This window comes from Rutidosis leptorrhynchoides, chromosome 6, assembly GCF_046630445.1.
Source record: "Rutidosis leptorrhynchoides isolate AG116_Rl617_1_P2 chromosome 6, CSIRO_AGI_Rlap_v1, whole genome shotgun sequence".
NCBI lineage: Eukaryota > Viridiplantae > Streptophyta > Magnoliopsida > Asterales > Asteraceae > Rutidosis > Rutidosis leptorrhynchoides.
The window spans coordinates 77,157,581-77,229,669 of NC_092338.1; the positions used below are offsets into that span (position 1 = coordinate 77,157,581).

Genomic DNA, 72,089 nt, shown 5'->3' on the forward strand with positions numbered 1-72,089 from the left:
CCATATATATATATATATATATATATATATATATATATATATATATATATATATATATATATATATATATATATATATATATATATATAAAGCGCATCCCTTTAATCCTACGTGTCATTAATCTGAATTAAATAAATCCTACGTGTCATTCTATTAATCAATCCTAAATATAGAATCCTACGTGTCATTTTATTATTAAATCAATTAAATAATAATTAAAATTAAATATATCTTTAAAAGATTTGGTCAAAATTAAATTATATACATGCGATAATTGTGGACTTCAATTTTGGTAAGTAAACTAAAGGATTGATACAAAAAGTTACGTAAATTAAATTTGTTTTAGTTTTGTCGGTTCCAAATACAATGGTCTGTTGGAAGCTTCGACGAGCCCAACACACCACTATAGAGGATCTAGACTATACTAGACTCACTACACCAACATTTTGACGTTGGTTAGCCTTTAATTTTATAAATCCTTAGTGCACAATGTACTTAGGCGACAGTGTCGACCATATATCTTTAGGCGGTATAACCGACCATGTATTACTTAGGCGGCAGAGCCGACCATATAATAAGAACAACAAAAGTGCACTAAGGACTTAAACACAAACTAAGGCTTGATCGGGAAACTTAACAAAAACACTTATATTAAATTACAATTTCAATATTACTTACAAGCTTTATCTTCTCTACTTTCGCTAACTCACACTCTTCTTCTCTTCTTCACAACTCACTTCTTATTTCACTCTCACAACTTCACACAACACAAATGAAATCTCCTCCCATATTTATACTACTCCATGGAACATTCTAGAACCTAGATATTTCCATGGATATATAAATATCTAGATATTTCTACAACCTACAAATATCTAGATTTTTCTTTTACATTTCAATTTCTAGATTTTTCTCTCATATTCTAATATCTAGATATTTTCTTATACATATTAATATCTAGATATTTTACCCATATACATTTACTAATTCTATATTATTCTAAATTTGCATTGTATTTTAACACTCCCCCTCAATGCAAATTTTCTTCCAACGATGTCTTGCAGACCATTCCAAGTGCTTCTCTGAATTTTGTAAACTTCGGTTTACTTAGGCTCTTGGTGAATATATCTGCTACCTGTTCATCTGTCTTTGTTGGCACCATCTTGATCTCCCCTTCAAGGACCTTCTCGCGAACATAGTGATAGTGTACTTCTATATGTTTTGTTCTTGCGTGAAAGACTGGATTCTCTGCTAGACGTATAGCTGATAGGTTATCGCAGAAAAGCTCTACTTGATAGTCTGTTGATTGATGAAGATCTTCCATTAGTTGTTTCAACCATATAATTTCTTGTGTTGCTGACGATGCCGATCGATATTCTGCTTCAGTGCTTGACAAGGATACTGTTGGTTGTCTCTTGCTGCACCATAATATTACTCCTGATCCAAGACTAAACATGTATCCAGTTGTTGACCGTCATGTATCATAGTCTCCAGCGTAATCGGTGTCACAATATCCAGTCACGTGACATTCTTTTGTTTTCTTGTACAAAATGCCAAAGTTAATAGTGCCTTTAACATACCTTAAGATGCGTCGTACAACATCAAGGTGAGGCTTCTTCGGATTGCTCACGTATCGACTAACCACTCCAACTGCATAAGATATGTCTGGCCGGCTTAGTGTGAGATAAATAAGACTTCCGACCATCTTTCGATACATGGTAACATCTTGAAGACTTTTTCCTTCATCTGCTCGTAGTTTTGTATTCGGATCCATCGGAGTTGAGATAGGTTTGCAATTAAGCATTCCGTACTTTTGTAAAAGATCTCGCGCATATTTCTGTTGTCCCAGAAATAATCCTTCTCTTTTCTGCTCTATTTCGAGTCCAAGAAAATGTTTGAGTTCTCCAAGCTCCTTCATATGAAATCTGATAGACAGATTCTCTCTTGTTCTTTGGATCTCCACATAGTGATCTCCCGTGATGATTAAGTCATCCACATATACTAGCACTATGGCTAGTTTTCCTTGATCTTGTTTCATAAATAAACTAGAATCTGAAGGAGCAACTGTGAAACCACTTTGTACTAAGAACTCGCCAATCTTCCCGTACCAAGCTCTTGGAGCCTGCTTCAAGCCGTATAGTGCTTTCTTTAATTTGCAGACATGGTCAGGATGGGACTTGTTCTCAAAGCCTCTTGGTTGCTCCATATAAATTTCTTTGTCAAGTTCTCCATGTAAGAAAGCGTTCTTGACATCCATCTGCCACAGCTTCCAAGATTTGCTAGCGGCTAAAGCTAGTAGAGCTCGAATTGTTGTGATCTTCGCTACTGGACTAAACGTTTCTTCATAATCCAGCCCATATTGTTGAGAAAAACCTCTAGCAACAAGTCGAGCTTTATATCTTTCAATGGATCCATCTAATCGAGTCTTCACCTTGTAAACCCATTTACAAGATATTGGTTTTACATCTTTTGGCTTTGGAACTAAACTCCATGTCTGGTTTTCTTTTAGTGCATTAATTTTGTAACGACCCTGGTTTTACCAACGTTATTTATTAATAATTATTATTATTAATACGCTTGATTAAACGAATGTATGTTATTACATTTACATGTTGCTTTAATTGCCCGTACTCGAACTTTAAATGCACGAAACGTCTTTGTGACACCCGGAACTTGCACGAATAATATTTTAAGATATTATTTACATTCATGATTAATTTTATTAATCATTTTAATTAACTAAAGCTATTAGTTAGTTACTTGGGCTTAACTTGGACTTTTATTGGATTACTTGCAACTTGGGCTTTAATTAGTTTAATGGACTCATGAATAAGACTTACAAGCCCACCCTACAATTATTAGTGGACATTTAGCCCACTCTTTTAAGTGTAAGTATCAATTAGATCATGAACTAGTTAGTTAATACTTAAAGGAATCTAGTTTGCTCATTATCCCCATGAACACCACCCTTTTACCCAACTTTTTCAAGCTTTACATACAAGTAACCATAAGACTTCTTCTTCCCTCCTTTTTGCTGCAGAAAGTCGTGGCCCTTAGGCCATAGAATGGGCATTTTAGTTTCATTTTTCATTCACATATTACTTGCTCACTCATTTCTCAAACACACTCACTTTACTTGCTTCATCTTTTCTCTTATCTTTCTCTCAAGTTCTTCTTTCTTTCTTGTAAGTAACAACTTCTTTTCTTCTTTTTTTTTTTGTTGGTAAAAACTGATTTCTACATGAACATAATCATCATCAATCTTTGTTGTTAAAACTTTTGTTACTTGTTCTTGTTTAAAGTTAATTACTTGTAGGTTACTAAGTTGTTTACTTACTTACTTTCATGTTACAAGATCAAACTTCTTAGTTTGATTCTTCATTTATATCTTGTATTTAACAAGAACATCAAGAACATAATCTCTCTAGTTATGTTCTACATATTTTGTTTCAAAGAATTAAAGTTCATAGTTGTATAAACTCTTTACTTGTAGTTCTTGAAGTAACTTTGAAGTTACTTCACTTAAAGATCAACTTGGGTTGAATCTTTAAAAGTAAGAGCAACTATGAATCATCTTCTTGTTTAGTTAACTTTCTACTTTATTTATTTCAAAGATTTAAAGTTTATAATCTTTATAATTGTTACTTGTGTTCTTGTTTGTTGTATGTTACTAGAATACCACCTTCATGGTTGGTTTAGGCTTATCATTCATTTTCTTTATTTCTTATTGTTAGTTGCTTACTACACATTTGAACAAGGACATGAAACCAACAAGAGCTTACACTTTGGTGCAAGTATCATGGATCCAACACTTGGTTGTGATCTTTCTTAGTGTTCATGAACTTGTTCATAAACTTACATGGAACCTTGGTTCATCAAACACTTACAACACTTGCACTTGAGTTATGATGGACAAACCTTGGTCAAAATGATGTTAACACATCAACGAGTTGTACACTTGAAGCTATACGCATCAAGGATGAGAACCGTGATGAACATCAAGCACCGAGACAACCGGAACTCTCCAAAACCCACTGTTCTGTCCAAAACCTACTGACCTGATGCTTCTGGAACAGACCAGTAGACCTGGGCTGTTCTAACCTTGATTTTTAGATAGAACTTTTCGAGTAGATAACTTTTCATATAGGACTCGTCTTAATCCGAGTTACGGTTTAGGATTTATGGCCCTCCGATCGTTACCATGTCCTTTAACGTTGTGCAGAAATTTCTGACCTACTCGCACTTAGACCGTCGCCACGGTCAAACCAAGACGAGTTTGCTTCTGTAAATTTTACCACACATAAGGGACTCATAGACGGAGCCATGACCACTGGTATCACCTTAATTCAGTAAGGGTAGAGGCCGTGGTGACTGACCGAAGTCAGCCTTTGTTTTAAACGACTCTCATAAACGAGTCTTACTTGTTACCTTTTGTTTAAAGATGATTGATGATGACCCTTATGACCTTAATTACGTACTTGTAAACCTTTTGAGACGACTTATTGACTTAGTGCTATTTGACTTAGGTTGAGGACGTTTGGACCGTTACTTGCACACCACTTTCCGACTACTACCTTACCATTACTACTAATCATTGTGAGTTATAGCATTCCCTTTTTACTTTAACTTATTTTGGGAACTGAGAATACATGCGGATTTATGTTTTACATACTAGGCACGAGTACTTAAACTTTATATATGTGTGGGTTATATAACGGCAGAAACATTCCCTTTAGCTCGGTAACGTTTAATCATTGGTTTTTGAACCGTGAACGCGAATCTTAGATATGGATCCATAGGGTTTGACATCCCCACTCGGGCTAGTAGCGCTAGCATTTAACGAGTGTTTAATACTTCGAGGTTATACGCACTTGCCAAGTGCACTTTAAGGGGGTACATTAAACGTTAAGTTAGTTACCGGGTGCCCACGGTTAAGCATATACTTTTACATACTTTTGAAACGCTCGTTGTAGTACTGAAATCTCGTGGCCTACTTACGTTACTGTTATACTTAAACTATAGCTCACCAACCTTTGTGTTGACCTTTTTAAGCATGTATTTTCTCAGGTGCTTGAAGTCGCTTCCGCTATCTTACTAGTCGTGCTGTAGAACCCGCTGCCTAGAGTTGTTATCGCATGACTACTTATGTTGCATTCAAACTTTTTACTTATGAACTTATGTTATGTAACGACCATTATGGTCACGTACACTTATTTAATGCTTCTACTTAGCGAAGCATACTTTTGATTTGTAAAACAATTGACGTATGTTATGACGTCACTTTTATTTATGAATGTAAACTCTGTTTTGAAAACGCATATAGTACTTAACCTTGTAATGATCCTGTTGTTGATGGTCCGTACATGATGATTTAGTACGGGGCGTCACATTTGGTATCAGAGCATTGGTTGTAGGGAATTAGGATGCATTAGTGAGTCTAAGACCGACCCGAGTAGGATTCACTAATAGGGCTAATCTACAACTTGTTAGTTTACTTGTTTCCGCTGAACTTACTGCATGCTGCTGCTCACTGTTACTGCTATATGCCGTATGCTACTACGTGATTTCACTACTGAATGCTATTACTTGCTTTCGATTGCATGCTAGTTTCGTACGATGACTGATATTGCCATGCTACTTATTGTTATACATGATTTAAACTGTTGGCCTATTATTTGCTTGCTTTATGACATACTGACATGGAAAATTTATTTTTCCTTGTTCAGATGTCGGACGTTCCACCTACTGACATCCCGAGCGGCTCAGGCCCCGTTGTTCCTCCCACTGCTGCACCTGTTGCTGCTACTGCTGCTGCTGCTGACATTCCGGCCCCGACACCCACTGGCGACCCCGGCGCCTCTAGTTCTGGAGCTAGCTCTAGTGTGCCTATCCCGGCGTCTTCTTCCAGACCCCTGAGGCAACTGGCTCGCATTGGCGGCATGGAGATCCCCGCGGAGTTCGGGGAAGGTCCCTTCCGTAACCACTGGCGCACACCTTGCCGACGCACTGCCGACGGCCGCTTAGCCGTGATTACGCCAGGCCGACACCGACAGATGTTGGCCGCTTTCGGATACGTTGAGCCACCCGCACCACCACCGCATGATTCAGACGACGGTTCTTCCACCGATGCTTCTTCAGACGACACCTCATCTGACGACTCCAGTGATGAGGAGGATCCCGCTGACCGACCGGTTCAGGCACCTCCTACCCCGCCGAAGAAGCGGTATTGCTTCGCTGGCATAATTCCTGGTCGTACTGTCACTGACGCTTATGGTCGGCGTCGTAGGATCACTGCTCGTAAACGGCTGGTGCCGTACCCCGCCGACCCACTGATATTACCGTCTCCACCCAGAGCCGGACCATCCACTTCAGCACCACCGGCCCCACCTGCACCGCCAGCACCACCTGCCCCACCATCTTCCTCTAATGAGGAAATGAGGCGGGAGATTGAGATTCTCCAGACTCGAGTTACTGAGCTCGAGGAGCAGTTGGCTCATGTTTTGGACATCTTGTACCCACCATCGCCGTAGGACTTTGTACTAGATTCTGTATTGTAATCTCTTTTGTAATTTCATATTTCACTTATGTAATGTACGAACTTATTGTAATGTATGAACTTATTATCATTAATGAATGAAATTTGTGTTGCTTACTTCTTGCGCAAGTGTTCTATTTACGTTATCATATCATGGTTTTGTGGTACTTATATATGCTTGCATTACTTAATCAACATGTGTTGTGCTGTTTTCATGTTGGTTGTTATATACTATATTATTATTATTTGCATAATGGATTTTGACTTGAGTCAAAATGTTTGTATAGAACATCATGGCCAACGGGAGATCTATCCCCACCGCGGCACAAATCGAGGAGATGATTAACGAGCGAGTCGCTGCTGCACTAGCTGAAAGACAACCCCAAGTTCCACCACCACCGCCTGTCAATCCACCTGTCGTCCGAGATGGGTGTACTTACAAGGAATTCCAAAACTGCAAGCCACACTACTTCAGTGGCACTGAGGGACCCGTCGGTCTCACCAGATGGTTCGAAAAGTTGGAATCGGTATTCAGGGTTAGCAATTGTTCTGAGGCTAACAAAACGAAATTTGCATCTTGCACGCTGTCTGATGGCGCGCTCACATGGTGGAATACCATGGCCCAAGCGAAAGGAATTGATGAGGCGTATGCTACGCCTTGGGAAGAATTTAAATGTGCTATGATCGAGGAATACTGTCCGAGAACCGAGATTCAAAAGATGGAAATCGAATTTATGCAATTGAAAACCGTAGGGAACGACCTTAACAACTACAACCGTAGGTTTTTGGAATTGGCTCTTATGTGTCCAACCATGGTCACCCCCGAATTTAAGCGTTTGGAGAAATACTTCTCGGGACTTCCTAAGTCCATCAAGGGTAATGTTACCTCATCCAAACCACCAAGTGTTCCCGAAGCAATGCGCATGGCGCATACTCTCTTGAATCAAATCATCCTTGACGAGCCGGAGAAGGCTAAGTTTGAAACTGTTAGTGGTGAAAAGAGGAAATGGGACAACAACCACAACAACAACAGGGGTAGGAACTATGATCAAAACCAGGCAAAACGACATGAAGGGTTCAGGCAAAACAACAACATGCACAACAACAACACCAACCCCAACAACAACAACCGCACCAATCCGAACTACAAAGGAACCCTACCACAATGCAATAGGTGCTACAAGCACCACACTGGGTATTGCAATGTTATCTGTGAGAAGTGCCAACGATCTGGACATGTTGGCAAGGATTGCAAGGTTACCACTTTGAACGTGAAGCCAAACCACAACAACAATGGGCCTAAGAAGTGTTATGAATGTGGAAAGACGGGCCATTTCAGAAACGAGTGTCCTAACAAGCGTAAGGATGGCGGACCACCACGTGCTAGAGCCTTCAATGTTAATGCAAGGGACGCTCGCGACAACCCCGACTTGGTGACAGGTATATTCAAGATCAACAATCTTTTAGCTTCTGTCCTATTTGATACTGGTGCCGATAGGAGCTATGTGTATAGACATTTTTGTGATAAGTTAGATTGGTCGTTAGTTCCTTTGAAGGAAAGTATGCTTGTCGAGGTCGCCAATGGAAAACTTGAAAAGGTTGACCATATTAGTCGCGGAGCTATTATCAACATAGCTGGTGCAGATTTCGAAATTGATTTGATACCTATCAAACTGGGAAGTTTTGACGCGATCGTCGGTATGGATTGGTTGAGCAAGATAAAGGCCGATGTTATCTGTGGAGATAAAGCACTTCGCATACCACAAGGAAATGGCGAACCACTGGTTATCTATGGAGAGAGATGTACCTCGAAGTTGAATCTCATTAGTTGCGTGAAAGCGCAAAAGATTATGAAGAAGGGACGCTTTGCTGTCCTAGCACATGTGAAAGCGGTAGAAACTGAGGTGAAGAACGTGAACGATGTGCGTATTGTGAACGAGTTTTCCGATGTCTTTCCCGAAGAACTGCCTGGATTACCGCCACCGAGGGCAGTAGAGTTTCAGATTGACTTAGTGCCAGGAGCTGCACCTGTAGCTCGCGCACCTTATAGACTCGCACCTTCCGAGATGCAAGAATTACAGAGTCAATTACAAGAGCTATTAGATCGAGGGTTTATCCAACCAAGCTTCTCGCCTTGGGGCGCACCTGTGTTGTTTGTAAAGAAGAAGGATGGATCCTTCCGTATGTGTATCGACTACCGTGAACTCAACAAATTGACTATCAAGAATCGATATCCTCTTCCACGAATTGATGATCTTTTTGATCAACTACAAGGATCGAGCGTTTATTCAAAGATCGATTTGCGATCCGGATATCACCAGCTGAGGGTGAAGGAAAGTGACGTGATGAAAACTGCATTCAGGACCCGTTATGGTCATTATGAGTTCCTCGTGATGCCATTCGGTTTGACAAATGCACCTGCCGTGTTCATGGATCTCATGAATCGTGTCCGCAAGCCTTACTTGGATAAGTTTGTTATCGTCTTCATAGATGATATCCTCATCTACTCTAAGAGCGAAGAAGAACATGAGCAACACCTTCGGCTAGTGCTTGAACTCTTAAGACAAGAGCAACTTTACACCAAATTCTCCAAGTGCGAATTTTGGTTGAAGGAAGTACAGTTTTTGGGTCATGTTGTGAGCGACCAGGGTATCAAAGTTGATCCCGCCAAGATTGAAGCCATCAGCAAGTGGGAGACCCCCACTACTCCAACGCATATTCGCCAATTTCTAGGTCTCGCCGGTTATTATCGAAGGTTTATCGAAGGATTTTCTCTGATTGCGCGTCCTTTGACCGCACTGACTCACAAGGGCAAGAAGTTCATTTGGGAACCCACACACGAATCAGCATTCCAAACTTTGAAGAAGAAGTTAACCTCCGCACCTATCCTATCACTTCCTGAAGGCAGTGACGACTTTGTTGTTTATTGCGATGCATCGAAGAGTGGTTTTGGTTGTGTACTGATGCAACGATCAAAGGTTATTGCCTATGCCTCCCGCCAATTGAAGATTCACGAGCGGAACTACACTACACATGATCTTGAACTTGGAGCCGTTGTCTTTGCACTCAAATTGTGGAGACATTATTTGTATGGAACTAAGAGCACTATCTTCACCGATCACAAGAGTCTCCAGCACATCTTCGATCAGAAGCAATTGAATATGAGACAGCGTCGATGGATCGAGACGCTCAACGACTACGATTGTGAACTCCGTTATCACCCTGGCAAGGCCAATGTTGTAGCTGACGCTTTAAGCCGAAAGGAGAGGACGGCACCTCTCCGTGTTAGGGCTCTGAACATCACCATCCATTCGAACCTCAACAACCAGATCAGAGTAGCCCAAGTTGAGGCTCTCAAGGAGGAGAACCTATCTCACGAGCATTTGAACATACTTGTCTCTCGATTCGAGGTTAGAGAGTCTGGACTCCGATGTTATGCCGGAAGAATTTGGGTACCTTACTATGGAGATCTACGAAGCCTGATACTTGATGAAGCACACAAATCGAGATATTCGATTCACCCCGGTGCAGGTAAGATGTACCACGACCTTAAAGAACAGTATTGGTGGCCGAATCTTAAGAAGGACGTTGCGACTTATGTGGGTAAGTGTTTGACTTGCTCGAAGGTTAAAGCCGAACATCAGAGACCCTCTGGGTTACTTCAACAGCCGGAAATCCCACAATGGAAGTGGGAAAGGATCACAATGGATTTCATTACTAAGCTGCCGAAGACGGTGGGCGGATGCGATACTATTTGGGTTATTGTTGACCGCCTCACCAAATCTGCACACTTCCTAGCGATGAAGGAAACTGATACAATGGAAAGACTTGCTCAGCTGTACATCAAAGAGGTTGTATCTCGTCATGGTGTACCTTTATCAATCATCTCCGATCGCGATCCCCGTTTTGCTTCCAGATTTTGGCGTTCTTTGCAAGAAGCCATGGGAACTCGTCTTGACATGAGTACTGCTTATCATCCTCAGACTGACGGGCAAAGTGAACGAACGATTCAGACCTTGGAGGACATGCTGCGTGCATGTGTCATTGATTTTGGGAAGGCCTGGGAAAGGCATTTGCCACTCGCCGAATTCTCGTACAACAACAGTTATCACTCAAGCATTAATGCTGCACCTTTTGAAGCATTGTATGGTCGTAAGTGCCGATCTCCTATTTGTTGGGCCGAAGTAGGCGAAAAGCAAATCACCGGACCCGAGGTAGTTCACGAAACCACGGAGAAGATTGCTCAGATCCAAGCTAGACTTAAGACTGCCCGTGATCGCCAAAAGAGCTATGCCGATCTTAAACGGAAAGACTTTGAATTTAATGTTGGTGATCGTGTAATGTTGAAGGTTGCACCTTGGAAAGGTGTGATCCGTTTTGGAAAACGTGGAAAGTTGAACCCACGATACATTGGTCCATTCGAGATCTTGGAACGTGTTGGACCAGTTGCATACCGTTTGGATCTACCAGCACAATTGAGCTCAGTTCATCCTACCTTCCATGTGTCAAACTTGAAGAAGTGTCTTGCTGCACCCGAACTCATCATACCATTGGAAGAACTTACTATTGATGACAAACTCCACTTTGTGGAGGAACCTGTTGAGATTATGGATCGTGAGATCAAAACTTTGAAACGCAACAAGATTCCGATTGTACGAGTACGATGGAATGCCAAACGAGGACCTGAGTTTACTTGGGAACGAGAGGATCAAATGATGCGGAAATATCCTCATCTTTTCCCGACTCCTCCATCTACTTCAGCTTAAAATTTCGGGACGAAATTTTCTTTAACAGGTGGGTAATGTAACGACCCTGGTTTTACCAACGTTATTTATTAATAATTATTATTATTAATACGCTTGATTAAACGAATGTATGTTATTACATTTACATGTTGCTTTAATTGCCCGTACTCGAACTTTAAATGCACGAAACGTCTTTGTGACACCCGGAACTTGCACGAATAATATTTTAAGATATTATTTACATTCATGATTAATTTTATTAATCATTTTAATTAACTAAAGCTATTAGTTAGTTACTTGGGCTTAACTTGGACTTTTATTGGATTACTTGCAACTTGGGCTTTAATTAGTTTAATGGACTCATGAATAAGACTTACAAGCCCACCCTACAATTATTAGTGGACATTTAGCCCACTCTTTTAAGTGTAAGTATCAATTAGATCATGAACTAGTTAGTTAATACTTAAAGGAATCTAGTTTGCTCATTATCCCCATGAACACCACCCTTTTACCCAACTTTTTCAAGCTTTACATACAAGTAACCATAAGACTTCTTCTTCCCTCCTTTTTGCTGCAGAAAGTCGTGGCCCTTAGGCCATAGAATGGGCATTTTAGTTTCATTTTTCATTCACATATTACTTGCTCACTCATTTCTCAAACACACTCACTTTACTTGCTTCATCTTTTCTCTTATCTTTCTCTCAAGTTCTTCTTTCTTTCTTGTAAGTAACAACTTCTTTTCTTCTTTTTTTTTTGTTGGTAAAAACTGATTTCTACATGAACATAATCATCATCAATCTTTGTTGTTAAAACTTTTGTTACTTGTTCTTGTTTAAAGTTAATTACTTGTAGGTTACTAAGTTGTTTACTTACTTACTTTCATGTTACAAGATCAAACTTCTTAGTTTGATTCTTCATTTATATCTTGTATTTAACAAGAACATCAAGAACATAATCTCTCTAGTTATGTTCTACATATTTTGTTTCAAAGAATTAAAGTTCATAGTTGTATAAACTCTTTACTTGTAGTTCTTGAAGTAACTTTGAAGTTACTTCACTTAAAGATCAACTTGGGTTGAATCTTTAAAAGTAAGAGCAACTATGAATCATCTTCTTGTTTAGTTAACTTTCTACTTTATTTATTTCAAAGATTTAAAGTTTATAATCTTTATAATTGTTACTTGTGTTCTTGTTTGTTGTATGTTACTAGAATACCACCTTCATGGTTGGTTTAGGCTTATCATTCATTTTCTTTATTTCTTATTGTTAGTTGCTTACTACACATTTGAACAAGGACATGAAACCAACAAGAGCTTACACTTTGGTGCAAGTATCATGGATCCAACACTTGGTTGTGATCTTTCTTAGTGTTCATGAACTTGTTCATAAACTTACATGGAACCTTGGTTCATCAAACACTTACAACACTTGCACTTGAGTTATGATGGACAAACCTTGGTCAAAATGATGTTAACACATCAACGAGTTGTACACTTGAAGCTATACGCATCAAGGATGAGAACCGTGATGAACATCAAGCACCGAGACAACCGGAACTCTCCAAAACCCACTGTTCTGTCCAAAACCTACTGACCTGATGCTTCTGGAACAGACCAGTAGACCTGGGCTGTTCTAACCTTGATTTTTAGATAGAACTTTTCGAGTAGATAACTTTTCATATAGGACTCGTCTTAATCCGAGTTACGGTTTAGGATTTATGGCCCTCCGATCGTTACCATGTCCTTTAACGTTGTGCAGAAATTTCTGACCTACTCGCACTTAGACCGTCGCCACGGTCAAACCAAGACGAGTTTGCTTCTGTAAATTTTACCACACATAAGGGACTCATAGACGGAGCCATGACCACTGGTCTCACCTTAATTCAGTAAGGGTAGAGGCCGTGGTGACTGACCGAAGTCAGCCTTTGTTTTAAACGACTCTCATAAACGAGTCTTACTTGTTACCTTTTGTTTAAAGATGATTGATGATGACCCTTATGACCTTAATTACGTACTTGTAAACCTTTTGAGACGACTTATTGACTTAGTGCTATTTGACTTAGGTTGAGGACGTTTGGACCGTTACTTGCACACCACTTTCCGACTACTACCTTACCATTACTACTAATCATTGTGAGTTATAGCATTCCCTTTTTACTTTAACTTATTTTGGGAACTGAGAATACATGCGGATTTATGTTTTACATACTAGGCACGAGTACTTAAACTTTATATATGTGTGGGTTATATAACGGCAGAAACATTCCCTTTAGCTCGGTAACGTTTAATCATTGGTTTTTGAACCGTGAACGCGAATCTTAGATATGGATCCATAGGGTTTGACATCCCCACTCGGGCTAGTAGCGCTAGCATTTAACGAGTGTTTAATACTTCGAGGTTATACGCACTTGCCAAGTGCACTTTAAGGGGGTACATTAAACGTTAAGTTAGTTACCGGGTGCCCACGGTTAAGCATATACTTTTACATACTTTTGAAACGCTCGTTGTAGTACTGAAATCTCGTGGCCTACTTACGTTACTGTTATACTTAAACTATAGCTCACCAACCTTTGTGTTGACCTTTTTAAGCATGTATTTTCTCAGGTGCTTGAAGTCGCTTCCGCTATCTTACTAGTCGTGCTGTAGAACCCGCTGCCTAGAGTTGTTATCGCATGACTACTTATGTTGCATTCAAACTTTTTACTTATGAACTTATGTTATGTAACGACCATTATGGTCACGTACACTTATTTAATGCTTCTACTTAGCGAAGCATACTTTTGATTTGTAAAACAATTGACGTATGTTATGACGTCACTTTTATTTATGAATGTAAACTCTGTTTTGAAAACGCATATAGTACTTAACCTTGTAATGATCCTGTTGTTGATGGTCCGTACATGATGATTTAGTACGGGGCGTCACAAATTTCTTCTTTCATCGCTTTCTGCCATTCTTGACTTTGTGCTGCTTCTTCATAAGTGGAAGGCTCAATAGGTATTGATTCATCCACATGAGCAGCATTGGCATACCTCGAATTAGGTTGCCTCGGCCTTGTCGATCTCCGTAATTCTTGCACATGCTCCTCGGCATCCATTTGGCTTGGACGAACCTCTTCGGATGTAGATTGATGTACCCCAGTTTTCCATGGACTCGTTTCCTTAGACTACGATCCATCTCCTTCTTTAATTGGATCCGATATGTGCTCTTTAAGTTCTTCTTTCTCTTTTGGAACTTCTTCTAATCCATGAGATTCTGGAAGCTCTATCTTTTGAGGTGACCACCATGAAGAAGCTTCATCAAATACCACATTTCTTGAAGTATGACACTTTCCATTATTTGGATCACAACATCTCCATCCTTTTCTTGATTCATCATAACCGACAAAAATGCATCGAATTGCCTTCTTATCAAATTTGCTTCGTAGATGATCTGGTACGAAGACGTAGCATACACATCCAAAAACCTTGAGATGGTTGACGGTTGGCTTGATCTTCCATAATCTTTCATATGGTGAAATATATCCCAACTTTGTTTGTGGGAGTCTGTTAATCACGTATGAAGCTGTCCTCATACATTCGGCCCAAAATCTTCCTGGTACATTCTTACCATGAAGCATACTTCGACAGGTTTCAGCAAGATGACGATTCTTACGTTCTGCCACTCCATTCTATTGTGGAGTATTAGGGCAAGTTAATTGCCTTATGATCTTGTGCTTCTCAAGATAGATATTGAACTCGGTTGATAAATATTCTCCTCCATTATCTGTGCGTAAGCATCGAATTTTAGTATTGAGCTCACTTTCTACCTTGTTCTTGAACTCTTTAAACTTCAGAAAAGTCTCCGACTTCTCCTTCATGAAGTAAACCCACACATATCTTGAGAAGTCATCAATGAATGTCACCATATATTTCATACCTCCAAGTAATGTTTGTTTCACTGGGCCGAAGACATCTGAGTGTATTAGCTCTAGTGGTGTCTTGGACTGATGCGCTGACTCCTTGAATGGCAATTGGTGAGCTTTGCCAAATTGACATCCAGCACATATTGTATCTGTTCGGATATCAATTTGAGGAAGCCCATTTACTATGCATTTCACCATCATCTCCTTTAACTTATTGTATCCCACATGCCCAAGACGTTCATGCCACAGATCAGCCTTCTCATTCTTTGGAGTCTTATCCACATATGCTGTTTCAGCAGATAGTACATAGACCGACTCTATTCTTTTTCCTTGCATAATTGGATTGCCAACCACCTTCACTCTCTTGAATACAGACACATCTTCTGGTCCAAAGAGCACATAATTCCCTTCTGCTGTCAATTGTGGTACTGACAGTAAATTCTTCTTTAGGCCAGGGACAAGATACACCTTCTCGAGATGGAGCTTATGAGAGTCACCTTCACTTGGAATTATTGTCTTTCCAATGTGAGAAATAGGCAACCTTGAATCGTTGGCTGTCAACACGACTCTTTTTCCTTTGTAATCCTCCATTTCTTGCAGCTTCGTCTCATCATTGGTCATATGATTTGAACACCCAGAATCGATGATCCAATCATCTTTGTAGTTTATTTTTGACTTTAAAGTTGTTGTAAGAGCTTGATCATCTATGTCAGCTTCAACAGAGAGTCCAGCTTCTGCATCCCATGTTTCCTCATTAATGGTTGCTTCGAATGTGACCTCTTTCTTCTCATCTCTTGTGGCGGCCACATTTCCTTCGAAAGTTCGCCTTTTGGGGAATCTACAATCTCGAGCAAAATGACCCTTCTTGCCACAATTGAAGCATTCACCATTCTTTCTCTTATCATTTTCCCCGTATTGTTGGCGATGATCTCTTCTTCCTTGTTGAGCTCCCCCTGAAGCGTTGCCTTTTGATTTTAGGTGACCCTTCCACCCATATGTCTTACTTTCTTTCATCGCCTCCTGTCTTCGAGACATAGCTTTCTTCTTATTGGTGAAGAGTGCTTCTTCTTCTCCTTTTATGCTCACTTCATTCATCTGCTTGGCTAATGCCTCTTGGTTAGCCAATAAATTCTCCAGCTCTATTAATGATGGTTGAGTAGGCCATCCTCTCACAGCGGCTATAAATCCATTATACTCGGATCTTAAGCCGTGGATGATAATTCTCTTCATCCTTGCATCACTCACTTTCTCTTCAGGGGCAAGTTGAGATATCTCACGGCAAATAGATTTCACCTTGGAAAAATACTGAGAAATAGATAGACTTCCTTGTGAGATACCTGCGAGCTCATTTTCCAAGAGCTGGAGTCGTGCTTCATTCTTCTTTGAAAATAAATTTTCAAAAGTTTCCCAAGCTGCCTTTGGTGTTTTCTCGTCACGGATGTGCTCCAATAGATCCTCCTCGATTGTGTCTTCAATATAAATAAAGCCTTCCCGGCCTTGATGTTCCATTTTCTCAAGGCTTCGGCATTTTCTTTCGGTGGAGGCGTTGTGTCACTGCCAGCAACTATTTCTCATAAATCCTGTCCTTGTAGGTAGGATTCTATACAAGTCCGCCAATAACCATAGTTGTGGTTATTGAGACTCTTGATTCCACTGCTCGTACTTGCAAGATCTGTCATCATGACATCCAACGTCCAATAAGCTTGGTCCCTGACCGATGAGCTTTCACAGTTCCTAACTGTGCTCCGACAGAATCTCCCTTAGAGCCTTGGTGAAAACAAGTCGATGTAAACGTCCAATGTTTACCGATTTCCTCCACTAGAAATGGTCCCGAACGACCCGCTCTGATACCAATTGTTGGAAGCTTCGACGAGCCCAACACACCACTATAGAGGATCTAGACTATACTAGACTCACTACACCAACACTTTGACGTTGGTTAGCCTTTAATTTTATAAATCCTTAGTGCACAATGTACTTAGGCGACAGCGTCGACCATATATCTTTAGGCGGTATAACCGACCATGTATTACTTAGGCAGCAGAGCCGACCATATAATAAGAACAACAAAAGTGCACTAAGGACTTAAACACAAACTAAGGCTTGATCGGGAAACTTAACAAAAACACTTATATTAAATTACAATTACAATATTACTTACAAGCTTTATCTTCTCTACTTTCGCTAACTCACACTCTTCTTCTCTTCTTCACAACTCACTTCTTATTTCACTCTCACAACTTCACACAACACAAATGAAATCTCCTCCCATATTTATACTACTCCATGGAACATTCTAGAACCTAGATATTTCCATGGATATATAAATATCTAGATATTTCTACAACCTACAAATATCTAGATTTTTCTTTTACATTTCAATTTCTAGATTTTTCTCTCATATTCTAATATCTAGATATTTTCTTATACATATTAATATCTAGATATTTTACCCATATACATTTACTAATTCCATATTATTCTAAATTTGCATTGTATTTTAACACGGGAGGTGCCTAAACGAATGGATAATGAAGTTTTGAACGGTTTACTTCTTAGTATTGAACTACAACTAGACAACATGGATAAATGCAACAACACATTAAATCGATAAATATATATAATTTACGTAAACTTTGGATAATCGGTAAGTAAACTATATTAACTTTAATTTTTCTCGGGGTTTTGTGAATTTTTTATTTTTTTGACAATAAATATTAAATAACAATAGTTATATTATCATATAATAAATTGAATTCAAACATGGATTTGGATTAGATTTGTACTTATTTATTTCCCTGTAAATAATACGCCACATTTATTACTACATACTCCTTTCGTCTCAATTTAATAGTCCACAGACAAAAAACACGCAGTTTTAGAAAATCTCACTAATTCTATTTCCCACCAATCAGAAACTTTATCTCTTCAGAATAACCTTTTCTCATTGATTGATTCACAAAGTGGACTATTAAATTGAGATATCCCAAAATAGAAATGTGAACTATTAAATTGAAACGGAGGAAGTATAATTTAAACTTTTGACTTGATGGACAAATAATATATTCATGGGGAGCATTCCATATATAAATTAATTCCATATATATAATCAACGGTTGCCATGAATAATACTAATACTAAAATTGGTGTATAAGGAAATTTGATATTAAAAAATGAATATTTATATTAATTCAACAATGTTTTAAAATTTAAATATAGTATGCTTAAACGTAGTCCAATAATTCAAACACAATATACACGTACATAATATACATACACGTAGATAATATACATCAGACAATCTTAATTCAAACACACTTTTTTTATTATTAATAATTGAAAAATTATTGAGATAGTTGAATCACGACGTACAAATTCATAAATATCAAGGAGTATATCAGAACAAATTGTGTTGAGATACGTGTATAAAATTTTATTCGTTCAATAAAATAATCAACATCTACATTCTATAAGTCCAAACTTTCCACTCAATGTATTCATAAATATCAAGGAGTATATCAGAACAAATTGTGTTGAGATACGTGTATAAGATTTTATTCGTTCAATAAAATAATCAACATCTACATTCTATAAGTCCAAACTTTCCACTCAGTGTGGTCCATGGCATTTAAGGGACGAGTAAGATTGGTTTTTGATCCATTTTTGGAAAATCCTCACCCAGTGGTAATCGAACCCTCACCTCTCCTAAGGAAGAGTGAGTCATCCACCGCTGGGCTATTGGCCCAATCTTTCAACATCTACATCTACATTCTAATTATTATAATTATTTATGTTGTATATACTAATATTTAATTTAATATAATGACATGTGCATATATATACTTTATACAAGAGTTACTATATGTGACAAACAAATACGGAGTATAATTTAAACTTTACTAATGTTTTTTTTTTATGTGACATGTTTTAATAACAAGTTTTCTATAGACTCATATTTTCTTTATATACCTCGTATTACGTAGTATTTAATTTATGGCATACTTAAAAAGATATTAATGATGAGAAATAAAAACACCCAAAACGACTTATCTCATTTCTAACACCACAAGCTCATAAACTCAAAAGAACTTTTAACACAACGGGCTCTTAAACTCAAAAGAATTTATAAAATTTGTCAACACCACGAGCTCTTAAATAATTATTATAAATTTTATATTTTATAGTATCGCTATTTGCATACCAATATAAATTGCAAATTACATATTTGCACGGTTTTTTACACACTCGTGCAACGCACGGGCTCAAAAACCTAGTTTTTATATAAAGTTGTAGCCCGGGTGACGTGGGATTGAGATTGTTGGTCTGTTTTACAGTTAACTATTTAAAATTTGCCGGTAAAATCGCACTTATTTTCTAAGCAAAGGTGATCTCCCTCTTCTGTTCATCTTCCACTTCCCCTTTTTTGACTTCTAAAGTCAACTCTCCTTTCATTCCTTCATTCATCTTTCTGTCTATATATATTATATATATTCCTCTATAATAAACAACAAGATTCTGAATATTATTTGTTGATCTTGGAATCCAAATTTATTCAAAGAAACAATTTTTTAGAGCTCTGTTGGCTGATCATATGAAGAACACTTCTGTAAGTTGATCTTCTGTTATTACTGAAATTGAACCTGAAATAATCATAAAAAACCAATTCCTCATATTTTCTTGATATCTTTTGTATGAAGTTTTAAAGACTTCAGATTTTATCAACGGGGCTGTTTTTTTTTTTTTTTTTTTAAACATCATTGAAGAACTGTTTTTTATTCAAGATGAACCGAAATTAAAGAAAACATACATGAATATGTGATTTACTTACAGATATATTGACTGAATGACTTTAATACAATTTTTTTTTTTTTTTTTTTTTTTTTTTAAAGCGAGCCGACTTTTAATACATTTATATTCCATAACGTAACATGTTGATTTATTATTGTTGTTATTAGTTTTTTTAATATCAACTACTTTTTGGAAATGCAGTTTTCTTGTTGTTGGGATTTTTGTTATAAACAAATGTTACATTTTAATGTAAAATTTAAAAATCAATCGTGATGTTTTAGTATATAATTTTGAAAATTAATTGCTATAGGATCCATCTTTACCTCTCTTTATTTCTTGACTTTGTGAGTTTGTGTTCATCCTGCTTCAAAAGAATTTCAAAGTTGCTTTTAGTTAGCAATCGAGCTAAAAAAATATAGGAGTACTAAAAGGGGTTAAATGTACAGATTGATTATTATAGTTTTGTTTTGAGGGTGATCAAAAAGTTTGAAAAATTTATGAGAAACAAGTGCTACTAGTAGCCTTTCCATGCCATAACCTCCAAACTAGTTAGTTTTAGCTAAAAATATAATACTTTTTTCTGCTACCATAATGTTTCAGGCTACTTTGCCTACAAAGAGGCAATCATCGTTGCTTTGCAGCCGTTTATTTGTTGCTATAATAGTATCTGCTGCCTTCTTTATTGCAACTGCGATCATCGTTGTAGATTATAAACAGGTACGCATAGTTTCCAAACCTCTTATCATAGCGTAAAGTGAGTTTTCATGACCAAAAGCTCATGAGATAGAATCATGAAAGTCACTAAGTCAGAGGAGCCCTGTTGCACCAGGGTCAAGTGAACGTTGTAGGAGTCCTGTTGAGCCCACTGGGTTTTAAATTTTTGCGTTCGTATTGCTCTTCGGGATTTGATAAGTTACGCCATTTTTCTTTGTTCAGAAGTTTCCCGGGCTACGAAAGGCCAATGCTATCCTGGTTACATCAACGAACGTATGCGAGGTTTGGCACTTTTCCTTGATCATTAAGTTTCTTGATCTGCAGATCCTCAACAACGGTTTATCAAAGAATTAATTTTTAGGTTTCTTTATTTATAAAGATTGGATTTTATCTCTGACAACCGTTCTTTAGATAACTAGTCTTGAAGTTTCACAATGTATTTGGATCAACATTGATTATGTATGATTTGTTCTATAATCTTCAAGTTTTTTTTAAAAATAGAGAGGTTAAAATTGTTTATGATAATATCTTAAAGAATTAATCTTGTAAGTATTCTGAACAGTAAAACTTAACGTCGATCCTATATAATGGTTCATTTAAGAACCAATGCAGTGGTGATGGAAGTGAAGTGTTGCCTAAAGGTATAGTTCATAAAACATCTAATCTAGAGATGCGGCCATTATGGGGACCACCTAAGAAAAGGGTACGTACCACTCGTTATCTAAAAACAAAAACGTTTTATATGTTGTATTTTCAAGTGTAATTAGTCTTGTATCATTTATCAGAAGAACCCAAAATCAGCAATGAGCTTATTGGCTATGGCAGTTGGAAAGAAGCAAAAGGAAAATGTCAATCAAATGATCAAGAAGGTTACTAATCAAATTTAACCATATACTTATATTTTTAGTAAAAAACATCTACGAAAACTGTTTTCTATAAAATCATGTTTTGTTGTTTCTTACAGTTCCCAGCAGACGATTTTGTGATCATGCTTTTCCATTATGACGGAATTGTAGACGATTGGAAGGATTTGGAATGGAGTAGTCGGGCCATACATCTTTCGGCTATTAGTCAAACAAAGTGGTACGTTTCTCCTTTTTCGTACATCTTTACTGGCTGTTTTTTGGATTTTGCTAACGACACCCTTAAGGTTGTCGTTAACACGCTTTAAATAGTTGTACATTCGTGTAACCGCCACCACTAAATACATAAGTAACCGCTATGTACAACTCTATAAAGCGTGTTAACGACAACCCTTAGCAAAATCCTTTTTTTAATCAAGATGTAGGTACGAGTTCTTACCTATGGATGATTTAGGTGGTTTGCTAAAAGGTTCCTGCATCCAGATGTTGTATCGGAGTACGCTTACATTTTCCTTTGGGACGAAGATCTTGGTGTCCAAAATTTTGATGCTGGAAGGTATTTCATCTACTTTAAGGCGTTTTCCGTATCGCTGAAGATTAAAATAATTAGTAATCGAATGTGACAATTTGTGATATGAATGATGTAGATATGTATCAATAATGAGAAATGAAGGACTACACATATCTCAGCCTGCACTCGATCCTGAAAAATCAGAGGTGCATCATGAATTAACAACACGAGAAAAAGGGTCCACAGTGCACAGGTATAACAGTTAATCTTCAAGCACATTTGACTTTATAGGTCAAATTATGTACTTCCAAAGATAGAAATTACATGGATATATTACAACTATTGTAAAAAAATTCCTTTAACCCGTTGGCGTATGATATGATACTTCAAATGAGTCTTAAATGTGTTCTATAAAAAACAAAGTAGTTTGTATTGGTTCGTAAGTTCAAAAGTATAATCTTTGACCTTAAAAGTCAACTCTGTTAACTTACATATGTTTTTACTGTATTTTATGGTAACAGAAGGATTGAAAGGATGAGTCGCTCGAAAAAACACTGTTATAGAAACAGTACGGAACCTCCATGTACAGGGTAAGAAACTAATAGATTCATCCATTTATCCTAGCATTCAACGTTAGTCTCCCTCTTTAAATTTTTAAAACATTTTAGTGGTGCAATTTAGGTGGGTCGAAATGATGGCCCCCGTGTTCTCAAAAGAAGCATGGCGTTGCGTATGGTATATGATTCAGGTAACTACATACACCTTTTTTAGGTAGTGATCTGTACACTATCAAATACGTTTTATGACATTTTACTGTACAACACCTTAAAGCATGTTTAGTGGTGTGCATATATGGATCATAACCCTAAAGTCATACATGGATCATCTTGATTTTGAGCTCAATTTCACAATGATTTGAATAACAAAAGATATTCGATTTGTGACAGAACGACTTGATTCATGCGTGGGGGTTGGACATGCAACTAGGCTATTGTGCGCAGGGGAATCGAACACAATATATTGGTATTGTTGATTCGGAGTATGTGGTTCACTATGGTCTTCCAACACTTGGTGGTTCAGAAAACAAGGTTTGTTTATCTAAATAGTACTGTATATTCTGTATGCTGATTTAATGATTTTTTAACATGATATTTGGTGAAACATGGGAATATTAATAATTGTTTACGTAAGATGTTTTAAGAAGTCAATTGCACGTTTGTAAGAATAAGATGATGGTTGACTAATGCACATGGGTTGATTTAGGAGTATAAGTATGAATAAAGGAATGTATGCACATGTGATCATGTGAATTTATTGAAGGGTTTTAAATTGTTTATGCAGACAAATAGTGAATCATCAAAACAGCCTTCACAAGATGCTAAAGTCTCAATGGAAGATAACCACATTGATTTAAGAACCGAGGTAGGTGATTATTGATTTAGTACTAAATTATGATTATGATGATATATACCTTACTAGCTTTGACATTAAGTAATACTTTAATGTGGTTTTGTTCAAAATTTATATATGGGATTATAATTTGGGCGGCACTTAAAATCGTATGTTGTTCGATACATACAACATTCACTCAGCTACAAAACTCATTGAAAAACGAAAGGAAAAGTCGACAATCCTAGTAACTTTTAACAGTTACTTCAAACAAATGGCATACAGTAAATAAAAAACTCTTTGCGATGAGGAAGACAAATTTGAATATTGTTTTTGATTTGCAGGTTCGAAAACAGTCGCAAAGAGAACTAGAAACATTCAAGAGAAGATGGCACAAAGCGGTTCAGGACGATACATGTTGGGTTGATCCATTCATCAATCACTGACATAGACTCATACATACAAATACAAACATACAATATGATTACACAACATCCCTTGCATTATTTTCAAGTCAAAATTATTTAACAAATAGTCAGTATACATGTTTTCTTTCTTCAAATTCATATGTATTTCACAATAACAATAAATATAAATAATCACATATATATTATCATTTTGTATTCAATTATACTATATGATATAGCTTCATCGACACATTTAACACATATATTATAAAAGGCAATGTGCTCAAGACCTCAAATCCGAACCTTTCTGCTAACAAGTCCAGCAATAATTGTTCCCAGTTCTTCACCAGAATCCTCCTGTACATGATGCCCTGCCTGCAAGAAAATTGTTTATTATATATTATCGTATTAATATTTAATATTTAATTTGATACTCCGTATTTAATACACTATTTATAAGAAAAGCTTCAAGCTTTTGCGTGTTTCAAGTCAACCCAACATGTAAAACACATTACACATTTAACCCCGTTGGTGACCCGCCTATTTAGCCACCCTAATATTCAAAGAAGATAAACTGTTTGAGACAATTGTTAGTACCATTGGAAGTTCAACTAATCGAAGTTTTGCAGCCTTGCAGAAATCTTCAACTCCATCAAAATCTAGCCAACGATCTCTTTGTCCCCAACATACAGAAGTTTTAACTTTCCAATCATCATCCATTAAAATCTTTCTCATTTCTTCAACATATTTCTGCCCATATTCAAAATACCAAAGAAATGAAATATAATCCAAAGAAAATGTAGCAGCAAAAACCTTCGATCCATTTATCAAAATGGTAAATCCGGCCCATTTAGTTAGGAATAGGTCAATTCCTATCATGTAGTATCTCTATCAGGTCAAATTGGATAGAGGTAACTATAACTTGGAAAGAAAGATCTCAAATGAGTCAAACTAGCTCAAATACGCCCTAAGTATCAATGTATGTTGCCTAAAACCTTGTGCAGTTGGTATAAATTAACAGAATATGGACAAAATGTGAGCCCAACTCGACCTTTGTTTTGACCACAACCCATTAACCCGTTACTCACCCTGCCCGACCTACTCATTTGTCTACCCTTCTAGTAAAAAGGCCAGAAAAATTCACGAAACAAAAGACCAGACAGCACCTTAAGTTCCTTCTTCATTGTACGACTTAATGCATTTAGAGCAAAGCCTGAGGAACCAGAAGTAAGATATGGTCTTCTATACACCATAGCATCATCTTCATTCATTTTGTAGGGTCCACAGCTTGTCAAGGCTTTATCACTGGCCCTAAGAGGATCCTGGTAAGCGAGAGATCAGATAAGTCAACTGGGATCGATTTACAAATGGGATCCTATAATTTTCAACAGGTGAAATTTAACATGGAATTTACATGTGTCGGCGAGCATTATACCTGTGAGAATATTTCACCCAACAAAAAGTTGCTGAATATTGACAATGTTGAAGGCAGGTTTGCATGCTTGGCTGTTACCTGTTAAAAAGCAACCCAATTTTTATAAAGTCTTGAAAAAACAACATTAACAGTTAAAAATACAATTTAGTATAAATATATGGCCAACATTTACATGGTGTGCATTATACCTGTTTGTGTTATTTATCTTTTTGTTTGGTTTAATTGCTATGTTAATAGTTATGGATCCGTTTGTTGTTTGTGAGTGTAACCTCAATTACATGAGTGTTGGTTTGGGTTGGTTATTTGCTAATAATTGATTGTTGTTAGTTGTTTGTTTTCACTGAAATTTCCAACAGTTTTACCATTGAAAGTACATTCACAAAAATGACGATTTATCAAAAAAATAAAAAAGGTAAGGATAATTTATAACATACACCCCAAATTGGCCAGTTACTCGTATATGGGCCTAAATTGCCAATTCTACCGATAGTCTGAATATTTTCCCTAGCAATTCTTAATATAGTGTGCTTATTTCAATAAATTAAGTTTCCAGTTTATAGTTGCTACACCAAAAACTGCATCCCAAAACAGATAAATAATTAAAAATTTGTATTGAGAAAGTTGGGAAAATCTACCGGGGGATTTAGCAGTATGAGATCATTCAACTTCTCCTGATGCTCGCTTGCATATTTAACAACAATGGGCGCAAAGTACCCCTGCAAGCTTAAAAATGTCATCTAAAAGTTATATGTACCATAATCCCTTTTATAAGATCAAGATATTTAAGTGGATACAAAAAACATACCTGAACAACAAGTGAAACCTTTTTGACACCAAGTTCGTCTATAACAGATGCTAGAGCCGACACATATTCTGCATACCAGAAAATACTACAAATTTTGAAGCTTTTTATTCTCTTTTATGTATCTTAAATCACATTTAAATAAAAACAACTGAAGAAAATATATCAATCCGTTTGTTTATGAAGCAAAGTTTACCATCTAAGGTGTAATCAAATCCATATTTGGGTTGCGGCTTATCTGAATACCCAAAGCCTGCAAGAAGTAATAGACATCATCAAGGACCAAGGATATATCATCATTATAATGTGAACTTCTGCCCTAAAAACAAATCACTAAGCACATTTAAAATAACATAGTTGTACAAGATGTACTGTCTCACCTAACCAATCAAAAGCGATAGCGTGATAATCCTTGGATAGCAGTGGCAACACTTTGCGGTACGAATAAGCCTAACAAGCATCAGGTGAAAAATAACTTACATTAATTAAATATAAATTAGTTTCTTGGTATATTTTAAAAATCTTATTATTCACAAATAAGACTCACTTGTGAAGGAAAACCATGAATTAATAGGACTGGAGGTTTATCAACATTTCCACTTTCTACGCAAAACCATCTACGGCAAAAAATAAATATAGCGAGCATGTTTCAAACGGTAAGCCCTGCAAATAGTCCACCTTCAATTACTGCATTACAATCACCTAAATCACTATCACTTCAAATCCTCCATCCTAAACAAACTGGGACGTTTGACTCTAAACGATTATCATAAAAAAATGTTTAACAAAATTTCATCAACATCCCAAAATTTTTACTATTACAAATTTAATAGGATGGAGGGAACACTTAAAAATAGAATAAATACTTTTAAAAGTACCTAAAAACATCTGTGGATGATTGAGAACTGCCACCCATTGTAAGACCGAAAATCGGATCTTTGGCCTTTCCACTAGTGCCATAAACAGGATGAGCTTTCATCTACAAATTACAAAATTTGTTAAAGAATAATTGAAATTGAAATTGAAAATTGAAAATAAAGCAGAACTCAATTGTATATTGTTTGGTTCTTGAAACTTACATATTTTCCTTTTTTAAACCACTCATCAGCTGGATTCGGTCCATCAGAGTATTTTCCTGTAAATCAAACAATAATACTCAATAATTCGTACATTTCGAATTCGAACAACGGATTGTACGAAATTACAAAGGGTGAGAACTGAAGTTAAATTAAATATTAAGAACCTCCACTAAAAGAGAAACCGTCTCCAGCTGAAACAGGTGCGTCCAACAAATAACCCTAATTTAAAAGAAGAAAGTGAAATTAAATAAATTGATAAACTAAATGGAAGTAGAAATTTATGAGAAATTAGACATTACATCATCGGTATCATCACTGATTGATTGGCAAGTGAAAGAAATCGATCTCTTCCTTCGTTGAAGAAGGATGTGAGTGTTGGATTTGTGGCGGAGAGACGACGGAGATGTTATCGGAGAACGGCCGAGGAACGGTGGAGCATTGGGTTGAAGGATGACGGCCATTTGGGGATTTGGATTTGGCGCGAGATGAGTGGATTTAGCGGTTGGTTGCTGTTGTGTCAGTTTTTAAATCGTTAAATAAAGATAAGAAGCTCTTTGGTTCTCATTACCCTTGATGTCATATGCATGTCGTATTTATTTAAAAAAAAAATATTTATATTTACATTTACATTCATATTTATTTATAAACATATTTGATAGATCCAGAGGCGAAATTGTGGGGGAAGGGGCGGCAGCTCCAGTGATTTTTTTTTTCAGGGTAAAAATTTTGGGTCGTTCGATTTTGACTTCGGTGGATTTTTTTCTCCAAAACCTACATATTTTGCTTTAAAACCTTTAAATTTTGCCCAAATTTCTCCAACTTTTGCCCCAAAATCCTCAAATTTTGCTCCAAAATCTTCAACTTTTGGCCTAAAATCTTCAAACTTTGTCCAAAAAAATTGCTACGGTTTAAAAATTTCTTTTGCCCCCGGTAAAAAAAATTCTTAGTTTCGCCACTCGATAGATCCATTTAAATATACTAAACTAGCTTTAAATTATATTTCTAACAAATTTCTTATGAGTATTTACAGTAGGATATTTCGAGAAACTAACATGAAATTAGAGTGGATATCAAAAAGGAAGTGAAAATATCACATACCTATATTTATTTAGTTGAGTTCATTAGTCAATATCCATATCCATACAGTGTTAAATTAAGGGGTTAATGGATATTTATGAATATTCAATATAATATAGCGTAATATAATGAAATAAATACACAAAAAACGTGTAATTGTCATTGTCAATTAAACAAAATATGTTACACATGTAAGTAATATTGGTTTTAACTAATGTCATGTGTAATATCTAAGATTATTAGTTAGTTGCATATCTTTTGAGCTACTTTTGATTGATATTTATAGTTGATTAACAATTTGACATATAGTTTTTAGTGTAAAACTTTAGTTTTGATTTACTATAAGTCGATAATAAATAGAAAGTAACAACTTTGATAAGATATATGAATTTAATACTCCAATATTTACATATTTGTATATTTTACAATCTTATCTTATCTTTGATAATAATTTTTATAATTTATACCATGACATGTACATGTATATGTAAATGTATATCCATATATGTTAGTACATAAATATGTGTCGTATATATGTCATTTTGGTTATAACATATTGTTTTAAGGCCTATTATTTCAGTCAGAATGTAATTATGTATAACTCATATAGATTTGAATCTAACGTCACTTCATTAAACAAGCTTTTTTAAATAATTAATATGCGCCGCCAAATAGAGTACCATTTGGCCGCGCATAACCTTCGGTGTCAGATTGTGCTGTAATTCTCGAGATCACCCTAAAACGACCCTAAATAAAGACTCCTGAATAGTGTCTTGACATTCGAGGTCCTTATGATGCCGAAAAAAGACATTTTACTAATTTTTAATGTTCTCTTTGAACGTAGATGATAAATATCATCCCTACTCGATTCGTAAATTATTTCACATCAACTATATGTATATCCATATTCGTTATTTATACATATACGTTATTTAATCCCAACCTTTTAAACGATTAATAAAATCATAATTTCGATATTTAAATGGTTAATTTTACGTACACACTAGAACTAGCGAATATTTATAGACAAAAACAACAATAAAACTCAATTCCACAAAAGTGGAATATGGGGAGGTAAGATGTAGACAATCATTCCCCTGTCATTTCTCCACTCAGAGTGAAAACAACACAGGGGTAGCAAAAGTCCTCTCTCAATGTTCTGTGGATAGAGAGATTGTTTTCGAATAGGCCTCCGATCAATAAGTAGATTTAAAAAAAATTGTGAGACGCAATGAAAATGGTAGAATCAAAATTCTTTGGGTTTTAAACGTGCCTGAAGTTCAATTGAGGCCTAAGCTACAATCAAGTCGCCAACTAATGGTGTATCCTAGGGGATACACGCATAAAAGCATCGTTCTTACACATAAAAGGCAGCAATAATAGCAGTTTTTGTTAACAGTTGTCCAGTGTTCAGTCAGGCGCCCAACGTCATGCGTAAGCGCCCTGTAGGCAGCTTCTATGCTTAAGCCCTTGAATAGGCGTGTGAGCGGCACGCAGCCACGTCAGCCCACACCAAAGTCGGTTCCGTATATTTCGCATAACCAAATTAATCAGTATCTGACACGTGTTCCCGAGAATTTCGGATATTCTACGCCTATAAATAGACCCTACATTTAAGAGTTCAGTCACTTGTCAGAACGCTAGACGGACCACTCTCAGCTTGGTCCAAAGACTGATAAGGCCACCCCACAGAGATCTCATCCGACTAGGCAGTTCTAGACCATTATACTGGTACCTTTTAACCGCTAGACAAAAAATACTACCAACATCAACAAATCGACGCTTACTGTTGACTCGATTAATAGAGTCATTTAATGAATATTTATATATGTTGTTTAATATATATATACGGTAATATGAAGGATCAATTTATGGGTACGGATACATCCAAAAGCTTGAAAAAACATGTATATATAAATATAAAATATAATATAATTACATAGCTCTATAATTAATGTAGAAATCATTAGCTATTTCAGGATTTTTGCTCTTTGTAGTTGAAATAAGGTTAATAAATAAAATAATAATTATAATAGTTACAATTATTATAATCATATAAAAAAAACTTATAGTTTTTCTTCTTTTTTTTCTTCAACCGGCAGACATGGCTGCCATGTAGTTTCGTCACCTTCATCCTTCAGATTAATCCCCTTGTAACTCAATTCCTTCCTAATCTTATCAGCTTTATCATACTTCTTATTCTTCCTATATAACATTCTCTTTTCTATAAGCTGCAATATATCTTCTTCGGTTAAATTTGCCCTTCTTAGCGCTTTCGCTTTTAGTTGATTCAAAACCTCGGTATATGTTGAAGTGGATGGAAGTCCTAAAACATCCAAAACAACCCTCACCTCTTTCTCTAGTTCAGTTAGAGACTGAATGTTTGATAGCTGCAAAACGGTGAAAGTAAGATACATATATGATACATACAGCAACAAAATATGTATGATAAATAGATACAGACATCAAGAAAATGTATATATTATCAGTCAAGACAAAGTATTTAAGGTCAACGGACCCAAGTTGGTGTGTTTAGAGCCGTACAAAGAGTTAAACATAGAACTGTCATACACGAGATTGTAAAAATTGCTAACCATGGATTAATCGGTCGGAACCTTGTAGGGATTAATCGCTTAAATCGAATTGGAGTTTGAAAACCATAAACATCATAAAGAAACACAGACTTTAACATAATTGTCTGAAAACATAAGCACAATCATTCAATTGTTCAAATGCTCCAAATTAAAATGTTGACAAACTTTGACTTTGACTGATTTTAACCAACTAAATCCGATTTTGACCCATTGACCGATTAATCAGATAAATTTTGAAAAATCTAAACCGTCCTACTTGTAAAAAGATTAACCATATATTAATCAAATTTTTACAACCATCATTATACAACGCCTCTAGGGAAGTGGGATTAAGTAAAAGTTAACTTTCTGACCTTGAGCGTGTCCAGACTTTTGTTCATCGATTTTAACGCATCTTGAAGATCGGATTTCAGAATAGTAGGTGCGTGTAAGTCATCAGATAATTTCTCTTCAAGTTGACTTCTCAGGATGCATTTTTGAGCTTCATTAGTAGGAGGATATTTCTTGCCACCAGCAACAGTAATGTCCTTTTGGGTTTCTTCTTGAAATTGTAAGATAGCCCTCTCACAACGTTCCAGGGTCTACCAACCCAAAAATAAGTCAACACACTTATATATTATACAATATAATTATATATATCCATACTTAAAAAATATATATAAAAGTTTTCTACCTGATACATGCTAAAAACAGCATCCGAGGAGGTCTCGATCTGAGTAATTGAGTAATTAACCGGGATCGATAATGTGTGCCAAGCAAGAAATACCTCAAGGCAAGTGGGTGATACAGTTCAGTGACCTGGACAAATTCATGAATATAATATTATTATATATTAGTATTAGTAAGTACGCCATTAATCAAAAGCATCAATGAGATGTACATACAATTAAGTAAATATATATGTACCTGACGAATAGTTGAAAAGTTACCAACGGATTTTGCCATTTTTTCATCATTTGCAGTAGTAACAAAACCGTTATGCATCCAGTAATTTATATTGCTATTTGGGCATGCAGCACAACTCTGAGCAATCTCGTTTTCGTGATGCGGAAAGATTAAATCCATCCCACCGCCATGAATATCGAATTTTTCGGTTAAATAAAATGCACTCATTGCACTGCACTCAATGTGCCATCCTGGTCTTTCTCTTTCTTTTTCTGGGCCCACCGGACTTTCCCAACTGATCTCCCCTGGTTTAGCAGCCTGAACAACCATACAACATACTTTTCTTGTTCATATTTTATTATTCCAATTATTATACATTTATAAAACAAATTAAGGTGGTGTTTGTTTTTCAGTATGCTGATCTTATTATGTCTTTTAATGTGCAGACGTTTTTTTACTGAGGATGGTTTGTTTTTCTGATTAAATAAAATAAAATAATGTCTTATTATGTCTGCAAACTAGCAGACATAGAAACATGCTTCTTAGTGCCGTAGACAAGATTAACTTATTTTGCAGGCTAGAAACAAACAGTATTCACTATTCGGCATAGTGACCTATAGGCGATATCTTCTATACAGACATGGTCCACAGATCCTCAGACAAAAAAAATCTTAAAAAACAAGCATCACCTAACTGTTTGTGTGTCGATCCGACCCAACCAGATCCACAAATAAAATTTCAATATGTCTGCAGAATAAATGTCGACCAGTAACCTACCCCACCTGTTTTGCATCTTTATATATTCCTATCTCTAAATAAAGTTTAAAAGAAATACACCTTCTACAGAGTGTGAGCTCGCCATAAAAAAAAAAGAAAAAAAAGAAACACACACACACACACATTCATACCTTCCACAAGGCGAAGTCAGCTGGATTACGTTTCCTTGGATCGATAGCTATCCGCTCGCCAGCTCTATTGTCTTCGAGCTTTCTTCCAGAGAGCCGCCCATAATCGGGAAATTTATCAACAGAAAAATAGACATCGCCATCGACAACATATGCACACTCATTGTTAATCATCTGCACAGGACACACACAGAGAGAAAATACAATGAAAATCTTGTACATGTATGATTCCCGCTACAATCGAATAAAAAAGATGCAAAATAAAAATACCTTTTTAATCATATCTCTTATTTGATCCATGTGATCCGAAACGCGTGGTTGCTCAGTGGGTAACAAGCACTGTAGATCATCCATATCAATCAAAAACTCTTCGCAAAACCGGGCACTCAAAGATAATGGTTCCTCGTTGCATTCTTTGGCTTTTTTGATAATCTATATATGAGCAACTCAAAATTACTATGCCACACTTATTTTTGGGTACTGTGAAATTTTCTAGCAAAGCTTTATAGGAAACAAACAAGAACAAGAAATATAAGTTGGGCATACCCAACTAACTACAAACATTTTTGTCTTCCAAACACATGTTTAGGAAAAACATATAAAAACGAGACTAAACTATGCACATTTAATAGAGACACAGAAGTAAGAATCATACGCAAAGATCAACTATTGAAACAAATCGAAAGGTCAAAGACAATTTATTCAGTTACTTGGAGTATCGAATGCAACATAAGCTTTGAACATCTTACCTTATCGTCTACGTCAGTGAAGTTCCGCACATATTTAACTTCATAGCCCAAGTATTTCAAGAACCTTAAAGATGAAAATAATCAAACCGTTAATCAGAGTATCTCAGAATAAGGTTAGTAAAGACACCACCGCAGTTTACTACAGTTGCAAAACAAATTTTCAAAGAAATATCACAAATGATTATTTCCACCATATTTATCTACATTCAGTTATTACCAATTCAACTCACTTTCAGCTACAAAAACAACATTTTATACACAATAAGCTAAAACAATAACCATATAATAGGACACGTACATACTATACATTGTGAATTCTAAATCGCCTACCAATCTCTGTCTATATGTATAACCAAATCAACAATATTGTGGTTCTCTGTTGGTTTATTTTGGCTAGTAGAAGATATGTTTATCCCACATTGGTGGGAGGAAGATGTGAGGGGTGAGTGACTTGGTTATATAAGAGGGGCTAAGTCTTCATTCTAAATCGCACCAATCAATACACTTTAAGTATTTGATTATTTCTTTCTTTCTTACCCTTGTTTGAGAGTTGTATTAGTTAAATATTTTGGAGAGTGTAGTTGGCTTAAGAGAGTCGTCTATATCATTGTAACAATTTGTGATATAGTGTATTTCTCTCTTTGGGGGCCGGTGGTTTTTCTCCTGTTTTGAAGTTTCCACGTTAAATCTTGTGTTGTGTATTGTTCTTATTTCTTTACTATTATTGTTGGGCTGGGTGGTGGGAATTAGTGAGACCGTAATTTCTCAACAACTGGTATCAGAGCGTCAGGTTTGACGGGGGTCTCGGTTATAGGAGTCGGAGTATGCTCTGTGGTTGCCACGGGAGTGGATCGTCCACATCAGAAACGATTTCTATTGATCGTATAGAGTATCTGGTTAGACAATATTTTTTCTGATTCGTAGTAATAGTTGGATTTGTTAGTGGCGAGTTGTGGATTTCCGATTTAAAGGGTCCTGGCTACCTGCTACATCTTTTGGCTATTCGAAACGTGAGCAAAATCAGAGAAAGTGTTGTTTATAGGATACGGATACGATGTCGAAGTTCAGTCCAATGAGGTTTGATGTAGAAAAATTTGATGGGAGGATCAATTTTGGCTTATGGCAGGTTCAAGTCAAGGATGTGTTGATTCAATGCGGTTTACACAAGGCGTTGAAAGGTAAACCCACCTTTGTTTCTGGCAGTGATTCTAGCAGTAAGTTCGATGAAGAAGAATGGGATGATATGGATTTGAGGGCAGCAAGTGCGATTCGTTTGTGTCTTGCAAAGAACGTGCTTGCAAATGTGCACGGGTTATCAACGGCAAATGAGCTTTGGGCTAAACTAGAGCAGTTGTACCAGGGCAAGGGCATCTCAAATCGGTTGTGTCTTAAAGAACAATTTCATACTCTACGTATGGATGGGGGTTCAAAGATTTCAGATCATCTAAGTATTCTTAACGGTATTGTTTCGGAACTGGAGGCTATTGGAGTTAAAACGGATGATGAAGATAAAGCTTTGAGGTTGATATTATCTTTATCATCGTCCTATGAGCACATGAAACCTATTCTAATGTACGGGAAAGAAACGTTGAAGTTTGAAGATGTTACTAGCAAGCTCCTATTCGAGGAGAAAAGATTGGAAGGTAACGGGGTCTCGTCATCAGAAGCTACGGTACTGTTGTGTTCGGATAGGCAGAAGGGAAACTCTAGAAAGAATCTGACATGCTGGAAGTGCGGGAAGACTGGGCATGTAAGGGTTAATTGTCCCGGTGGAGCTAATCCGGCAAATGGCTCCAAAGATGCTAACATTGTCTCCGTTGTTACGGAGAGTGACGAATTCCTCTGAAGTCACGTCATCCTCATGGTGTGTCCGCGCCACCGTGGAAAGGGATGTTCGTTAGCGGTTCCACAATTACACATGGGCATTGGTTTGGCGTTGATGCAGGTTGTGTGGTGGAAACTGATGTTGTAGCTGATGGGACTTTCGGGAAAGCCAAACAGGGAAGTTGCACCATAAAGTTTCAGCTGGTTGTTCAACAACATGTGCCGAGGTGAAATGCTTGGAATGCGATATTCTAAGTGCTATACTCTTTATGGTGGAGTATGATAATTCTTGTTAAGAGTTATGATTGTCTGTGATGACAATGATTGTCGGTTTAGACAATGTTCGATGAAGATGCAAGTTTTGTCTCTTGGGAGATAATGTCAACGGCATGAAGATGAGGATCTTGAAGTTGTCGTCGAAGAAGCGTCTACATCGGTTATCCTTGCAATGTGGAAGCATGGTTATCTTCTTCTATCCAAAAGGTGGAGATTTGTTGGTTTATTTTGGCTAGTAGAAGATATGTTTATCCCACATTGGTGGGAGGAAGATGTGAGGGGTGAGTGACTTGGTTATATAAGAGGGGCTAAGTCTTCATTCCAAATCGCACCAATCAATACACTTTAAGTATTTGATTATTTCTTTCTTTCTTACCCTTGTTTGAGAGTTGTATTAGTTAAATATTTTGGAGAGTGTAGTTGGCTTAAGAGAGTCGTCTATATCATTGTAACAATTTGTGATATAGTGTATTTCTCTCTTTGGGGGCCGGTGGTTTTTCTCCTGTTTTGGAGTTTCCACGTTAAATCTTGTGTTGTGTATTGTTCTTATTTCTTTACTATTATTGTTGGGCTGGGTGGTGGGAATTAGTGAGACCGTAATTTCCCAACAGTTCTCTTCATAAGCCAAAGCCTAGAATTCGTTACATAAATGTTTTGAAATTATAAATATACAAATCCTCCATGCAGTATACATAATAAGCCTTTAAATTTTACAGTGTAGTTATAAGCCCTAACGGGCTAACCCACCCCATCATGTATGAACCAAATGAGCTCCAATTACACTCAGTTACATAAATTAAACAAAATATTGCAATTTACATGAAATCAACTGTTAAACAAATCAGTAAAGTAACGCACACTACAAAAATAGATATAGATACGGATAATATATATATACCGAACAAGGATATCAAAAGCGACGTAAGCACGAGCGTGACCGATATGACTGTAATCGTAAGGGGTAACGCCACAGACATACATCGAGACTTTTCCGGGAACAATTGGAGTGAATTTTTCCTTTCGTTTAGTCATTGAGTTGTAAATATGAAATTCAATTTCACGAACTTGCGACATTTTTTGTCTTAATCAATCGATTAAGTTTTCGGCTGCTGCAGAACTCCTTAAATTACTGTTAGGCGTTCGAGAGTTAAATGCCCTCAATGGAATTAACGAAAAGATTTAAAACCTGTTAATACTTGTCGCCCAAGAATTGCAGAAAAGAGGGTTAGATTCTCTCCAGAGAGTTTTAATCCTTGCGCCCCAAGAATTAACGAATATAGTTTTGGTTTTATTGTTTGTCTGGAATGCAAGGGGCGCTACGTTTTCATAATTACTTGTGCAAAACTCTTAAAATCAAAGCTTATCATATTACTAGTATATAATATATCTATCTATCTATCTATCTATCTATCTATCTATCTATACATACATATACATACATACATATACATTATTATAAAACACGTGCCATTATGCCTACGTGTCATCTCCTAAATTAATCTACTTTAAATTATCCTACATGTCATTCTATTAATAAATATGAATTGCATAATTCTACGTGTCATTCTATTATTAAATCAAATTAAATATTAAATTAATTATTAACAAATTATGGCCGATTGTTACCTTAAAAGATAAAGATAACATATATAATGATCTTAATTAATTAAATATTAGCCGATTGTTACCTTTTAAAAGATAAAGATAAATATATAATAATCTTAACTATTAAAAAGAAAATACTCCGTACTATTTCCAAAATGCGATTATTTTTCTTAAACAAATCATTATTCCACGTGTTAATATAACACTTCAACTACGTCTTATTTTAATTATTGATTGAAGTTTTAATTTATTAATTTAATAATTAATATAAATAAATGGTAGAAGCCTAAAATTAAGGCACTTTTATGGTTTCATATATATATATATATATATATCAATTATATCTATCTTTGCATAATCGTATTTACTCTCTGGAATTCTTTTCAACCACTTGCTATCAATCCAAGTGGTCACATATGTGGTTACTAAATTTAATCCTAATTTAAATAGGTAAAAAACGTTATCTAAATACGGAGTATATAATAATAAAATTTTCTGTATGTATATCCCTAATAGTCACATATGTAATTACTAAATTTAATATAGGTAGAAAAACATGTTATGTTATCTAAATATAGAATATTGAATGTAACAAAATAGTTAAAAGAAAATAAAAATTCAAAACATACGTAAACTATATTTTCTTTAATTGTATTCTTAATATTTACTATGTCCTTCATATTTAATGGCTTCCAACTTACTATTGATTTTTCGCATTTCAGTTGAACCTAACTTGACTTGATTTGTTTGTCACTTTAATTGGTGATGTTCATATTAGTTTTTCAGTTAAATGATGATTTGATGATGGGTTTTGTTCTATTTTCATTTATTTTGTTTAAATTGTCGTAAACATTTGGTCATAACAGTCAGGTTCACAGTAAACACTTCTTGCCCAACGAGCGGGCTCACAAACCTCAGTATCTTAAACGAGCTTCACCATAATATGTACTTCTGCTATTGTTAGATATTCAACAATTGTGAAAACGTATATTCACAACTTCCGTCCAACGGACGGGCTCATAAAACTAGTATAAATATATAAATAAATACTCCAATAAAATAATAATAAATAATACGGAGTATAATAATATAATAAATAATAATAATAATAATAATAATAATAATAATAACTTTTTTACCAATTTATAATAACAAGTGAAATGACCCGTGAAATCACGGGTTTGTTTAATCGAAACAATTTAATAATATGTTTTAGATATTAAGTGAATGTAAATGCTAAAGTCATTTATTTTAATGGCCCGTTTGACTAAGAAACTTGTCGTTGTTTATACTATATAGAGACATGTATTTTCGCCTACATATGTAACGTAATTAATTTCGTAAAAAGAATCCATATTTGAATACTAGTAATATAAAAATTATAATTATAATTATTATATTAAAAGTAAATAATAATAATAATAAATCTCGCTCAAAGTTGAGTATATATATATAAATATATATATATATATATATATATATATATATATATATATATATATATATATATATATATATATTAATAATAATAATAATAATAATAATAATAATAATAATAATAATAATAATAATTAGTAACAATAAATACCTTTTAAATTTTTTTAGAAAATTAAAATTACAATTTATGAGAGATTAGTATTTTTTTTATAAAAGATTTCGTATTATTTTTTTAATTAAATTAATTTATAATTATGACATCATCATCATAAAAATTAAAGGGTAATTAGCTTAATGACGACATCATCATTTTAGAGTTTTATATGACTATATTTATAATATCTATAGTTACAATAGTAATTATAAAATATATTTTTTTACATATATACATAGAATTTCATACATATTTCAATTTTAATAATGAGATGGTTTAAGTTACAACCGGGGGAGGGCATGGAGGGGGAGCAGGACACGACATTTTCAGGGGCTCAATTTATATATATACAAATACAATCGGAGATTTGAGAAACGTGATAACTATGTAAATACAATTGAAGATTCGAAGACGAATGACAATAGGTCTAAAAAGAACAATCAAAACCTCAGGGAAAAAAAAATCAAAGTCCACTAGCATTATAGCAAGTTCAAAGGTCCATTTTAAATAGCTTATATTATTCGTTAGGGTCTAAGGATCTTTTTAAATAGTTTATATTATATTATTCATTAGGGTCGGCCTTTTTTCACTTGTTCTAGGTATTTAAATTCTCACGACCGGTTCTTAAATTCTCACGACCGGTTCTGGTTACAATTATCTATAAATATTATTGTTACGCTAACCTCTTATTTTGTATATATATATATGAAAATATGAATCATCAAAATAAATATGTAGCAAAAGGCATACAAATAGACAGAAATAGTATATGTACTCAAAACTTAAATATGTTTGATGAAAAATTCGAAAACACAATCAGTGAACCGCGAGTTTAAAACTTCCTTCTTTTTTTATCATACATTATTGAACTTCTTTTTTTATCATTCGTTAATGAAAATAAATATCATAAAACTGAGTAATATAATACTCCATCCGTCCCAGTTCAATTGTTCTGGGACGAAGGCACTAAATTTATAGTCATTTATACACGTCAAAACACCGCTTAGTCGCCAAATACTCAATTTTATCGTCTTTGATTGAATATTTCGAGTTTCTGATGTATTAACCAAAGTTTGGCATCATCAAAAGACGATCATTGATTAGCAAAGGTCTATTGGCTTAGCGATATTGAGAAAACCTTTCAATTAAGAAGTTGTGATTCAAGTTTAGAGATGAACATTTGTAATGTAAGTGTTTATATATGGTTTCTGGTGTTGAACGAGTCATGGTAGAATTATTATAATACCACTACATATGCATGTCTTGTTACCATAAAGAGTTACAAGACATATAAAATAATCCAGCACCATAAACAATATTTTTTTAAAAATCCATCATCCCTTAATATACAACCTTCCATATGTAGCAATTCAACTTCTTTAAAAAGAGGTGTAAATCAGGTTGCCAATTACTTAACATAGTAAGGCAAGTCAAGTACATAGAGAAGGAAATAAGCCCAAGTGACTCCTGAAATTCCACCAAAGAAGAATCCACCAGTGAACTTGGCCCAACCATCAGCCGTTTGAAGTTGGTCCGGCACTTTCTTCCTTCCGGTCAAGGTCAATGATGGTGCGATCGATGGTTCTCCCTCTTTAAACGATGCAATCCCATACATTGTCAAGCAAATGCTTAGAATCACAACCAATCCACCAGCAGCTAGTGATCCAGCTGCTCCTGCATACTCTGTGTTCCTTAATGGGCCAGCTTTCACAAATGGGCCAACTAGAAAGAACCCGTGAGCTAGCCCGACCTCAATACCACGAAGCAATGGGTTGACTGCAGTGCGGTATCCAGGAAGGTTTGATAGGTACCAGGCAATCAATGGGCTTGATGTCACTGGTGTTTCGAGACTTCCAATGAACGGGTCACCGTTGATGGGCTGAACTACTTGGTAAGTGGGCTGCATAGTACAAAAGAAATCCAAATCAAATACCCATCATCATGACTATAGACTATTAAGATTATTCAGAATTTTATCCTTTCGAAACTTCAATATTACTTGCCTCAATATCTTTAGATAAGATAGTCTCATGTTTTATCATTCTCTGAGGGGTTAAGAGTTTTTTCACCAATATGAAATTTTCAATTTGGAGTTATTTTTATATGAATTGTTAATCATTCAAAATCAATATGGATTTAAAGTGTTGGCCTTTACGAACTACTCTTATCATACATAACTTTATGTTAAAAGTTAGACTCTACTCACGCCAACATATCAACGAAAAAGTCACAGATCAGATATATAAACACTTTTTGATGAACTGCATACAAGTACAGAAAACCATTATCTCGTTAGCTACACAATTTAAGTAGTCTGTTAGCTTAGTGGTTGGGGACATGAAACACAAATGTTAAGGAGCAACAGATGGTCAGTTTTACCCTTTTTACAATTTAACAAAGTAGTATAAAACTTAAATTAAAAGTTATAAATAAGATGAAAAAAAAAAAAAAAAAACCTTTTCACTTTGGATGGCCTTGATTGTGAAGGTGGATTTGCCAGAAGAAGGCAAGACTTTAAATGGTGTACCAGAAAGGCCTTTGGGAGTAACAAGACCTCTTGTAAAAGAAGGTGCAAAACTGCTCTTGAGTTGGCTAGCCATGGTTGAGGCAGCTGTAGCCATTTTGGTCAATCAAGTAGTACTACTTTTGGTTATAATGATTTTATAACTTTTTTTTTTTCTCTACAATTATCTGGGAAAATTCATGTGGTTATAGTAGGGGAGACACAGAGAGACATGGCAAACACAATATCTTTTGGATGTAAATTAGTGGTTCTCACAAAGATGATTTCATACACATGTACACTTGATTAGTGGTTCTCACAAAGATGATTTCATACACATGTACACTTGTTATTGGGTCACTTGTGTTTGGATAGATTTTTCCCTTATCCATAATACTCCATCTGGTTTTGGATTGGATAATGTGTGTATAATAATTTTAAATAATAGTATTATTTGCAGCTTCACAAATTTTTTTTTTTTTTGAAAGGCAAGCTTGCATCAGTCCAGACCGAAGCCTAGTCATCATTTGCACACACACGCGCTTTCGGGCAGGAAACCCGAACCACACTCTGAGGATCCGACCCTTAAACCATCCCGAGGGGTAGGCGGGCCGTACCTTAGTCCCGGAGCGGGTCGGTAAAACCTTCCCTTTGGGCCACCTTCAAGGAATATATTTCAATTCCTAGAGCGGGTGACGAGGTTCGAACCCGAGACCTCTAGCCCTGCGAGTACACAAGTGTAACCGCGGTACCGCTGGACCAAAGATCCGTTGGTTTGCAGCTTCACATTTGGTAGGTAGATTGAAGTCTTTGAGTCTTTCACTGGTGATTTAAATACCAAATGTCTAGAAATATGACAAGGGAGATTATGAGGCCCAACCGCCCAAAATCAAGGTCTTAATAATAATTATATTAAATAAATATATACAAAGTAATATATATAACTTGTAAATATAACTAAATGGCATATAAATGGTGTACCATACTACCATATAAATACATTTAAATTGGAAGTCTTACAAAAATACTAATTTCCTTTTTAAAGACAATAAGATTACATATATCCCATTTGCCGTTAAAAAAAAATAATAATAATAATAACTATCTTATCTTCGAAGAAGGGATAAATTTATCAGGTACTTAAGATGATTCTTCATTCAGAAAACAGAACTCAAAAAAGTAGCATTTTAAGAAATAATACAAGCTCAATGTGGCATACATTAAGAAACTACAGACCGTCAGCAGATATGATATACCTTCTGTAAATGAACAAGCCTAAATCAATTGATCAATATTCTCTTGTTGCCTTTCAAAAGAAAAAGAAAAACTTGAGCAATATTCACGTCATCTAAAGCCATAACTAGAGCCTAACAGTTACAGTTGCGCAAACTTACTTGTGAAAGGGTCGATTTAGGTTATGTTTTTAGCAGGACAACAAATCGACCCCTTCAAAAGTATAATAAAATAAGAAAGTGCTTTAGGTTAATTTAACTCAATCCGACCTGTTCAATTACACCAAAAGTTTCCAACCCGCTCAATTTGCCACATGTAACCTTAATAGAAAGATTTTAAGAGGCTACAAACAAAACATAAAAGAAAGCAAACTAATTCACATATACAACTAACGGGGTCAGGTAGTTACAAAATTCACTGAATCATCAGTCATCACTAACATTATATATGTAGTAAAAAATGTACTGCCATTAGAGCTTTTATTATAAGAACTACCTCTAGGTTCCAACAATCAGATGACCCTGAGTCTGAACTTTCTTTTCAACTTCAGAAACAAAGTCCACCATACAAGACATATAAGTATCCATTCCCGCAACCCTGCCCGCCAATTCCAACCCCATATCCATCCACTTCTTTGCTTCCACCATCTGCCCCAACCTCACCGGTAAAGCTGCACGGTTCCATGCTGACATGGCAAGCCATTTCCCTTCCTCTACAGGATATTCCCCTGCCTTCAACCCCACCATCATCCTTGAAGCTTTCTTGTAAATCCCATACACCCCAGCATTATCATCGCTATTATCGTCTACGTTGCCTTTATGAACACTGGTGATTTTAACTAATTTCCTAAGAATGAGAGCAACGGTCTGATAATCTGGTGATGGTAAAGAAAGAAACAAAGAGATACAAGTATTGAGACAAAATGTAGCTACTTCGGTGTTCGGTTGTGGTCCTTCTAAGGCATTGAGACCAATCTGAAGGAGGTGATTTTGGTTGCAATATTTCGACTTGGCGTAATTCTTTATCAACATAAGTTGTTTTGATTCTGTGCTATCCAGTCTTGTGTATAAATTGTATGCGCTTAATGTGTAAATAAAGTAGAACTGGGGTTCAATTGTGGTGTTTCGATCATCATCTAGATGGGTTTTCATAGAGCCAGACATTAAGATCTGCATCCAAGATAAAACAAATGCTTAATCAAGTTTCTGTACAAGTTTTTAACATGTGAATGGGTTCAAATTATCAGCTAAATTTCTATTATACAGAAACTAAAACACAATTAGTACCTTTTCAGCTTTTTCTAGCAATTCAATCGCTTGTTTGACTTCAGTATCTGACAATGTGTTTGAACTTAGCTTCTCACCAGCTAACAATGCAGACACTGCTAATATCAGTGACTTGCATACCATCAAATGATTTCCTTCAATTTCACCGTCAATTGTAACACCGTAATACTCTGCACAAATTCTGAAAAGTTCTGCACATAGTTCATAGTTCTTTTCCTGACCACTTTTCAAACCAGTATTCCACAGGTTCAGAACAAACCAGTTTCGTTCCCTTCTTCCAACCTCACCTGTTCCGAAAAACCGTTCAGGTCCAAGATCAGAGAAACGAGCATGAGCCCGTTTCATGTATTTGAGAACTTCAGTTTCGTTTTGAGGTTCTTGAATAAGAATCTTGATAAGGGTTCGAAAAACTATGACTTCTGTTGTTGGCATTGGTTTCCCCAAGGAAAAAAAGGTTAGGAGACGGGATAAAGATTCAACTGCAACAGGAAGACCTCGACAAGAGATAGCTTCATGGGCAGATAGTGATAGAAATTCTGGAGTGAAGTCAGTGTAGGTTGCCATCGCTTGAACTTGAGTAATAGCTCCATTATAATCTTTATTTTGTAGATGGATCTTAAGCTGTACAATTTTGAACAGCAAGTGTTTGTAATACTAAAATTTATTGATTAACCACTTCTAGCAAGAGATGATTGAAACAGTTTGTAATATAAGAAGCTCAATTTACTTCCAGTTTACATAAATATTGCAACAATTTAGTTGAAACATAGTTAAAGGACGCACCTTCAGGAAAGCACAAGCAATGTTGGGTTCCAGCTGCAATTGTGAAAAACAAGAAAAGTTTTAAATATTATCATGGAAACGTTATCGGGCACTTTTTATCCTTATATAGAAGATAATGACAAGATATTCATTATATAACAACAGCAAGTTGTTGCAGGGATTTAGTACCTTAGCAGCCTCGTCTATGTATTCTTGAGCTCTATCCAGTTTAAAAAGGCCTAGGTGACATAGGCACAGTACTTTGTAGCCCTTTGCTCGAAGAGATCTATACTCTATGTCATGTGGAACATAAAGCAGAGACTTCTCAAACAATTCTGCACTGATCTCATAATCCTTGGATCTGAAAAAATCTGCTGCACTGCAGCGTAATTATTACATATCAGTGATTACTAGTATCGTTGCAACTATAAAAGAATTATCAACAATAACATATTTCTTTACACGAAAACTTGTTCAATTCGCAATCCCATGGCATACTTCTTATAGAGCGATATGACAGTAGTTGAGACCCTAATTCACACCTATTCGCATATGGCCATATAAACGTAGCAAAATTGTCATGCATTGACATTGTAAATCAATATTGCACTAAAAATTATATTAGACAGCAACAGTATCTTTTGCATCTTTCTGTACAATGACATTAACATACAAGTCACAAACCAATGCAGCCACACATTAACAATAGGTAATATAGACACAATGTATGAACCATTGATTACATAATTCAACCAATTATGATAAAATATATTTCAGAACGTTCTATGTGTCATGAAGATTTGATGTGATCCATTAGGCCTTGCTTAGACCTAAAAGCATCACCTCCGGCTTGTTTCAGAACGAGCACAAGTAAAAACAGTAACTTACCAATTCCAGAGAAGAGCATGCATGCCAGACCTCTCCTTTGCAGCCAGCTGTCCAGAAAAAAGAGCAACAACCTTGTCATTCGATACGAACTCAGCAACCACTTTAAACCTCACCCGACCTCCATCTCCATTTACACAATCACCAACCACTCTCTGAATCACCCTAATCGCTGCAGCAGCACTAATATGACACCTCCCTAGCAGCCCCAAAAATACTCCCATTGCTGTCTCTGCACCAGAATTACCTACTGTCTGTAAGTATGACTCAATTGCTGATACCCAAACTCCCTCAGGAATCCCTTTATTCACCACCATACTCTTTAACTCCTTCTCAGCCTCTTCATACCTTCCTAACCCTAACCACGCCTTCATCGCCAACACACTCGAACTCGGATGATCGTCACCTGTCACACCATCTCGCAAAACTCTCACACACTTCAAAACACTCTCAAACTCATCTCTCTGCAAATGTGAAGCCGCCATGAATCTCAACGTCTTCAACCTCAATTCCTTAAGACCTAGGGTTTCATCTTGCTTTTTCACAATCCTTAACCCTTTTTCACACAGCTCCAAAGCTTCATTCATCAACTTCAATGCCTCGTTTACACCAGACGCTTCATTTTTCGACAGTAGCATTTTTCCAAAACTCGTATACTGATTAGCTAAAGCCATGTAATTCTCACCAATTCCAAACAATACTCTTTTTGACCTATCTAGCAAATTAACCGCCAAGTTTCTATCAGGCACCTCCCACGCGGTTTTCGCTCTGGAAATATGTAAATCGAGAAGCAACTTTCGCTCTTCTCGATTGGATACATTCGCAACCTCAATTTTCGACGTGAGATCCATCGCCTTCTCGAAGCAATTGTTAGCGAGATTGTAATTACGCAGATCATGCCAAATGATACCGGTTTTGTAAAAAAACGAAGCGCACTTAAAATAAGGTGAAGGTATACCAGAAACATCGACGACGAGAAACAGAAGATCGGCAGAAACTTGCCGGAGTTTAGCGTGTTCATCTGTAATTTTAGACGACGACGATGATGATCGGACGAAATTTGAGAGATCAACGCATGCGTTCCATAAACGGTAACTCAATTTCCATATCTGAAGCTTGACGGAGTTGTGGAAGGGTACGAGTGACGTTAATTGAGTAAGTCCGTTACTGAGATTGGCGGTTAGGGTTTCCGATAAAGGAGATTCCGGTGAATGGCGTTCGATTTCAGTTGTTAGTGATTCTAGTTTGGAGAGTACGTCAGATTTTGGATCCAATGACTGTGTTTCCTGAATATCCGGCGAAGATATCTCGGCGATCCTCATTTTTGGCGGGAATTACTTCAAAATTTTGATTGAAGATTTCTCTGTAAATGCACTTGTAGCTTAATTGGAAAGTATTTTATGTCTCTTATTTACTTGTGAATCAAACCAAAATAAAGTGCGAAAAATGAATTAGTTAAAAATACAAAGTTTATATGGGAAGATTTATTATTTTAAACTCGGACAATTTTTTTGTTAGTGTGATTACAAAATGATATATATTTTTTTTTTAATGAAAGAAAAATAAATTCTTTTTTTTTTAAAAGGCAACATTAATTTTATTTATAATCGCAAAGTTGGTACAATCTCAATAAGGTTACACAATATCACAAGTAACTAATACAATTGACAAATGGTGATGGCTGGTAAGTTAGCAACACAATCAACCGAAGACTAAAAAGCATAGATTGATGGGTTGTGTAACGACTCATGCCATTCGATAGACTTCATATTGCATCTCTTCGCGAATCACTCAAAGCTTTTAATTTTTATCTCACTAACCGCAACAGAAACGTTCCAACACTTGATAACGATTTTTACAATGAAACTCACCGAAATTATCACTTTGTTCACCAATACTTGTGTAACATCCCAACCCAATACACGACAAAAACCATTGTAAATTCGTGACAAAAAAATTTTTTGCTGACTGACCATCTGCGCGCCGCGCGGATACCCTTGTGCGCCGCGCAAATACGGGCTGTCCCCGGTGCACTTTAATGCGAAAAAGATGAGGTGCTTCCCGACACATTTGGCCAAAACGCTTTTAACCGTACGTTATTATATGTAAAACTAGCACATAACTAAGGTATGAACGAGTTTTACAAAGTGGGGCCCACGCGTGCCCAAAATGCCATTAAGTGTAAAAAAATACAAGTTTAATACAAATGAGAGTTTCGACCACAAAAAGTTTAATTGCCAAACGACACAACGAGCATGGTGTTTGGGGTTAAACTACCCAAGTCTCGGTCAAACTCCAAGCCATAACCAAAAGCGCTTCCTAATCATCAAAGCGGGAAACTCAATCCAAGGTAATGCCCTTACCCTTATCCACACACGAACCTATAAAAAGGTAAACAACGAGAGGGTAAGCAAAGCTTAGTGAGCACAATAATTATACATACACATATATAATCTACTTACTTGCATCACTTACACAACATCATACTCGGTTTAACAATTCGACAATCATGCAACAATATTATGCATATACCATAAACCGCAAATCCACAAGTAGCTAATAATACAAAAGCATACGATTCATAAATAAATACTTTCAATACATAACTCACGCAACCTTGGTTAACCAATTCGAACAAGGGAAACGGTACATACAAGACCGTTGGAGTTCATAACATCCGTTAGTGCTACTTAATCAACGCGTAGTCACTAATCCCCCGGGTGATGTCTTAAACAACGCGACTCACTCACCCTTTACAATGTGGCGTCTTAAACAACGCGACGATTCCACATGCCATACAATACGATGGGTGGTGTCTTAAACAACGCGACATCCACTCCAATACATTGTGGTGTCTTAAACAACGCGACATCCACTTCTTTACAATGTGGTGTCTTAAGCAACGCGACAATGCCACATTCATACGACACAAATAAATACATTATATACACATACGCATAATTATTCCACTCACCTTATGCCTTCGGTGATTATTAAACCAAGCTTGAGTTCCGAGGTAACGTACCTATTTTCACAAGCATATAATCAATCAACTTGGTCTAATCTTACAACCCACACCATCCTAGGTCATCTTGACCCATTTGGACACTTAACCCTAAATTGGGTCATTTTCACCAAAAACCCTAACGCTTGGCACTCAAGGCCTTCCTACACATTAGATCACTAGGTTTTATCACAAAACACAACCATTTACCAACCTTGGTCCAATTTTGACCCATTTGACTCAATAAAAGTCAATACACCCATTTTGGGTCATTTATACCCAAATCACACCCATTTACTCTTCCTTAAGGTGTTCTAACAAATTATTAGCCAATTAGGGTTTCATGACAACAATTAATACTTTTAAAACCCTAGCTAACCCATTATTGAGCCTACATGACCCAATTTACCCAAGAACACCCAATTTACCCAAAAATGGGTCTTAATGTTCATCTTCACACAAACCCTAACCCATACACGAAATCAAAACAAGAATTGAAAGTTAAGGCATACCACAACTATCAAAATGTAGCGAATGACGAGATGAACAACTTTAGAACTTGGACTTTAGCAAGAAACCCTCTTCTTCCTCTTCAAAGTGAGCTTTCCCTCTCTAAAACTCACTCTCTCACTAAAATAAATTGGGAGGTGATAAGGTTGGTGAACAAGGGAGTAAATGAGCTCCCAAACTACTGAACCAAGCATTAAACTCGGCCTTGATGTTAATTTACCAAAATACCCACGTTTAAATTTAAATAAAAACAAGGAATAGCTGGCAGCAGCGTTGCGCGGCGCGCGACTCATCTGCGCGGCGCGCAGACCCCAGTTCAGCAATGATTTTCCCCTTTTTAAATGTATGAAACATGAACTCCACAACTCTAGTCATATAATTACACATACAAATTTTATGTACAATAATTACAAGGGTCTTACAACTCTCCCCCACTTATTCGGATTGCGTCCTCGCAATCCACGCCGCATGACACGAGGGAAGATAAACCAACACGAACTCTTCGGGTTCCCATGTAAACTCGGAACCTTTATTCCGCCGCCATTGGACCTTATAGGTCCTAACCTCTTTATGTCTCAACCGTTTGACCTTTTCATCAAGTATAGCTATCGGCTCTTCCACATATTCCAACTTATTGTTTAGCTCAATTTCTTCTAGAGGCATCCATGAAGAATCATCCGCAAGACACCTACGGAGGTGGGAAACATGAAACGTGTTATGGATCCCCGCAAGCTCTTCGGGCAATTCCAATCGATATGCAACTTCACCAACACGAGCTAAAATTTTAAACGGCCCAATATACCGAGGACCTAACTTTCCCCGTTTTTGATAATGCTAAAAACGAACATATATTTCATAGCATTATTCCTCAAGAAAGACAAGCTTTTAGTTGCAATTGTTCTATTTACAAGTGATATTCGTTTAAATAATAAAAGGTGAAGACAAAAGACAGATTCGACGAATTGAAGACGCAAACGACCAAAAAGCTCAAAAGAACAAAAGACAATCAAAAAGGTTCCAATTATTGATAAGAAACGTCTCGAAATTACAGAAGTACAAGATTCAAAACGCAAAGTACAAGATATTAAATTGTACGCGAGGACGTTCGAAAATCCGAAACCGGGACTAGAGTCAACTCTTAACGCTCGACGCAACGGACTAAAAATTACAAGTTAACTATGTATATAAATATAATATAATATATAATTAATTATATTAATTATATATATATTATATATATATATTAAAAACCGTCGGCAGCAAGAAACTCCAAGGGTGTGAGCTGTAAATACATCTCCGCGACTCGCGGAGTTTTAAGGGCATTTTGCCGCGAGTCGCGGAGCCCCAATTTTCAACTCTGGCTATAAAGCCAACCGAATTCTGATCAAATTTCATATCTTTTTTTTCTTCCTCTTCATACGTAAAACTTATATATATATATATAATTTATATTTTAATTTTAATTTTAATTCTAATAATAAAGGGTATGTTAGCGAATGTTGTAAGGGTGTAAGTTGAAATTCTGTCCGTGTAACGCTACGCTATTTTTAATCATTGTAAGTTATGTTCAACCTTTTTATATTAATGTCTCATAGCTAAGTTATTATTATGCTTATTTAAAACGAAGTAATCATGATGTTGGGCTAATTACTAAAATTGGGTAATTGGGCTTTGTACCATAATTGGGGTTTGGACAAAAGAACGACACTTGTGGAAATTAGACTATGGGCTATTAATGGGCTTTATATTTGTTTAACTAAATGAAAGTTTGTTAATGTTAATATAAAGATTTACAATTGGGCGTCCCTATATATTACCATATACACTCGATCGGACACGATGGGCGGGGTATTTATATGTACGAATAATCGTTCATTTAACCGGACACGGGAATGGATTAATAGCCACTAGAATAATTAAAACAGGGGTGAAATTACATTCAAGGGTAATTGGTGTAATTGTTAACAAAGTAGTAAAACCTTGGTTTACACGCAGTCGATAACCTGGTGTATTCATTAAACAAAGTATTAAAACCTTGTTACAATTCGAATCCCCAATTAGTTGGAATATTTATCTTCGGGTATAATAATAATTTGACAAGGACACTTGCAATTTATATTTATGACTGATGGACTGTTATGGACAAAAACCAGACGGACATATTGAATAATCCAGGACAAAGGACAATTAACCCATGGGCATAAAACTAAAATCAACACGTCAAACATCATGATTACGGAAGTTTAAATAAGCATAATTCTTTTATTTCATATTTTATTTCCTTTACTTTATATTTAATTGCACTTCTAATTATCGCACTTTTATTTATTGATCGCACTTTTAATTATCGTACTTTTTAATTATCGCAATTTTATTTTATCGCATTTTTATTATTGGCAATTTCATTATCGTTATTTACTTTACGCTTTAATTTAAAGTCTTGTATTTATTTTTTACATTAGGTTTTAACTGCGACTAAAGTCTTAAAATCGACAAACCGGTCATTAAACGGTAAAAACCCCCCTTTATAATAATAATATTACTTATATATATTTGTATTTTTATAAAAGTAAACTAATATAGCGTTGAGCTTTGTTTAAAGATTTCCCTGTGGAACGAACCGGACTTACTAAAAACTACACTACTGTACGATTAGGTACACTGCCTATAAGTGTTGTAGCAAGGTTTAAGTATATCCATTCTATAAATAAATAAATATCTTGTGTAAAATTGTATCGTATTTAATAGTTTTTCCTAGTAAAATATAAACTATTTTATATACACCTCGCTTCACATCAGTTTTCGAAATCGAATAATACCCTTCCATGGCGAAACCTTAAGCATGACCATGTCGCCCTCTTGGAATTCGATCGTTCGTCTACGTTTATCGGCATACGACTTTTGCCTATCTTGATCCTTTTTCAAATGTTCACGAATAATATCAATCTTGTTATTCGTCTCTAGAACCAAATCGGTACTCCCGACTTCCCTTTGACCCACTTCTCCCCAACAAACGGGAGTTCTACACCTTCGACCATAAAGCATCTCGTAAGGTGGCATCCCGATACTAGTATGAAAACTATTATTGTACGAGAACTCCACCAAGGGTAAATGCTCATCCCAACTACCACCGAAGTCAATAATGCATGCCCGTAACATATCTTCCAAGGTTTGATTCGTACGTTCGGTTTGACCGTCCGTTTGTGGATGATACGCCGTGCTCAACTTTAATTGCGTACTTATATCCTCATGAAACTTTTCCCAAAACCGAGATGTGAAACGAGTATCTCGGTCCGAGATAATAGATATAGGAACACCATGTCGCGAGACCACTTCCTTGATAAACAACTTAGCCAAGGTCTCCGACGATATTGCTTCTTTAATGGGAAGAAACAAAGCACTTTTCGTTAACCGATCCACAATCACCCAAATCGTATCATATTGAGTTCTCGCCGTCTTAGGTAACTTAGTGATAAAATCCATGGTAATGTGCTCCCATTTCCATTTCGGGATTTCTAGAGGTTGCAACTTACCATACGGCTTTTGGTGTTCGGCTTTAACTTGCAAACAAGTGACACATTGTTCCACATACTTAACAACATCGCGCTTCATGCCCGGCCACCAATAATCTTTCTTCAAGTCATGATACATTTTCGTAGCGCCCGGGTGAATGGAATATTTTGACTTATGTGCTTCATCAAGTAGCACCCGTTGATAGTCACCCATCCTAGGCACCCACACCCTTCCTTGAAAAGACAATAAACCACGCGAACCCATAGTAATAAACTCTGATTGGCCCACAATTCGCTCCTCATGCTTATTGTGAACATAAGCCTCGATTTGAATCTCACCAAGCTTTTCAAGAAAGTCATTAGTGATAATCAAGCGTAACGATGCTACACGTATCGCCGGATGTTGAGTCTTTCGACTTAACGCGTCCGCAACCACATTAGCTTTACCCGGATGGTAAAGTATCTCACAATCATAGTCCTTCACCACATCCATCCATCTACGTTGACGATAATTCAAATCCCTTTGAGTGAAAAGGTGTTTCAAATTCTTGTGATCCGAATAAATCGTACTTTTGACACCATACAAGTAATGGCGCCAAATTTTCAACGCATGCACAACCGCCGCCATCTCTAAATCATGAGTCGGGTACCTCGTTTCGTGTTCCTTTAGTTGTCGAGAGGCATAAGCGATGACTTTACCCCTTTGCATAAGAACACACCCAAGCCCACTTAGGGAAGCATCACAATAAACCACCATGTCTTCGACACCTTCCGGCAACACTAACACCGGAGCTTGACACAACTTCTCTTTCAATAATTGAAAAGCAATTTCTTGCTCGTTTTCCCAATTGAACTTAGCACTCTTCCTCGTCAACTTCGTTAATGGAGAAGCAATCTTAGAAAAGTCTTGGATAAACCGACGATAATAACCGGCCAATCCGAGAAAACTTCGGATCTCCGTGGGCGTAGTCGGTCGTCCCCAACTCTTCACCGTCTCAATCTTCCCCGGATCCACTTGGATACCGCTTTCATTCACAATGTGACCAAGGAATTGAACCTCCCTTAGCCAAAATTCACATTTAGAGAACTTTGCATACAACTTCTCTTTTCTTAGCGTCTTCAAAACTTCACGCAAGTGACGTTCATGTTCGTGCATACTCTTCGAGTAGACTAGTATGTCATCAATGAACACAATAACCGACTTGTCCAACATAGGTTGGCACACCCGGTTCATAAGATCCATGAATGCCGCCGGTGCATTCGTAAGACCGAAGGGCATAACTACAAATTCATAATGCCCGTAACGCGTTCGGAAAGCCGTTTTCTCAATATCTTCCTCACGGACCCGCATTTGGTGATAGCCGGACCGTAAGTCGATCTTAGAGAAATACGTTGCGCCTTGAAGTTGATCAAACAAATCGTCGATCCTAGGTAATGGATAACGATTCTTGATCGTCACTTTATTCAACTCACGGTAATCAATGCACATACGCATACTACCGTCTTTCTTCTTCACAAATAAGACCGGAGCGCCCCATGGCGAAGCACTCGGTCGGATAAAACCCTTCTCGAGCAATTCTTGAATTTGATTCAATAACTCTTGCATCTCCGTTGGTGCTAAACGATAAGGAGTTTTAGCAATGGGGGTAGCCCCAGGAACCAACTCGATGCGAAATTCTACTTGTCTTTCCGCCGGAACACCCGGTAGCTCATCCGGAAAGACATCTTCAAACTCATTAACTACCGGAATTTCACGAATAGGTGGTGGCTCATTACGAGTGTCGACAACATGAGCAAGGAAAGCCAAACCACCGGTAACAACGTGACGTCGTGCCCGAGCAAAAGTGCATATCGGCACCGATCTCCTTCGTTTGTCACCATGAATAATCATCTCTCCCCCACTTGGGGTCTTTACACGAATAAACTTGTCGTGGCATGCAATATCGGCTCTATAACGATCGAGCCAATCCATACCAACGACTACATCAAAATCACCCAAAGTCATCGGAATAAGATCAATTTCGAAACTTTCGGCGCCAAACACAACATTGCAATTTTTGCACACATCAACCACTAGCGCCGTCTTGCCATCCGCTATTTCAACTTCTACCGGACGACTCAACTTTACTAGCGGTTTATTTAACTTAAGCACAAATCTTGGAGATACGAAAGACAAATTAGCACCACTATCAAAAAGTATCCGAGCCGGATTAGAGTTAACCATGAAAGTACCTGAAACGACTTCATTGGATTGTTTAGCTTCTTCATTAGACATCAAGTAGTTACGACCCCTAGCCGTACCCGCCGCCTTCTCGATTCGTTTAGCATTATCATTACGCAACTCGGGACACTCGGGCCGTTTGTGCCCTTCTTTACCACAATTGAAACAAGTAAACTTGGGCGCATTAGAGGGATTGGTGCAATCACGGGCCATATGTCCCTTTCGCCCACAATTATGACAAGTATAACGAAACTCCCCCGGAGCACTCTTCTTGACACTTCCGACACTCTCGGTTGCGCCTTTCTTTGACTTCTTACTTGAAAAATTCGAATGACTGGAACCTTCAAACTTTCTCTTCCTCAACACAAGCGCTTCAAACCCTTTCGCCATATTAAACAACTCATCGAAACTCTTCACCACATTCACACTAATCTTTTCTTGATAACTATCATTCAAGGTTCGATAGAAATCTTCCTTCAACATCTTATCATTCCCGACATACTCCGGGCAAAATTGAGTTTTGGACAAGAACACGGATTTGAGAGTGTTCAAGTCCATCGACCCTTGCCTCAAGGTACGTAGTTCGTCCTTAAGCCTTGTAAGATCGGCCGAAGTTCGGTACTCATCGAAGAACTCCTCTTTAAATTCATCCCAAGTGAAGTCCATACATTGTTCTTCACCATAAAGTTGGATCTTTGCATCCCACCACAACTTCGCATCACCCCTTAACATGCTACAACCATACCTAGTCTTTTTATCGGGAGGGCACTCACTAGTACGGAAGGCCCCCTCCATATCGGAGATGAATCGGGCACTCTTGAGTGGGTCCCTATCGCCCTCAAAAGTAGGAGGTTGAGCATCCTTAAAGTTCTTGAAGAAAAAGTCTCGTCTCCCCACATTTTCTTCTTGGAGAGCAATCTTAATTTGTTCCTTAACCATAGTGACGACATGCTCGTCAATCGTGTCTAGAAACATCTTCTTAACATCTTCGCGAAACTCCGCCTTTTGGCGTTGAAAGATGGCCTCAACCTTGGCCGTGAACTCGGGGTCCTCGCTCGTGCCCCCATTATCGGTGTCGTGTCCGTTTCTCATCTTCATTCTATAAAACGGAAAAGATTAAACAACGAAACCAAAGACATGACACATATACACATATACACCATACCACCCCATCTCGCTCGACAATCGTCATACATCACTTGTTTGACACGATTTGCACCCGTAGTAAGGGTAGCTAATCATTACTACGCGAGCACGTCGCGTTAACTCGCTAGTACAACGTTCATTTCGCTCGATGATTGCTATACAACACAAACAATAACGCATGATTAGTTCATATAAACCTATGCGCTAACCAAGACCCGGTCCGACCCAAAGTCCTACAAGTCCCGCACAATGCACACACAAAAGTCTAAGTCTAGGCGCCTATCTCAAGTCACCTAAATCCCTTAGACCATGCTCTGATACCACTTGTAACATCCCAACCCAATACACGACAAAAACCATTGTAAATTCGTGACAAAAATTTTTTTTGCTGACTGACCATCTGCGCGTCGCGCGGATACCCTTGCGCGCCGCGCAAATACGGGCTGTCCCCGGTGCACTTTAATGCGAAAAAGATGAGGTGCTTCCCGACACATTTGGCCAAAACGCTTTTAACCGTACGTTATTATATGTAAAACTAGCACATAACTAAGGTATGAACGAGTTTTACAAAGTGGGGCCCACGCGTGCCCAAAATGCCATTAAGTGTAAAAAAATACAAGTTTAATACAAATGAGAGTTTCGACCACAAAAAGTTTAATTGCCAAACGACACAACGAGCATGGTGTTTGGGGTTAAACTACCCAAGTCTCGGTCAAACTCCAAGCCATAACCAAAAGCGCTTCCTAATCATCAAAGCGGGAAACTCAATCCAAGGTAATGCCCTTACCCTTATCCACACACGAACCTATAAAAAGGTAAACAACGAGAGGGTAAGCAAAGCTTAGTGAGCACAATAATTATACATACACATATATAATCTACTTACTTGCATCACTTACACAACATCATACTCGGTTTAACAATTCGACAATCATGCAACAATATTATGCATATACCATAAACCGCAAATCCACAAGTAGCTAATAATACAAAAGCATACGATTCATAAATAAATACTTTCAATACATAACTCACGCAACCTTGGTTAACCAATTCGAACAAGGGAAACGGTACATACAAGACCGTTGGAGTTCATAACATCCGTTAGTGCTACTTAATCAACGCGTAGTCACTAATCCCCCGGGTGATGTCTTAAACAACGCGACTCACTCACCCTTTACAATGTGGCGTCTTAAACAACGCGACGATTCCACATGCCATACAATACGATGGGTGGTGTCTTAAACAACGCGACATCCACTCCAATACATTGTGGTGTCTTAAACAACGCGACATCCACTTCTTTACAATGTGGTGTCTTAAGCAACGCGACAATGCCACATTCATACGACACAAATAAATACATTATATACACATACGCATAATTATTCCACTCACCTTATGCCTTCGGTGATTATTAAACCAAGCTTGAGTTCCGAGGTAACGTACCTATTTTCACAAGCATATAATCAATCAACTTGGTCTAATCTTACAACCCACACCATCCTAGGCCATCTTGACCCATTTGGACACTTAACCCTAAATTGGGTCATTTTCACCAAAAACCCTAACGCTTGGCACTCAAGGCCTTCCTACACATTAGATCACTAGGTTTTATCACAAAACACAACCATTTACCAACCTTGGTCCAATTTTGACCCATTTGACTCAATAAAAGTCAATACACCCATTTTGGGTCATTTATACCCAAATCACACCCATTTACTCTTCCTTAAGGTGTTCTAACAAATTATTAGCCAATTAGGGTTTCATGACAACAATTAATACTTTTAAAACCCTAGCTAACCCATTATTGAGCCTACATGACCCAATTTACCCAAGAACACCCAATTTACCCAAAAATGGGTCTTAATGTTCATCTTCACACAAACCCTAACCCATACACGAAATCAAAACAAGAATTGAAAGTTAAGGCATACCACAACTATCAAAATGTAGCGAATGAAGAGATGAACAACTTTAGAACTTGGACTTTAGCAAGAAACCCTCTTCTTCCTCTTCAAAGTGAGCTTTCCCTCTCTAAAACTCACTCTCTCACTAAAATAAATTGGGAGGTGATAAGGTTGGTGAACAAGGGAGTAAATGAGCTCCCAAACTACTGAACCAAGCATTAAACTCGGCCTTGATGTGAATTTACCAAAATACCCACGTTTAAATTTAAATAAAAACAAGGAATAGCTGGCAGCCGCGTTGCGCGGCGCGCGCCTCATCTGCGCGGCGCGCAGACCCCAGTTCAGCAATGATTTTCCCCTTTTTAAATGTATGAAACATGAACTCCACAACTCTAGTCATATAATTACACATACAAATTTTATGTACAATAATTACACGGGTCTTACAACTTGATAAAGATTTTTATAGATCACCTATATATTAATGTTGTTCCTATGTACAGATTAAAAACTTCTTGAAAAAATGTTAAATAGTAAAGTTAATACTACTTTCTAATTAACATTAACTCTAAAGCGGTTGGTGGTCTGCCTACTTTAGGGAAGGTCAGGAGTTCGATCACCGAACTACATATTAAAAATATAATTTCATCTCTGCTATGAAATATCCACCTATGGCACCTTTCCCATATCGTTTGAGGGGTAAAAAGGGAGAGAGAGGTTTTACTTGGCCGTGCCATTGGATCGGTTTCAAGGTTTCCTCCCGGACAGCGATGGGGTGGGGTTATTATCGCTGCATCGGCATAGTCGAAACGGGAGATGATCGCAACGAGTGATTTAGTCCCTCTCGGGTGATCCCAATCACTGTCCAAAAAAGCCTCTAAAGATTTTAGTCAGATTTGGTAAACATACGGTTTTAATAAACATATGGTATGGTTTCAGATGTCTTACAAAATTATTATCAAATATGAGTGGCTTGCAAAAATAGATGATAGACCTTCGCGTATATAATCCCAATGAAAAAAGTGGTTTAAGAAACACTTCATGATAACTTTATAAAGTTACTCATCTGCGCATGGTTAACTTGTACTTATCCAACAATAAGTACTACGTAGTTTATAACGTTCATGTAAAGAAATTCACGATTCTTCACAATTTAATTTTGCTCTCAACTTAATGAAAACTGTTAGACTTGCAGGATTTAGACTAAATTGTTAACATCCATAAGACTCTTCTTAACTCTCACTGTGGCGTCAGAAATGATGTACTTTTCTTTGTGATGTGTCAAGGTCATGATGAAGTGAAGTTATTTAAAGGTGAATGTCAAATTTGAGTGTTAAATTTATAGTGAGTGATGTGGTAAAATATGATTAGTAGTTGAGTATAAAATATATAAATATATAAATTAATAATATATACAAAATTAATGCTCTTTATGATTGGCTGAAAAATCCCTTGACACAAACTTTTTCCGTCAGATAATTGAATGACGCCCCCCTTCGCGTCAAAATCTAACGCCCCGTTAATGGCGTCAAAAGTAACCCAGTGTTACTTTTGTCCGTCAAAATCTAACGCCCCGTTAATGGCGTCAGGGCGTCAAAGACGATTCCACCTCATTTGACGGACAAAAGTAACGTTGTGTTACAAATAGTCTAACGTGATACAAATACTTTTAACGCTATTATTCTAGGACTCGCCTCTGTGAAAGCTGGATCATGTTTTGTTAGTCGAAAAACAATACTCACTTCTGGTGAACAGTGACACTATATGAACTCAAAACTCAGGAAGGAGATCATATAAAGCATACATCAGATTAATAGACACAACTAACAACAGGAATACATATATTAGAGGATTACATTTCCAGTGTCAGCTAATGCAACCAAGTTTAGAACTAAAAACATTTTTTTTCTCATTTTTCGCAAGTTTTTCATTTTTTATACCGTAAAACATCAGATTAATTCAATTCAAGAGAGTTAACTCCTAGAAGTTAATGATAAGTTTATCTGTCATGATCAAACTTTCTTACCGTAGCGTACAAGGCTAGTGCAGCCAAGTAGTCTGGTGTTGGTAACCAGTCTGGAAAGTTGCCATGTTGTAAGCTGGGGTACCCATGTAAGCGAGAATGTTGTTGCCGGGTGCACTAGAGTAACCGGTCTATTGTCATACTGTCATACATGTACTGTGTTCGGTTTTAGGAACTTTTGTGGCCGGTTTTTTTCAGCCTTTGCTTTCTATAGCTGAAGGATCCGTTTTTGATGTGGGGCCCACGGATACTGATCCTCAAGCTTGTGCTATTCAATACGCTTGATAACAGCTTTTAGTGCAGATAGTTCTCCCTTGCTGACATCATTCTGAAGTTTGAAATTTTAAACATATTAATTTGGAGGTGGTCTGTGCAGTATGCATGTATCATATTTAGCACAGTGAGATAATGCGTCAATTTTTACCCATTTATACATATGAATGGGTCGGGTTAGGGTTAGGGTTAGGGTTAGGGTTAGGGTTTGGGTTTAGTTTAATCTCTAGCAAGTTAAGGTAGGTTATAAGCTAGAAACTGAAAGGGAAACATTTGAAATAAATAAAGCTCGGGGAAGTTCAAAAGCCCTCCGAAAATGTATTTATACATATAAAAAAACCTCCGATATCACTTTATTAAATGGATTGAGTATTACTATAATTATGTAGTTTTTGTAATTATGTTTGAAACATAATCATTAATTAAAACCATTTCAAAAGGTGTTTGCAGTAGAAAAAACACCTGCATTACGCGTCCCAACCCGCTCATTTTGCCACCCCTAATAGTAACTACCAAAACAGTAAGTTAAAAATGCCAACAATCTCTTGCAAATATCCAAACATATGCATTGCAAGGTCACATGTTCCTTTTGGGTGTGAAATAACACACACACACACACACACACAAAACAAATATTAAGATCATCGAGGGAACACAGTAGAGACGCCTTTTAAGGCTAATTAAGCTAGAATTTAATGGATTCACTGGATATCTCATTTCAATATGCAATATGTGATCGATATTGAATAATGTGTAGAAAAGTTAATTACTCAAACGGCTTTACTTTTAATTCTATGAACCTATAATATAACTTCTGTTCGGATTATGCATACTTACCTAACTAACGACTTTGTGAGAAAAAGATTTTGAACTAGGCTAAAACTTACCAAGCCACTTTACTAATAAATACAATCAGTAGGGTAAAAATATTAGTGTCTGCTTAATTCCTCCTGATTTTTATTGAAATTTTAAAACCAGCAATTTGCAGCTAATAAATAGCCCAAAACAAGTTTTTTTAGAACGGAATAATGTAGAGAAAATAACTGAGTTAAAAACCTGTGCAGTAAAAGACAGATTTCCTGATCTGAGAGGTGAAGGGACTTATCTTCATCAGCTATAATTTCAATAATGAAACTGTAGAAAACTGCTACTTATGCTCAAACGCAAATGCTCAGTTTACAACGTCGATTACACCTGACAAGAAGAAAAAAAGAAAATTATAAGAGCTTTGATTTTACAATATATATACGTAATAAAACCCGCTGAAGAAACAATACATGATTGATAACTTATTATAATCATTTAATCCGTACCAGACTTCAGGGATTAGCTGCAGCCTTCAACGCAATCAACAAAAGCCAATCTTGTATATAAATTATTTGATTGTAAACAAATACAAACTTCATTTGTAATTCACATTACCAGTGCCTGCTCTATTAATTTAATTTTTCAATTCACTAGTATGTACTAGTATTTACAAAAAAATTTACCACCCTATTCATATAAAAGAATACATGAACAACACTAGCTTAAAGCTTCTTCTAAACACTGACAAAATTGATAAAGATACACTACAAAACTCGATGTTGATCGCCCAAAGTTTCAAACTATAACTACTTGAAAAAACTAACAGAGTTCTTTAACGAGAAAAGATAACTGCAGATATAAAGGATCGGAATTTCAAATCAACGCCCATCTATGATACCAACAAAGTTTGTTTTCCGTCCATTTGCAGCTTCAATTAAACATAGTTCAACAGTTGAATTCCCCTTCTTGGTAAGAGCTTTAGTTAGTCTTAGGAATGTTCTGCACAAAAACAACGATGTTAATTATTAGCATCATTTATCAATCCAATACTATCACAAGTCACAAACTGTACAGGTTTATAACTGTACAGGTTTATAAAGATATACTTACTACTCTCTTGAAACAACCAGGACAAACAATTGTTATTACAAATCTCTAAATTAGTTTCCTAAACTTTTGATATATTACATGTATTTCATCAAGCCGTGTTTATGATACAACTACCAATGTAAAGGATTAATCAGGTGATCATGATTTTTCCAAAAAAAGGATCAACTTTGATATAAAACTTTTACTACCTGTGATTCCTATATCAAGTATCAAGCTTACTCGGTTAATTAGTACATCCACAAGTAAACATACTCCAAAAGGTGTTCTTCAGTTCTAGCTTTTCTTATATGAAAAATTCAGAAGGAAAAAAATGATAACTGAAAATACAAGCAAAATGGACATGCAAATCAAGATTAAATATATTAACAATAGGAACATTGATACTGAAATGAGATCTAAAAACAAAACTTTGGTACCTCAATTGATTTTTGATTACTTTAAGTATAGACCTCGGGAATTATCATATGCAACATCAAGGACAAAGAAGTATATAGATCACATGCCCACTGTCAACCTGCTACCTTTATTGCACCAATTTCATCCATTTTTGAAATCTCGTGCTGCAAATTGGTAACAAAACTTGATTTCCATATTACTTAAAAACATACATAAGTACAACATCATACAACTTCAATATATTCAAAGAATAGAAGTGCATCCAAGTTACCTTACGTTTATTGTGCCGATGAGTGTCATTGATATCTTCATCACCTTCATGCCTTCTTTTCTGAAAACGATTAAAAATAGCATGCTGAATTATGTAGATCTTATATTGCCATACGAATGATGCATTAACCTTCATTATATACAAAATTTCATCGGTTAATTCAGCATAATACTTCAACATAAATAACTAATCAAGATGCAACCCACATGGAGAGTTCCAAACACTTCATACAATGGGCTACATATAAGCATAAATAGAAGATAAGATTACTATGAGTTCATACGGCTCTATTGAGTCGACATCAATCGTCGATTTATTGGAGTCTTGACTGATTCTTAGAGCATAAATTAAATTCCAGGCAGGATTTCAAACCCATGGAAATTTGATTCTACATTTTCATGGCGTCTATTATTATTTTTATTTTAGTATTTTTATTTTTTTAACAAAAAAAACTTTTTCCTACTTAAAGGTCGGAGGTCTTCTCGGAAGCAATCTCTTTATCCGTCGAATAAAGAGAGGGATTACTTTCTCTACTCTTGAGAGTGTTTCACTATGGGTGGAGAAATGACTTGTCTTTATTCTCGGATAGGGGAAGGATTGTCTACATCTCACCTCCCCCATTCGTGGTATTGGGTTTTTTTGTTGTTGTTGTTGTTGTTGTTGTATTACTATGAACATGTGTTCTTTAGACCAAAATACGATTAGTAACTAACCTTGTCATCATGTTTCTTTGAGGAATCAGCACCAGAATCATGATGAATGCTTTTGTCCTTTCTTTCTTTATCCTTATCTTTACTTCGCTCTTTATGGCGCTGTTTGTGTTTCTTACGCTCCTTATCTTTTTCCCTGTCTTTATCCTTGTGTTTTTTGTGCTTCTTATCCTTGTCTTTCGATTCACTTTTAGATTTTCCAGCTATAGTAAGAGTTCCCTTCTCTGACTACAGACAATCACAAGGCATATCAGTTGGTATATCACAGCTATGGAAAACACAACATTTATACTCGATCTTTCTTTACTACTAATTACAGCAATATATATATATATATATATATATATATATATATATATATATATATATATATATATATATATAGTGAAAGGATCCCTAGAGAACTAGAGTATGTAGAGAATCCATAGAACCCATAGATTGAACTTCAATCTATGTGGAGATTGAGCTTCAATCTATGAAAAAAAATTAGAATCTGCAAAAAAAAAAAAAAAAAACGTCAATCTGCACGCAGATTGACTCAATCTGCACAAAAAAAAAGTCAATCTGCACAGAAAAAAGTCGATCTGCAAAAAAAAAACGCAGATTGACTCAATCTGCACGCAGATTGACTCAATCTGCACGCAGATTGAATCAATCTGAATAAAAAAACAGAAAAAAGTCGATCTGTAAAAAAAAAAAAAACTGGAAAAAATCGTCAATCTGCACGCAGATTGACTCAATCTGCACGCAGATTGACTCAATCTGCAAAAAAAAAAAAAAAATGTGAATCTGCAGCAGATTTACTGAATCTGCAAGAGTTCCATGGGTTCTCTACTACCTTTGGTTCTCCATGGATCCTCACCCTATATATATATATATATATATATATATATATATATATATATATATATATATATATATATATATATATATATATATAGTGAAATGACCCGTGAAACCACGAGTTTGTTTAAACGAAACAGTTTAATGATATGTTTTAGGTATTAAGCGAACGTAAACTTTAAAGTCATCTAGTTTAATGACCCGTAGAACCACACAATCCGACTAAGAAAAACTCGTCAGCTGAACATTTCATCAAACACTTAAAATGGTACTCCTATTAAACAATTCACATCAAATCATAAAAGATAATATTGGTTGTCATTTATTGTGAAAGTGTAAATTAAAATATAAATTTAGAATTAGTTTCCTTATGCTTGCTTTTATACCTTCTCATACTCAATTCAAAATAATTAATTAAAATAATTTAATTTTAATAATTAAAATAATTATTAATAAGATTTAATTATAATAATTAATAAATAAGATTTAATTTTAATTCAAAATTATTTAAATTAATGACATCACTCACCATGCTTAGATTTTTTTCTTTTATTTTTTGATTTTTTTTTTTACAAAAGATTTAGCCTAATAATGACATCATAATTTTAGGATTTTAATAGAAACTGTAGATTACTTACTGATGGCAGTTCAACAGGAGGAGCAGTTTCCCTCAACTGAAAGGCTTCACTCAGGGTGTCAAAGTCAAACGGTTGCATGCGTGTGTTTGCGTCCCTTAAGAACGATGTATTCTGAATGAGCTGATCCAACTGCATCCCTTCACCTTTCCTAACTTCTGGGTCCCCCACAACATTATGTGGGTAATGTGTATCCAAAATTGACAAAGGAAGTGATTCCTTGCAGAAGAAATTATGATGAGGTAACAACTTATAATGACTTGTAAGATCAACAGCACCAGTAAGTTCCCTAGGCCCTATACCAAAAAGACATAAAGCTTACTATTTACTACAGAATGACTATAACATATTGCTTTTAGAATTAACCATAAAGACACTAAGCCATTGGTAAGAGAAAATCACTTGAATTTCCAAACTTTTTGCTTTCAGGATCCATCATTCAGTATCTTGTATGAGTATACGCCGTCATTACCTAAAAAGAATAATTAATATTTTAAAAGTCATTCTGATTCTACACCTTCACTCGCATTCGTTAAAGAAACACAGTTTAACATTATTATGGTGAAAGGTGTACTGTAAACTCCTCATTGAGGATGATAAGTGCGCTTAATTTGTTACATACTGTTGAACTAGTTAGGAATGATTGAGATACTTAGGGCATTTTATTTTTATTCTCTTTATAAATACAAACGGCTTAGCCTTGCCAGTCAATCAAAATAGATTAAAGAAGTACTCTGTATACTAGAATTCTCTCTCTGCTACGTCTTCATCTTTGGATATTAACTGATTCTAAACCCTATAGATCATGTATCCACACACACAAACCAATAATGAACAACCTTGAAATTGAAAAGACAAAATGCAATCAACTTCTGTAAGGTTTTCAAGAACTGAAACTGACAGAAATTTCAAATTTTAAAGTCTAATAAATCCCCTTATTTACCTTTGCTTCCGGCAATTGAATATACAAATTCTAACAAATTAGACCCTAAACGCAAGCTAACTGAACAATTTAAACAACTAGTTTCCTAATTCAACCCTGAATATTATATCACACTAAACTGCATATAATCACTACGGACCCTGACTTAGCTGCCGTAAAAAATAATAATAATATAAAAAAATAACTGTTTCTTTTAGTATTGATGTACAATTTTGTCATGCAAGGAACAGATTGTGAACCGCACAGCTCAAATTCGATCAACTCGCGACAGATTCATTTCACGATTAGGCCAGATTGATTTAATTAAGTACGGAAATAGCAAAAAAATAGACCCGTGAAATTGAGTTTTTTTTTTTTTTTTTACAAAACAGGATAGGATATGTTTAATTATTAAGTGAGTGTAAATAGTAAAGTTATTCAGTTTAATGAATTGTGAAACCAATATTATTTTTACAAATATATTACTATACTTAATTTGGTCATAATAAATGTATATTTATTCGGTAAATATTCAAATGAAATCAACTTTTAAGTTGAGATCCAAGGGATCAATCAGAGTGCGACACGTGGCGCGATAATCACATGTGATTAAAAAAAAATTGAAAAAAAAAAAATTTTAAAAAAATTTTAAATTTTTTTTTCGATTTTTTTTTCAATCACATGTGATTGAATTTTAACATACAGCAAATCACATGTGATTCTGCATGCCAATCACATGTAATTGTAAAACCCAATCACATGTGATTCTGTTTGTCAAATCCAATCACATGTGATTGAAACAAATTTTATTTAGTAAAATGACGAATTTCAGTAAATTTGTGCTAAAACCTTTAAGCACCAAGTTTTTGATCAAAACTTGATCAAATCACCAAATTAAAGTCTGAAAATTTGAAGATATGATCACGAAACGCTAACAAACTTAATAAAATCGCCGAATTAAAATCTGTTTCCTGTTGAAATTTTTGTTTGAAAAAAAAAATTTAAATTTTTTTTGAAATTTTTTAGGGTGTGTTTGTTTACTTCTTAATGGAATGGTTCAGTACTGAATGCTGAACCATTCAGCATTCAATGCGTTTGTTTCTGACCTCTGAATGACATATGGTGCTGAATGGTTCAAAATTTAGCTCTGAACCATTCAGAGCAGAAACACTCTCTTAACCATTAAGAGCCAAAATTTTCTGTAATATTGTCCTGAAATCATATCCTGATCACTTAACTAACAAATATATTAAATTTTTTATTAATGTAACACGTTAATAAGTTAGTTTTACTCAGTTCATATCGTTCATTCTAAATGATTATCAAACAGCTTATTTTCATTCAGAATAAACTTTATTCAGAGGCTCTGAACCATTCAGATTCTAAACCATTCAGCACTAAATCATTCAGTTTTATTAAACGCACCCTTAGTGGGGAAAAATATAGAGACTAAATCATCAATTTTGAACAAATCACATGGACTATCCTTGTAATTTTGTAAATAGGGAGTTGTCAAAAGTGTAGTATTTTTCAGGGATGGAGTGTAAAATAAACAAGATAATTAGTTGACAAGTAGATTAAAAACAGATTGAGATACCAGGAAGGAAGAGACTTCGCAATTAGGAAGTACAACACCAAGGGGAAGAATCACTTTTTCTTCTAAATTAATCAAGACTATAAATCTTTTTTGGTTGCAATAAATACAATAAAACCCTAATTTCTCCCATACTCACCCTTTTTCTTCATCAGTTGCACAATTTTGATTCTAATTTCTAAGGTAAGTTTTTCTTCTGCTGCTTTATTGCATGATCATTATTATGATCTAATAACTTTCGTTAAGGTTTTTACAGGGTTTCTATGTACTTGCAATTTGATTTTTGATGATTATATGTTACAGTAGTAAACGATTTAAAGCATCTTTTTAAAAAATGAATGCAATTGGTGCAACTCTTTGCCACATCATTTTGTACATATGTTTCTGTAAAATTAAAGAAAGTGTAACATTTCTCATACATTTATAAGTTTATCTGATATGATTGCAAATTTGATTGAAACTAGATGATTAAAAAAAAAAATTATTGATTGAAACTAGATGATGATAAAAAAAAAAAAAAAAAAAAAAAAAAAAAAAAAAAAAAAACTGAAAAGGTGCTGTTTTGCTGGGGTGCAAGTTAATTTGCATAAAAAGTAATGTTGTTTGGATGAAGGTAATTACTAATTAGGAAAGTTGATAGTTGGGTCAAATTTCAGTTTTTGTTTGGGAAACATTTTACTCCTCCTATGTATCAATAATTTGCACATCAAGAGACACCTTTGTAGCCATAAAAGTTTTGGGGTCTATAGTGTTTGGTATTATTGATAAGGTTTTAAGGGTTAGGCATTTTTTGGTGTGTTTTACTTTTACATAAGAGCTGTTTCTCGAAAGGACAATTACTCGATAAGGCATATAGGCAATTCGTGTTCGGTTTTATAACCTATAATAAAGTAAAGTAATGCACAAGGGGTAATGTACTACTTCTAGTAGTTTGTTTTTTGAAAAATACTTTATGGTCGATACGATTTGCCATGTTGTTTTCATTCTTCACGTTTTAATATTATTTCCTCTTCATTATGATCCCTCTGAATTGTGTTTATTGGTATTCAGGTTTAGTGTTATGCTTTTCCATTATCTATGGCTTATCCTGGTGTCCTGAACTCGGTATACGCTGTTGCTGTCTGGATTGTTTCGTACGCTTTTGTTGCCATTATTGGGTTATTTCAGATCTCAAGTTTCATCAGTTCTTCTATTTTCAATCGATAAAGCACGTTAAATAGTTTATGGGTTATGCACAACTGATGATATGTCTTGCTTGAAGCAAAAGGTGATTTTGTGTATTTTTTTTTTTTGTTTTTTTTTTTTTTTGTTCTGTTCTTGTTGAACCACTATGGTAACAGAAATCACTATGCAGAGTTTATGTTTCAATATATCATTCCCCAATTTTGTGTTTCATATTTCGTTTCTTTCAGCGTCAGTCGATTGTAATAATGGTGATAGGAAAGTAAACTGCCTACAACTTAAACAGTATAAAAAATGACTAGTAACATAGATTTTCATACATCACTCGTGTCACCCCGTTGTTATAAATTGTTCTGTCTTTTCTTGTTTGTATGAATATGTGTCATTGGGCAACCGCTTTTTGGTTGCTAATTGATGTTACAAAGATAATAACTCGATCTCTTGTTCTGCTTTCAGCATGTTAAACAACGAAGATTTTGAGTTAGAAGAATTTGTGTCCAGGGAGTTTATTACGTTGGTGAAGCTCCATTTGAGATGTCATCAAAGTGTGTTTGTATTTTCAGTATGAGTTGTGTTTATCTGCGTCCGTTATAGTACCCTGTCCTATGTGAAGCTTTACTTATTCCAATAAATTTTAGAGGGTTTATTCGTTGATTTGGGTCATGTATTTCGAACGGGTCTATATGATCATGTTGACATTAACCTACAAGTATTTTGTCTCAGCTTGATATAATAAAAATGATATCTCTATTGCAAGTTTGCAACTGATGATACAACAAAACTCTTCATCTCATTTTGCAAACGGGTAATAAACACAAACTGATGAATATTGGATGTCTTGATTTTAGATTTGTAGCTTTACATTTGAAAATATTAATAAATCAAGAACGAAACTTCTAATTTTAAACTGTTTCTAGTATAGCAAAGTAAATAGAATTGCTTTCAAGATGTTTTGAAAAGTCTTCTGTGTTAATTAAATCTTTCCGATTTAGTAGATGTGTACAGTGAGACATTAATTCAATGTGTCTTGAAAGTTTAAGCCAAAATTAGTGGCGAGTGCATTAAGATCCTGTTTTGTTGCAAGAATGTTTTTGAAGGAATGAAATGTATTAAAGGAATTAGAATCCGTAAAAAATTGGAATTAATAAATTACATTGTATGTGAAAAAATGTGTTTTTAATTAAAAGAAATAGAATTTAGTTCCATTTTATAAAATAATTAAAAAGTTTCACAAAAAAAATTATGATTCCAATATTCGTTTTCATTTTCAAACTCGCGATTCCAATGGAAGTTTTCAGATTCGCAAATCGAAAATGCACATCGAAAACGAGCGTTGAACACACGTTGCGAAAACGCTCACCGAACGGCGAAACCGCGCTGCAAAAGCGCGCATCGAAACTGGGCTTCGAAAAACGCGTTGAAAACGCAAGTCGAAATGTACATAAAATATAAACGTAAATATTTGAGGATGTTTAGATTTTTCGATTCAGCGTTGTAATTAATTTAAATCCATGGATTGAATATTCGGAATCTCAAGGTTCTAATAAATTTAATTTCTTCCGAAATATATCAACCCAATGGAACGGTATAATGAATTTGATTCCAATTCCATCAAATTCTGTTAAATTTCCATGATAGGGCTTATGATAATAGAAAACCCAAATTGCCTTTTTGAATATTGTGTACTTTCAACTGATAAAACAAAAACAAAGCCTGGACCTTTGCTTACAAAGATGCTTTAAAATTTGTAACGTAACAACTTAAATATATTTTAAACTAAAATATTACTCTATTTTGTAATATATTATAAGAAGGGTTTGGCTACCGAGGGCCCTAAGGGCACACGATAAAGATAAAGGATGATTTAGCTTTTCCCTTATAAGGGGGAAAGCCGGACAGCCTTATTACGGCTTATCAAGCAACAATTTAAGCATCATTAAGTAATGCGGTTTAATTCTTAATATAAGAAACCAAAAACAAACAATTCCAAAATTATATAGATCTGTCTGTCTCCAAATCACCTCTACCCTGATTTTAAGAAACAATTCATGCAAAAATGAAGACACAGTGCACTTTCCACAAATTCGACAACATATTTTGATGCTCACTCGTCATCATCATCATCCTCATCACGTCCTGCAGCTGCATTCAAAGCATTTAACCTCTCAATAAGCTTCTGCTTCCTCTCCTCATACGTCAACTTCTTCAAGTTATACCTACAAGTACACGGGTTATTAGCATTATCACAACCATTCATGTAGAATTATAATAAACGATCGTTAAATTGCATTATATGATTAATAGATGAAGCACACAATGTTTTAGTGCAAGTCAAGTCCGCAGGTCAAGCAAGTTGATTAGCTGGTCAAATGAGTAAAAATTTCGATAGGCCAGTCAAAACAGGGCAGCAAGGGTAGCAAAACAGAGTAAACATTTCAATAGGTCAAAACAGGGTAGCAAAAAATTTCACAACTACACATTCAAAATTAGATTTACAAATACTATTACAGAGTATTATTTTATAAATATAGTTTTATTTGAATATAATAGTATTAGAGATAGCATGCAATAAAATTAACTTTTCGGTCACTTTTAACTAATCTGATCCATTACATTTTAGCTACATGTCTAACTTAACTAACTTGGCCTGTTAAAGATCACATAATTTGATAATCAGAATTGACCAATCTTAGATGCAATTAAGAAAACTTGAAACTGCCATCTTAAATGATACTGTGACATAAATGGGACAGGTCTTCCTTTTTTCAACATAATGATATCATTGGAAGTTTGCATTTTGATGTGTTAACCTTATATCGAATCATTAAACATTTTTCACTCAATTCATGGCATCCAAATTCTTTATAGTTCTAAAATTGTACCTTTATGCAGTATACTGGTATAGAAAATGAGAATAACAGTGTTACCTCTTGTGCTCTTTAGGTTGCTTATCAGATTTCTTTGGGGTCGGGTCAGCACGAATAGCAGCATGCACCTTCTTGTAGATTTCTTCAAGGTTATCCGGACCAACACCAGCTTTAATGTAGTCAGAAAATTGACTCTGATACTTCTCTGGCTCATCCTCCATCAACATCTGTATATCAATCATCCATAAATATCAATTGACAGCACAGTAAATTTGACCAGTCAAAGACTATAGATTACTGTAATTTATATACCCACCCTCATATAAGAAGCAACATGTCCACCGAAAATGTACTTCCTGTGGACCTCAGCATCAAGTTGCTTACTGTCCTTGTTAAATCCAGCAAACCTCTTTTCACTATGAGGGATGTCAATACCACCATCCAAAGCACCCTGAACCAAGAAACACGTCAGCAAAATGATGACGTCAGCCTTTGTCATTGCAAGAAGTACCAAATTTACATATTTACTAGAGCTGGGTAAAATAAGTGAATAAACTGACACGCAGATAGGTTGACGGGTCAAAAACAGTTCATTGGCCTTTTTTGACCTTTTTACATGGCTCATTACAAAAAATATCAATACTACAACAGTTACATAATGAAAAAAGATTAGGGAGCTTTAGATGAAACTAAGTAAAAAACTTGCATGACCTTCAACTGTTTTGACAGTTGACAGTGAGCAATTTGTGATCAAATACCAACCTAAATTGACCCATTCATAACTAAATGAGTACTAATTGTGGC

At 35.9% G+C, this 72,089-nt stretch overlaps 6 protein-coding genes and 1 pseudogene across 8 annotated transcripts in view; 1 reads left to right on the plus strand and 6 right to left on the minus strand.

Moving 5' to 3' along the window:
- The first annotated feature begins 19,592 nt into the window (after positions 1 to 19,592).
- Positions 19,593 to 24,165, plus strand: LOC139855835 (uncharacterized). 2 transcript variants are annotated; one of them, XM_071845079.1, is made up of 13 exons: positions 19,593 to 19,789; positions 20,572 to 20,688; positions 20,908 to 20,967; positions 21,287 to 21,388; positions 21,471 to 21,554; positions 21,650 to 21,768; positions 22,003 to 22,104; positions 22,196 to 22,312; positions 22,581 to 22,649; positions 22,741 to 22,807; positions 23,007 to 23,147; positions 23,401 to 23,481; positions 23,793 to 24,165. In XM_071845079.1, the coding sequence occupies exons 1-13, from the start codon at positions 19,775 to 19,777 to the stop codon at positions 23,892 to 23,894; spliced, it is 1,176 nt and encodes a 391-aa protein (XP_071701180.1). In that variant the 5' UTR covers positions 19,593 to 19,774; the 3' UTR covers positions 23,895 to 24,165. The 2 variants fall into 2 exon arrangements, with proteins under 2 accessions (XP_071701180.1, XP_071701181.1); XM_071845080.1 differs by lacking the exon at positions 19,593 to 19,789 and having other exon boundaries at positions 20,574 to 20,688; positions 21,298 to 21,388; positions 23,793 to 24,164.
- On the minus strand, positions 23,933 to 27,672 carry LOC139855834 (uncharacterized). Its single transcript, XM_071845078.1, has 13 exons — positions 27,471 to 27,672; positions 27,336 to 27,390; positions 27,172 to 27,227; positions 26,971 to 27,071; positions 26,640 to 26,709; positions 26,473 to 26,542; positions 26,289 to 26,345; positions 26,096 to 26,163; positions 25,926 to 26,006; positions 25,291 to 25,368; positions 25,022 to 25,177; positions 24,453 to 24,605; positions 23,933 to 24,230 (listed from the first exon to the last, which is right to left on the minus strand). Exons 1-13 carry the CDS (start codon positions 27,630 to 27,632, stop codon positions 24,147 to 24,149), a joined length of 1,191 nt encoding a protein of 396 aa, XP_071701179.1. The 5' UTR covers positions 27,633 to 27,672; the 3' UTR covers positions 23,933 to 24,146.
- Positions 27,673 to 30,314: 2,642 nt separating this feature from the next.
- Positions 30,315 to 36,555, minus strand: LOC139853783 (cysteine--tRNA ligase CPS1 homolog, chloroplastic/mitochondrial-like; annotated as a pseudogene).
- A 3,418-nt stretch (positions 36,556 to 39,973) lies between these two features.
- LOC139851490 (photosystem I reaction center subunit XI, chloroplastic-like) lies at positions 39,974 to 41,415 on the minus strand. The gene is made up of 2 exons (XM_071840556.1): positions 41,134 to 41,415; positions 39,974 to 40,577 (listed from the first exon to the last, which is right to left on the minus strand). The coding sequence occupies exons 1-2, from the start codon at positions 41,296 to 41,298 to the stop codon at positions 40,086 to 40,088; spliced, it is 657 nt and encodes a 218-aa protein (XP_071696657.1). The 5' UTR covers positions 41,299 to 41,415; the 3' UTR covers positions 39,974 to 40,085.
- A 1,495-nt stretch (positions 41,416 to 42,910) lies between these two features.
- On the minus strand, positions 42,911 to 46,668 carry LOC139853784 (TPR repeat-containing protein ZIP4-like). The gene is made up of 5 exons (XM_071843140.1): positions 45,350 to 46,668; positions 44,651 to 44,840; positions 44,483 to 44,515; positions 43,700 to 44,320; positions 42,911 to 43,582 (listed from the first exon to the last, which is right to left on the minus strand). The coding sequence occupies exons 1-5, from the start codon at positions 46,666 to 46,668 to the stop codon at positions 42,911 to 42,913; spliced, it is 2,835 nt and encodes a 944-aa protein (XP_071699241.1).
- Positions 46,669 to 62,374: 15,706 nt separating this feature from the next.
- LOC139855963 (probable mediator of RNA polymerase II transcription subunit 19b) lies at positions 62,375 to 65,159 on the minus strand. 2 transcript variants are annotated; one of them, XM_071845201.1, is made up of 5 exons: positions 65,123 to 65,159; positions 64,724 to 65,016; positions 63,246 to 63,470; positions 62,533 to 62,592; positions 62,375 to 62,425 (listed from the first exon to the last, which is right to left on the minus strand). In XM_071845201.1, the coding sequence occupies exons 1-5, from the start codon at positions 65,157 to 65,159 to the stop codon at positions 62,375 to 62,377; spliced, it is 666 nt and encodes a 221-aa protein (XP_071701302.1). The 2 variants fall into 2 exon arrangements, with proteins under 2 accessions (XP_071701302.1, XP_071701303.1); XM_071845202.1 differs by having other exon boundaries at positions 64,724 to 65,018; positions 65,128 to 65,156.
- A 5,081-nt stretch (positions 65,160 to 70,240) lies between these two features.
- Positions 70,241 to 72,089, minus strand: part of LOC139852184 (large ribosomal subunit protein uL18-like) — a 3,661-nt gene continuing 1,812 nt past the window's right edge. The window contains exons 7-9 of the mRNA XM_071841412.1: positions 71,602 to 71,736; positions 71,346 to 71,512; positions 70,241 to 70,634 (exon numbers count right to left, since the gene is read on the minus strand). Of these exons, the coding sequence (XP_071697513.1) occupies positions 70,523 to 70,634; positions 71,346 to 71,512; positions 71,602 to 71,736 (414 nt within the window). The 3' untranslated portion in view covers positions 70,241 to 70,522. The remainder of the gene's footprint in view (positions 70,635 to 71,345; positions 71,513 to 71,601; positions 71,737 to 72,089) is intronic.

Excerpts from the sequence above, each read along its gene's own strand:
- LOC139855835 (XM_071845079.1), top strand. Across the intron at positions 23,148-23,400 it reads TTGGTGGTTCAGAAAACAAG|ACAAATAGTGAATCATCAAA; the intron begins GTTTGTTTATCT and ends TTGTTTATGCAG. Across the intron at positions 23,482-23,792 it reads ACATTGATTTAAGAACCGAG|GTTCGAAAACAGTCGCAAAG; the intron begins GTAGGTGATTAT and ends TTTGATTTGCAG.
- LOC139855834 (XM_071845078.1), bottom strand. The coding sequence starts at position 27,632 with ATGGCCGTCATCCTTCAACCCAATGCTCCACCGTTCCTCGGCCGTTCT. Across the intron at positions 27,228-27,335 it reads CGGTTTCTCTTTTAGTGGAG|GAAAATACTCTGATGGACCG; the intron begins GTTCTTAATATT and ends TTTGATTTACAG. Across the intron at positions 25,369-25,925 it reads TCATACTGCTAAATCCCCCG|GTAACAGCCAAGCATGCAAA; the intron begins GTAGATTTTCCC and ends GCTTTTTAACAG.
- LOC139851490 (XM_071840556.1), bottom strand. The coding sequence starts at position 41,298 with ATGGCTACAGCTGCCTCAACCATGGCTAGCCAACTCAAGAGCAGTTTT. Across the intron at positions 40,578-41,133 it reads AGGCCATCCAAAGTGAAAAG|CCCACTTACCAAGTAGTTCA; the intron begins GTTTTTTTTTTT and ends TGTACTATGCAG.
- LOC139853784 (XM_071843140.1), bottom strand. The coding sequence starts at position 46,668 with ATGAGGATCGCCGAGATATCTTCGCCGGATATTCAGGAAACACAGTCA. Across the intron at positions 44,516-44,650 it reads ACATAGACGAGGCTGCTAAG|CTGGAACCCAACATTGCTTG; the intron begins GTACTAAATCCC and ends TCACAATTGCAG. Across the intron at positions 44,321-44,482 it reads TTGCTTGTGCTTTCCTGAAG|CTTAAGATCCATCTACAAAA; the intron begins GTGCGTCCTTTA and ends AAAATTGTACAG.
- LOC139855963 (XM_071845201.1), bottom strand. The coding sequence starts at position 65,159 with ATGATGGATCCTGAAAGCAAAAAGTTTGGAAATTCAA. Across the intron at positions 65,017-65,122 it reads CAAAAAGTTTGGAAATTCAA|GGCCTAGGGAACTTACTGGT; the intron begins GTGATTTTCTCT and ends TTTTTGGTATAG. Across the intron at positions 62,593-63,245 it reads CAAAGAAACATGATGACAAG|AAAAGAAGGCATGAAGGTGA; the intron begins GTTAGTTACTAA and ends AATCGTTTTCAG.